Here is a 72,089-nt window from a genome sequence, read left to right as displayed (position 1 = left end):
CATATTCAAAGTTGGAAATATAGTTGCATAATTTAATTAAGCATTATATAGTCAAAAGTCCTCATTTTCTTAGGTACAAAGTCAATGTATACACCCTGTCCCAAGTTTGAACTGATTCCATAAAATGCTAATATCTTTTACATATAAATTCATATGAGATTCCCACTTTGTACTCTCGATCTTCACATAATATGGAGCTTAAGTTGATTTTTTGAGAAAATTTTAAGATATTTGTCTATTTTCTTTAAATATTTCAAGGTCTTTAAAGTGTTATAATATTCACCACTTTTTGTACCCACAATAGCTACTACTTAAAATCCTCAATCTTGTAGATCAAAAGAGTGGGTAGATACCGAGACATTAGTAGAATGTGGTGGTTAGTAAAAATTGCAAATCCAATGGTTGGATTTTTAATGATCTCTTTTTCAAAATTCTTCCAGACTATCAGAAGGCCTGCAAATATTAATAATCTAATTAGTAAAATTACATTTTTGATGTGAATCATATAAAACCTATAGGGACTAGTGTGCTTGTAATGGTGCATCTATGGAAAAATAAATTGGATCGCTCTAAGTATGGAAAGATCGTTTTTTTATCATTTCATCATATTTTTGATTAATTTTGATTAATTAGACTAATTTATATTAATTTAAGTTATATTGGGTTAATTTAAGGGCAAGCGTATTTTCTATTATTTGTTTGATCTCATTTTAAGTACCTTGCCTCCCAAAACTTGCTCTCCAAGCATTGTCCCAGTCCAGCATAAACTGGATAAAACTGGACACCCTGATCTTGCAACAACCCAAAATCACCATGTTAACTTGGACCAAGGATTTTTAATGGTCACAGAGGTCAAGATTCATAATACCATGTGGGCAATCCAATGCACATGTGCTAAAACAACATGGAATTCCATGTGGGAAAATCACCATGTTGACTTCAACCAAGGATTTTGAAGGGTCATAGAGGTCAAGATTCATAATACCATGTGGGCAATCCAATCCACATGTATTAAAATAGCATGGTTAGGGGGGATAACACTTAAGTGCAAGAAACCCATCAAGCAGTCAAGAAAAGGACTGCCATCACCAAGCTTCTACGGTGTGCAAGAATGGAGTGGTATAATGGAGGCAATTTGGTAATTCATGTTAACACTAGCAGAAATAACTCTTATAAAATCTGTACAACAGATAACAAATACTCCAACAAGGCCATCTTCCATGTGGCCAGTACTAAATGGAACTAATCTAACAGAGATAGAGGAAGCCACACTAGAGAGGGTAGGTTTCATGTTGGAGATGGAAGACGATGTAGGGAAGCAAGATTCTAGAGGGGAGCAAACATCAAGGTATAGGAGTAGGGTGTTAGAGGCTACAACAAAGAGGATTAATAATGCCTTGTCATTACAATGCACTATTGTGGCTGAAAGGGTGATTAAGAAACTAGAGGATGAGACCTTTGTAATGAACATAAGTAATTATGCCCATTAGGGTGTTAGAGGCTGCAACAAAGAGGATTAATAATGCCTTGTCATTACCATGCACTATTGTGGCTGAAAGGGTCATTAAGAAACTAGAGGATGAGACCTTTGTAATGAACACAAGTAATTCTGCCATCACCAAGCTACGGTGTGTGAGAATGGAGTGGTATAATGGAGGCAATTTGGTAATTCATGTTAACACTAGCATAAATAACTCCTAAAAAAATATGTACAACAGATAACAAATACTCCAATAAGGCCACCTTCCATGTGGCTAGTACTAAATGGAACTAATCTAACAGAGATAGAGGAAGCCGCACTTGAGAGGGTAGGTTTCATGTTGGAGATGGACAATGTAGGGAAGCAAGATGCTAGAGGGGAGCAAACATCAAGGTATAGGAGTAGGGTGTTAGAGGCTGCAACAAAGAGGATTAATAATGCCTTAGCATTACCATGCACTATTGTGGCTGAAAGGGTGATTAAGAAACTAGAGGATGAGACCTTTGTAATGAACACAAGTAATTATGCCCATTAGAGGTGAAAGATATCATGTCACCTATTGTAAAACATCCTAGTTACACTTACTAGTTAAGACTTTTAGATCATGGTAGGTGAGGGATATACATTTGTAGAATGCAAGAACCTGTACTTTGTGTACCTCCAAATTTATGGCCTAGATGCCTACAACAATATGTTCATACACCATCCCTAACGCAAAACGGAAGCCCTTGGTAGAGAGAGAGAGAGAGAGAGAGAGAGAGAGAGAGGGAGGGAGAGAGAGAGAGAGAGAGAGAGAGAGAGAGATAAAAAGAGGACAAAGGCGACACAAAAGAAGAGGGGGGGAGAGAGAGAGAGAGAGAGAAGAGAGTCGGCTAGGTTGGGCTTGGCGGCCCCAAAGAGGATGGGAGGAGGTAGGATGAGGGGAGAAAAGAGAGAGGACAAGAAGGATGATGCAAGGTATAGAGACCAGAGTGGATTTCAAAAAACATTAAGTCTAAAAAGATTGCTTCTTGCCCACCCCTTTCACCCTGGTTTGATGCACTAAAATTGATGGTGGTAATCAAAGGATTTCATATGCTACAATCAACTATATTATTAGTCTTACATAAAAGGGTTTCTCAATGAAATAGTGTCTAGTTCTTAAAGTAGATCTAAACAAAATAAGACACATGTTGTTGAAGTAGGACTAAACAATAAGACACTTATGTTCTAAAAGTAGATCTAAAGAGAATAAGGCACTTAATATGCTCTTGAAGTAGGTTTAAAGAATAAGACACATGTTTTGGCCAAGCTACAAAGAATAGTTTTGTTTTTTTTATTTTTCTAAAATTCCTTTTTTATTTCTAGTCTCACTTCCATGGGCTCACGCCTTTAGACTTACATCTCTAGAATCATGTCTCTAGACTCACGTATATATAGTCCACACCTTTTTGGTATGAAATTGGCTAGCATAGGTTCGGTCAGCTAGAATCCTACACACTTGGTACTTGTGGGTTTTTCCTATGGGCTCACGTCTAGAATCATAGATATAAATTCAAAGATTTAGGTTGACAAATATAGGCTTACACCTGTATACTCATACATACATTCTCATGCCTGTAGGCTCACATCTGTATACTCACATATTTAGGATCACACTAGGGCACAAAAAGTGAAGAGACAGGTTATTAGCTTTCACACTAGGCCAAAAAAAAAACTCAAAAAAACGTCCAAGCCCACTAGTCCTAGTTAAATGAAGTATGTATATGAATTTAGTGACATTTCTATTGGGTATTAAGCTCATGGCAAGGAAACTTTATAAATTCTAGCACCATCATACAAAAGATATTACAAAGATAGGTGACTGTTCGAGTGGATATAATGCCAAATTACCTTACGGTAAGGTTGGTTGTGTAAATGAAGATTACCAAAAACCGAGCACAAAAAAACCAAGCGAGGACCCAAACCGAGCGGCAAGAGACCGAGCAAGCTGTTTTGACAGTGTCATTTAGAACTCGTAGTCATATCTTAAAGTTTTAGATTCTCAAAGAAAAACAACAACTTACAACATAGCAGCAACTTATTGACATTAGCAAAAGAAACTTATATTGTCTCAATCAAGAAAGCGCAAACATAATTCAAAATGCGACTCTTTTTTAATGAACCAAAAAAGGAATGACAACATATAACCATCTATAAGACACTACAAGAAGAAATTACAGATGTCCCAAAAATTACTGACTTATCTATGGTGCAAACCTAATTTCTTGCTTTACATAATTTCTTGCTTCCCTGCAATTTCCGCATTTCCGCAATGGATCAAAAAATCCAACCAAATTCCAAACATCCCTTATACATTCCTTCTATATAACACTAGTAGAAGGAATATTGCGGTGTACTGAGAGTGCTTGACTAAGCCCTAACTTTGTAATTGCAGCTTGGTGCATAAATTTGTGTATTGCAGGTTGCAAACCAAACACCCTAATGAACACAAAATATATATGCTCACATGGCACGTACGACTCTTTTTTCAGATCCCTCAAAGCAAACTCTAGACAAGAGCACCTTGGAAATTTGCATACATTAACCGCAAAGGAGATTCCAAATTTCTTTGAATCAGTTGTTGAAATCCAAAAAATGTGTGACTTTGCTTGACTGACAACTGTCTCACGCACTACCTCTCCTTCCATTATAAGTGCTCTGTTAATTCAATCTTGGCTTGCCTTGCTTATCTTCTCCTTCCATCTTACAATGCGGCCATCACCTCTGCTCGTTGGGCGAACATTGCATGGTGTTGTCTAAATAGTGGAAACACTGTATTTTACACCCTCTAAAATAAAACCTGCGTTGATGAGTTTGGTTGTCTCTTCCGCAGACAAACATGTGTCTCTAGCAACCTTCCAAAGAAGAGGAGCTGGCCCACAAGACTTCTGAATCTGCTCATCCACACTAGGTGAATGAATTACACTCGATGGACAAAAGTAGAACATCTACCAACTCTCCTTATCCTTATACCGTCGACGTCCCTTGACGCAAGGTGCAAGAATACCCTTCAGTGGCCCTTCCTTCTTGTCAAGAACGAAAGCTCCATAGCGTTTGGCTCTCCCTTCCAAAATACCCCAGCATGTAGATTGACATTTGGGTGGTGGTCTCCGGATAGTCCATTCTTTCACATCAACCTCACTCTCTTTTAGGGTCCCATGAATGCATGAAGCACCCCCTTTTGGTCTTGGAACATGAATAGTAACGTTCTCATATTCTGGCGGATGACTATCTGTATCAAGTATAATTTTTGCATCCATTTTTCTTCTCTTGCGCATCACACTTTTCAGGACTGTCCTCTCAACATCTGGAGCAACAATATCTTGTTCCTCCAACACTGTTGATGCAAGGTCCACAAGATTTTTTTTTTGCTCGAACCCCTTCGTCTCCGGACATAAATCTTTTCTTAATTTGATTTAAACTCGGCCCAGACCCCTCATGTCTTCCTGTCAAGTAGGCCTTATAATGGGCACTTTGCAAGACTGACATGGCAAGGTCTGCAGAGCAGCTGAAGCAGAGAACAAGCTAACTTGTTGAGCGTATCCCAAAGCTGCTTGCATGGATGCATGCTTAGACTCTAAGAGATTAACCATAGGCACAAATGGACCTCCACCCCCTTGTGTCAATACCCATTTTGCCCAGTGAAATCCCCGCACCTCCCACCAAGATAACCATGTCTCTAATGAATGTAGCTCTGTCTCATGCGCATGTCCCAAACTCCAAAATGTAACAAGTTTGTCCTTTGCTGATGTGGCTGACACTTCACTTGGTGCATCTCTCCACCGTCGACACAAATCCTTATGCTCTTCTTGAAATTGTGGTTTGATATAAACTCGTGTATGTTCCAGCATACTCTTTTCCCAGTGAAAAGAACACGAGCATTCCTTGAACATCATCACATTCCTTTTACCTTTATTGAAAATAGTATGCACTGCAAGCCAATTTGCTTGTGCCTCATCAGCCATGAAACCTGCAAACTCTGCACTCTCAAATCCACATTGCTACAAGCTTTCATTCATCAAAGTCCAAAATAAAACCTGTGCATTTGTATTCTCCACCTTGAACTCACCTACTACAATTGTAAGCAATTCTCTGACAAAAGAGTGATAAACATGTGCACTCATTGTGGTCCAGCCACTTGTCCTGTGCACATGATCAAAGTGGGCAAATTGTTTCTCTAATGGTCCACCCGGCCTCATTTGATTAACCAAGTCAATCCCACTTCCAGGACCCACAGAGGACATCTTAAATACATGAGGCTCCACATTGCTTGCCAGCTGGTTTGGAAATAAGAGGCTATGAAAGAAAGGGTATCGCCTATTTGTTTTCTCCTTAAGATCCAGTAATGCTTCGAGCCCAATAATCGATCCCTTCACATTTTGACGGGCAATATCCATGGATCTCTGAATCCTAATCAAATACCAAAAGTCAACCATTGCAACATGTGAGTTTCAAAAAAATGTAAACAAAGTTTAGACCTAACCTTTTTCTTTGTACAAGAGGTGTAAATCTTTCCAGAAGCTGCTCGACCCCCAAATCTCCCATATCAGGAGTGATATCAGTGTCATCAAAGAGCATGTCCACAATTATATCTTGAGCTACACCTGTCTCAACCTTTCTACACTTTGCATAAAGGTCATGGGAAGCTCTATCTTGCACCAAAGTATACACAAAAGTCTCATTTGTTTTCGACACCCCAACTGCCACTGGATGCCTGTGACTACCTTGATGTATGACACATCTTGTTGTAGTAGTTCTATCTGTAGGGTAGCAATAATCAATAGAAGACTCACACATAGCCCAGCATTCCGGTAAAGTAGAGTAATGTCGGCAAACTAAAGTGCCAGTTTCAGAACTTAAAAACCCAATCAAGAAAGCCCATATGCTGGTGTATGGGCTTTCTTACCCTTGGTGGCAAGAAGCTAAGGTCTCATTGTCTGAGTAATCAACCAAGGAGTGAGTGGTTGTGTGAGTGTGTAGCGTGGGGGTCCATCAGAGGGCTGCGAGTGCGCAAGGGTGTTTTGAGTAATTAACCAAGGAGTGTGTGTGTGTTTGGCTTGGTGCCGCAGTGTGAGGGCACAATAGTATGAGGCAAGGGTTGAGTGTGTTGTGTGTTGAATATGGGATAAGAAGCAGCTGTGGGTGTGCCTGTGTGTGTGCGTGTCCAGCAACAGAGGGCATCCATGGGCTTTTGTGGGAGAATAAGGTGTGAAGGGTGAGTGCATGTGTGGGTGGAATATGAAGCCGAGGGCATGAGTGTGTAGCTGGCGCAGCAGTGTGAGGGCAAGAAAGCCCATACACTGGCGTATGGGCTTTCTTGCCCTTGGTGGCAATAAGCCCCACCAAGGGCAAGAAAGCCCATATGCCAGCGTATGGGCTTTCTTGCCCTTGTGGGAAGGAGCTAAGACCCTGTGCTTGGTTTGAGCCTCGCCTCCTGCATCATGTATATTATGCATGTAAGGTTTGGTATAAAAAAGTGCAAGTCAATAGCTATCCTTATGGAGCCTCACTTGCATCTCTCTCTTGTTGATGTAAGTGAAGAGTTTGATGTTCATACTCATTGTGGGTTGTCTCATCTATTTACTAGCAACAAAAACCATGTGGATATTCAATGTCTAGTTTCAATTTTACTTGCAAATTTATGCATTGGCCAAGCGCAAAATACTAAGGGCATGGTTTCCTTATTGCCACCAAGGGCAAGAAAGCCCATACGCGAGCATATGGGCTTTCTTGCCCTTGGTGGCAAGTTGCTAAGGCCACAAACAATGAGACCTTAGCCCCTTGCCACCAATCTTATGATATGTAAATTTAATAGGAGTGAGTAGAGGAGTTTAGGATGCTTGCCACAATGACCATGATCTTGATTACCTCATGGCCATTTTGTGGCCATGATCTTAATTTTCTGAAATGTTAGGGAATAATCATGCCTCCACGAAAGAGACAACAAGCAAAAAAACATAGGGAGTTCAGGTCTCTTACAGTAAGATTTTACATTCAATTGTTGCAGCTTTGATTTCTTAATATTTCTGTGTGAACTAATGATTTATAATTCAGCCAACGAGCAAGGAGAAAGGAGTGTGTGCATCTAGTCCTACAGCAGATGAGAGTGGCGGCGATGATTTCTCTCCTATCCAGGTTCTTGTTTGTATGCTTTTTCTAGGGAATATTTTATGCTGCTTATATTGAGTTTGCCAGTTTCTAAGTTCTATGTTTCAAATGTTGTTTGTTTTGTGTTTGATTAATGTCTTCCTAGGTTTCTAAAAGAAGACATAAAGAACAAGTATTGTCTCAACCCGCTAGCAGCACTATGCAGTCCATGTGTAGTGAGAAAGAAGTGCAAGGGGAAAATGAGGTGGTGGAAATTATGAAAGGTGGAGATGTATTGGCTAAATGTAGGGTTTTAGATGTTTCAAGGTGCCCACCCATTCCCCTTTGTAGGATGTTTCCATACCCTAGGGTTCGAGGTTTGAGAAGTGACACTTCGCTACTCAAAATAGCCTTAGAGAGTGAAACTTACTGTCCAGAGAAGGGTATTTTCATTTTCTCTGTTGTCTCCCCTTTGGGTGTTGCAATTCCGGTGATAAGTGAGATGAGGGCTTCATGGGATGCCCACTGCAGGCTATAGATAAAGAGTTTGAGAATGAGTTGAGAACCAAGAAGGGGTTGTCTTTTCTTTCCAATAAAATGTTCTATGTGTGGGAGGGGAACCATCGCACAGTGGCTTGGATGGAGCTCATTACAGAGAAATATAAAGATGATAAAGAATGGCATTTGAGGGTCTTTAGCACTTCCATGTGCATACGCTGCCGCATATATGTCCATAAGAAGCAAGGCCTCCTTGATGGTTTAAGGTCTTTGAGCATCCACATCAACCATAATGTTGTTTTGTAACCCTTTGATGAACTTCCTTAATTTGTACTCCTCACTCACAAGCCTTCTGCATAAAATGAAAACTTCATGAACTTGTGCACATTATCTTTGACATTTCCCGTTTGAGTGAGATCATCTCGTTTCTCCACCATCCTTGATCTATTAAGGGATAAAACAAAAGTTCTCCTCATTGACTCATTCTTGAACTCCACCCAAGTAGTGAGATCAAATAACTATGAGCACTCAAGTGCCACCACCAAGCATGGGCATATCCTTTTAGATGCAAGTGCACCCTAGTAGTGTTCAAATAGCCTTGTGAGCATTCAAGTGCCACCACCAAGCATGGACATAGCCTTCTAGATGCAAAAGCACCTAAGTAGTGAGCATTTAAGTTTTTCCACCATGTAATGGCTAAAACAAAAGTTCTCCTCATCTCATTCTTGGCCTCCACCCAAGTAGTGATCAAATAGCCATGAGCATTCAAGTGTGGCCATCACCAAGCATGAGCTGAAACAAAACCGATCCTCATCTAATTCTTGAAGTCCACCCAAGTAGTGATCAAGTAGCCATGAGCATTCGAGTGCGGCCATCAAGCATGGGCATAGCCTTCTAGATGCAAAACCGATCCTCATCTAATTCTTGAAGTCCACCCAAGTAGTGATCAAGTAGCCATGAGCATTCGAGTGTGGCCATCAAGCATGGGCATAGCCTTCTAGATGCAAAAAAAAAGTAGCAAACAATACTTTGGTCCTAGTATCGCCCAAGGGCAAAGCTCAAAGTAAAACTTCATTTTATTAATCCATTATTTAAACTCCTCATTGTATGAGACTTCACCTTTCGACTTAGTGTCTTTCACTCCCTTAAATTTATCTTCATCCACCACCTTGATGACCTATGCTTAAATGGTCTAACATGATTGACCCCCAACTCATTTAAATGATGTGGCCTACCATTATTAGATTCCATTCCATTGTACTGAACCCCCATCTCATTGAAATGAGGACCTCCCATCTCGTTGAAGTGAGTAACACCCATTGGTGAAGGATTCCAAGTTCCATCCACCCTTGGATCTTTCAAGACTACACCTTTGCCTAAATTGTCCAAACTCCTTCCTTGCATTGAAGACACACCATTCATAGGGACATGCATAGGCATACCTTACACATTTGTTCCACCTTGATGCATGATTCAATGAAGGCAGAGGCAAGTTCGCCTTTCCAAGAATAGATCCATGACTTCTATCACCATAATGCATATTAGCTTGAGAACTATGTGATGCATTTGCATGTGAAGCTCCTAAAAACATTCCATAAGCTTGTGGTCCCATTACTTGAATTGTGCTTCGTGCATAAGCTCGTGAAGCTCCTACAAATGGTCCATAATATTGTGGTCCCATTTCTCCAATTGTGTTCGGTGCATATGGATACATCATAGGTTCTTTGCCCTTGCCCACATCTTGCCTCAAATTAGTGAGACCATCATGAAACTCCTTTTTGCTAATACAATAAAACTTTTCCACCATGAATTGAAATCTTTGGTCCATTCTATCAAGCATGGTTTTCATGAAGTACATCATAGTGCTCATGTTCATGTCCTACCATCCTTAGGCATTTGCAAAACATTAGGCATATGTGGTACATTAGCCTCTTAATGTATTCCCTAATTGACATTGACGTTTACCTCTTCTTACATAGCTCCTTGGGTATCTTACCTTATATATTTCCTTGCACTTGATATGCCTGCCTTATGCTCAATGACTTCTTTGCAGTATGCTTTAGGTTTGGGCTTTGGTATCATCTTACATAGCTCCTTGGGTATCTTACCTTACATATTTCCTTGCACTTGATATGCCTGCCTTATGCTCAATGACTTCTTTGCAGTATGCTTTAGGTTTGCGCTTTGGTATCATCTTAAAAATGTCAACTTACCTTTGGATAAGATTGCAAACTATCCATTTTGAGTAATCTTTAGTGTATGGTGAGGTGACAGAGTGTATATTCCATATATATGATCACTTTTGACTTGGTCAAAGATATAGTACTATCAATCTCACGTTAACATGTCGTGGGAAGTTGCCGATTTGCACTTGATACACCATAGCCACTCGTCATCGTCATCCTCTCGCACTTGTTCCAGGTGGTTGCTCTAATCCAACAGGTGGTGCAACCTCTCTCGCGAAGATTGTGTGGGATCTCCGTGGAAGACGATCGTGATGGTAGTATAATCACTCAAGCAAGAGGGAGAGAAGAAGCAAGAGGGAAGCAAGAGAGAACAAGTGATTAGTACTAATCACTCCAAAGCCCTAACCCTAAGCACACCACACATGGTAGATTAGAGTTCCAAGAGAGAGGGAGAGAGAAAACTGCACTTCTATTGCACAAATGGGAGAATAAGTTACAAACAAGATAAATTTTATTTTATAGTTCCAAGCCTGTTTCCACTAGGCTGCCCACTCCACATATTTGATCTAGCAAGAGCATCACAAAATTCTAACATGGTATCTAGAGCTTCGCAAGATTAGGTCACTTTTGTGGTGTAGAATAGGTCAATTTTATTCTTTTCTTCTTTGTGGAGCTGAACCTTCTGCTAGTGGAGCAGCTCCAGCAACTCGTGGAGCCAAGATCTCAGCGTGCTATCAACTAGGAAGATGAAGAAGACTCCTAGGTGCTCAGCTTCATACCATCAATTGTGAGGTTCACTCTGTGGAGGCCGCAGCATTAACTTCTAAGCAGTTTGGCATCATTTTTCTGCGCATCTGCCGTACGAAGACGTTATCAGAAGGGTCGCAATGAACAAAGTAGGTGGTCTTCTTTCTCTTCACGCACATAAACATGGCCTGAATATATTCACCATAAAAAAGAGTTAATAATCAAACAGTAGTAATTAACCATACAATATATCCCAAGAGATCCCCACTGCTGCCAACCTACTAGCTTTGAGGAAAACCAAGAGCTATAACTGCATAATTAGCCTGATGATGATTGCATGCGATTACATTGAGAAAACCGACAAGCAAGCAATTGCCACTTCAAAAAGGGAAAGCTGAGGTCTCACCATCGCTACTTGCTAGGGTGGTGGCCTATTCGGAGCGTGAAAGCTGCACCCGCGAAAAGAGCGAGGACTACAAATATGTTCGTACGATAATAAGAATATATATTAGCCTAAGGTGGAGACAACAAACAACGCTCTCTCCACAACTTGCTATGTAACCTAGAGTCCCACAACCATACAATACAAAGGCTCACTACAACCATACAACGCTCTTTCCACAACTCACTATGTAACCTAGAGTGCCTATTTATAATCATCCATCTCCCTCTCCCTCCCCCTTTTCCTTCCTTCTCCTCTTTTACTTTGTGTGCTAGTCCCCCATGGCCCTCATGCTTCCACGATTTCCACCCCTTCATATGAACCATGGAATCTACATTCTTAGCCATGGCATCTTCATCTTGTTTCTACTCCACATCTCATATGGGTCCCCACACAAGAGCCACATAATCTAACAAAAATCTCTACCATTAATGGCATCCATCTCTCCCATTACCCTCCAACCTACATTCACACCTCAACTTGCAAAGATCCTAGGGGGGGCATTGATAGGCTATTCCCTCCTATTAAAACATCGGACAATAAACTAGAACTTTATCCCTCATTAGTGGACACCTTAAAACAAGATTTTGCATCCACCTACCCTTCATTCCACATATTTTCAAAGATGTTATATCCAACCTTCTTTAAAGTTGTTGTTCATATAGTAATAGAAAATATGCATTTTACCACCATAATTTTTTCATTCATTTTCCTCCATATAGTGACAGAAATTTAAGGAAAAATAGGACAATTTCCCATAGAAAGTACAAATCTCCATGAGTCTTGGTGGGAGGTTAAGTTCTTTCCCTCTAGTAAATTTAAAGGAAAAAAGTTAACAAGATGTTTCCTTTTGCATCAAGATTTTTGGACGTGTAGAAAGTTTTCCTCACACTAGTTCACTATGTAGTGTAGAAGCTAAATGTAGCCATATAAATTCTAGAGATGTTAAGAAACAAAACTTTAATGGATTTTGAAAATATAAAGATGGCAATTTCATGTTATGTGTTAGTATGGATGCATCTTTATATTATGTAAAAGGTTATTGTTACCTTTTGAGCCTAAATATCATCTCAATGTAAGTGATTGATTTTTTCCATTTGAAACTCATTATATAATGATTTCTTCCTGTGTCAATTCACACAATATTTTGATGCTATAAACTTTTTAGGATGCAAAGTATGACATGGCTTTCACTTGATGTGATCTACATCTATTTTTTTTTACAAAACATAAACTATATTAATATTTAACTAAAGGAAGATAAGACGAGGATGAGTAAATTTACAAATGAAGAAAGGATCTCCAAATTGTATGGAAATCTTAGCCAATCAATGACTCCACTTTCTTGATTCTATTACATTGCCCTTAAAAAGATGCACTCAAAATTAAAAAGCATGTAACATTTGAATATACCAATTTGTCATATATATGAATTTCAAAAATTTACAAGAGAAATATATTGAATTCTAGCTATTATAGAAAAAACTTAATAACTTGTCAATAGCACATTCTTTCATATTATGCATACTTTAAAATGTTAATATTTACATATGAAAGTAAACATTTTTTCAAAATACTACAAACCTTAGTGTTTGTTGTAATGCTATGAATTTCAAGGCCTAAATCTCATATATTATTGCATTTTACTAATGTTAAAATAATAAACTTCATCAACTTGATGAACTTGTTGATGGCAAGGGTTTAGTGAGAGAAATGGTAGCTTTTTATTAGTAAAGTGATTAGTGCGCCAAATTCGGCTTATTTCAAATGACTTATATTGATGATGAGCCTTTCAGATTACACTTCTCTCTAACCTCTTGCACTTGGGCGCAATTACATGAGACCTTTTATGCTTTGTTACAAACCATCCCTAGCCAAGAGGTTTCATCCTCGAAACCATAGATGTATTTCGAGTATAATCCATATGGATGGAATATGTCACTAAGGACTCGTGTCAACATCTCATACTCATACCATGTACGTGGTTCCAAAAAACTCATGTGTATGGTTGTAAATTATATCCAAATCCTTCAAAACAACCCATAACATATACCTCATAATGGCATGAGAGCCTCCTATAACTTCTAAAAGCACTATGCATTCAAATCCCAAGGGTATATAGGGATGTCCACACTGACTTTATAGGAAATTTGCAAGCCAATTCATGGTTATTAAGCCTCATTGGACCGCTCACATGCATCCAATAACCCTTCAAACCCTTTCATTGTAGAGGTGGGCTACCAAGAAGCTAGCTTCTTCCTTAGGTAATCCTTGCCATTCGATCAAGTATTGCACTAGGGTTCAATTGTTTTGTGAAGGACTCTTTCTATGATGCCCAAAATCAATCCTGGCACATATACTCAATGATGCCCTCAACGTTCATTGGAGGTAGCTCATCTTGCACAAGAACATCTAACCCAAGGTAAGATTTAGGATGTGATACATGAAACATATCATGCATTCTTGTGGTTGATGGAAGCACCTTCACACCAACACATCTCAAAACCTTGTATGGCCCATAGTATCGATGAGCTAACTTGGTGTTTGTGTTACCCTTAAGATCTTCGTATCTAGTATTGGGAATTCTCAAGAAAACCCAATCTCCCTCCTTGAACTCCAATGGTCTCCTTTGGGCATTTGGATTGTGTTTCATCCTTTCTTCATCAGCTTGCTTCATATTACCAATCCTCTCATGATGCGCACTACTATTAGCAAAATCATAGCAAGCGGCACTTATCATCCCAAACACCTTGCATATCATGGCAATAATGCCTCAAGTAAGTTTCCACCCACTTGTTTTGCCTCTTAGTTTGTCCATCGGTTTTGGGGTGGTAAGCGATGCTAGGTATCAAAACAGTCCCCATAATCTCAAACAATGTACTCCAAAATGTACACATAAACTTCACATCTCAATCACTAACATTTTTTTATGGAACTCCATGTAACTTGAACACATGATCCACAAACTTAATGAAATGTGCTACAACCACATATATTCTATCACATCCCCTCCTTGTGTGAGGTATCCTTGTGAGATTAAATCCATAAAAATATGCATCCATTTTCCCTCAAGAATGTGCAAAGGTGGCTGAATCAAACCATTGGGCTTATGTGCGGGCTACTTGTTTTTTTAGTAGGGTAACCAACTTGTCATAGAAGCAGACATATCTTTCCACATTCCCTCTCTTCCGCACCTTCTCTAAGATCTTAAGCAGCCCCATGTGCCCCGATAATGGAGAAGAATTCATCTCTTCTAACACCCTCTTCTTGTAGCTTGATGCAGGCACAAGGTAGACTTTGCCTTTGTAGTACATAAGTCCATTTGAATGCTCAAAATGTAGCAAATCATCATGGGAACCAAGCTATAATATTTGCCACATTGGTTCCACTTCCTCATCGAATCTCCTCTTGGATATGCAATATAAAGTCTTTTTGTACCTCCCAAATTGCCATGCATGTACATGCCCACATACGTGACGATGCATGTGTCAAAATTTTCTCCTTCCCGTTCGTGTAAGATATTTCAGAATCATAGTTTTGCAATGTAGCGACCCATATTCTTTGCTTCAGAGATAGTGTAGGTTGAGATAAAAAAATCTTCACAAAGAAATGACTCCCATAAAAGTAATGATGCCACCTCTTTATTGTATGAAGTATTTCTAACATCTCTTGATCATAGACATGCATAACCATCTCTTTGTCATCAAGCTTTTGGCTCTCAAATGCAATTACTCCATGTTCTTGAAACAAAATAGGCCCAATGCCTCTTCCACATGCATTGGCTTGAACCATTAATGGCTTCATAAAGTACAAGAATACAAGTATAGGGACTAATGTGAGAATTTTCTTGAGCTGATGGAAGCTATGGTATCCTAAAAGAAAACCTCTTTCTTAAGCTTTTTGGTAAGAGTAGCAGTGATGAATCTCCTCCTATAGAATGTGAGAATTTCCTTGAGCTCTTGGAAGCTCTTATCAGCTATGACATCCCAAAAGAAATCCTTTTTCTTAAGGTTGTTGATGAGAGAGGAGTGGTGATGAACCTTCTACAGAATGATGGCAAGCCTAAGAATCCACTCAATTGAGTAGTATTTGTAGGTTTAGGCTAATTCTTAACACATTCCACCTTCTTTCGATCCACCATTATGCCTTCCTTACTCACTATATGTCCAAGATACTCAACCCTTTGTGCCATAAAAGCACACTTCCTCTCCTTTGCAGATAAGATGTTGGCTCTTAAAGCATCCAAAACAGGCCTTACATGCATTAAGTGCTTTTTCTTATTCTCTATATATATCAAGACATCATCAAAGAACATGAGCACCAATTTTTAGACAAACAATCCAAAAACTTTGTTCATTAGGGATTAAAACATGGCCAATGCATTGCACAAACCAAATGACATAACCAAATAGTGGTAGAGACCCCTCTCGATTAAGAACGTTGTCTTGTACACATTACCCTATTTGATTCTTAATTGGTGATACCACAATCGCAAATAATTATTATAGAAGAAACATGCACCCTTCCACTCATCAAGCAAGTCATCAATCCTTGGAATAGGGAATCTAGATTGCAGACACACATGTGAAAATTGTCATCCTTTTTCTTGACTAGGACTATGGGGGATGCAAAAGGTGATTGGCTAGGAATAACCCATCTCATGTCCCTAAGGTCTTGCATTTCCTTTGCCACTTCATCCTTCTCCACTTTTGATAATCTATAAGGTGGTTTGTAAAGAGGCTTGGTGCACATTATCTTTGACATTTCCCGTTTGAGTGAGATCATCTCGTTTCTCCACCATCCTTGATCTATTAATAAGGGATAAAACAAAAGTTCACCTCATTGACTCATTCTTGAACTCCACCCAAGTAGTCAGATCAAATAACTATGAGAACAAGTGCCACCACCACCAAGCATGGGCATATCCTTTTAGATGCAAGTGCACCCTAGTAGTGTTCAAATAGCCTCGTGAGCATTCAAGTGCCACCACCAAGCATGGACATAGCCTTCTAGATGCAAAAGCACCTAGGTAGTGAGCATTTAAGTTTTTCCACCATGTAATGGCTAAAACAAAAGTTCTCCTCGTCTCATTCTTGGCCTCCACCCAAGTAGTGATCAAATGGCCATGAGCATTCAAGTGTGGCCCCACCACCAAGCTGAAACAAAACCGATCCTCATCTAATTCTTGAAGTCCACCCAAGTAGTGACCCATGAGCATTCGAGTGTGGCCATCAAGCATGGGCATAGCCTTCTAGATGCAAAAAAAAGTAGCAAACAATACTTTGGTCCTAGTATCGCCCAAGGGCAAAGCTCAAAGTAAAACTTCATTTTATTAATCCATTATTCAAACTCCTCATTGTATGAGACTTCACCTTTTGACTTAGTGTCTTTCACTCCCTTAAATTCATCTTCATCCACCACCTTGATGACCTATGTTGAAATGGTCTAACATGATTGACCCCCAACTCATTTAAATGATGTGGCCTACCATTACTAGATTCCATTCCATTGTACTAAACCCCCATCTCATTGAAATGAGGACCTCCCATCTCGTTGAAGTGAGGAACACCTATTGGTGAAGGATTCCAAGTTCCATCCACCCTTGGATCTTTCAAGACTACACCTTTGCCTAAATTGTCCAAACTCCTTCCTTGCATTGAAAACACACCATTCATAGGGACATGCATAGGCATACCTTACACATTTGTTCCACCTTGATGCATCAATGAAGGGAGAGGTAAGTTCTCCTTTCTAAGAATAGATCCATGACTTCTATCACCATAATGCATATTAGCTTGAGAACTATGTGATGCATTTGCATGTGAAGCTCCTAAAAACATTCCATAAGCTTGTGGTCCCATTACTTGAATTGTGTTTCGTGCATAAGCTCGTGAAGCTCCTACAAATGGTCCATAATATTGTGGTCCCATTTCTCCAATTGTGTTCGGTGCATATGGATACATCATAGGTTCTTTGCCCTTGCCAACATCTTGCCTCAAATTAGTGAGACCATCATGAAACTCCTTTTTGCTAATAGAATAAAACTTTTCCACCATGAATTGAAATCTTTGGTCTATTCTATCAAGCATGGTTTTCATGAAGTACATCATGGTGTTCATGTTCATGTCCTACCATCCTTAGGCATTTGCAAAACATTAGGCATGTGTGGTACATTAGCCTCTTAATCCATTCCCTAATTGACATTCACCATAGCCACTCGTCATCGTCATCCTCTCGCACTTGTTCCAGGTGGTAATCCAACAGGTGGTGCAACCTCTCTCGCGAAGATTGTGTGGGATCTCCGTGGAAGACGATCGTGATGGTAGTATAATCACTCAAGCGAGAGGGAGAGAAGAAGCAAGAGGGAAGCAAGAGAGAACAAGTGATTAGTACTAATCACTCCAAAGCCCTAACCCTAAGCACACCACACATGGTTGATTAGAGTTGCAAGAGAGAGGGAGAGAGAAAACTGCTTTTCTATTGCACAAATGGGAGAATGAGTTACAAACAAGAGAAAATTTATTTCATAGTTCCAAGCTTTTTCCACTAGGCTGCCCAGAAGTAAGTGACCCGAGGGGTCCAAAACATAGTTACAAGGCTTTTCCTTATGGTTTGGCCAACTGACCAAGATCCTCTTGCCTGTCCTTTGAAGCTCAATCCTTGGGAGCATCTTTAGAGAATCTCCCTCATTAAATGAGAGAACTTACAATATAATGCGAAAAACCATTATATAAGTGTGTGGACATAGTTATCATAGGAATGTGTTAACCAATATGTGGTTAACATGTACTCTCCTTCCTAAATTTGATCGTGTACGCGTGATCGGTAAGAGGTAGTCGAGGCACATTGGGAAATGTCTCACTTGGTTGGTTCTCTTGTCTCTCTAGAAATGAGAGGGGGTGGGGGATTTAGTAAGATGGAAAAAGGTTAGTGGAGTATTGGGGATTAAGTATCCAGCTAGTTTGATGGGCTCTTATGAATTCGCTTTCTTATATGTGCCCAATAGTATTTGTTATTCTATTTTTTATGTTTTTCTTTTTGTTCACCTTTGCAACTAGACATCTTGATTAGAGGAGTTAGATTACTTGAATGAGTAGACTAGCATGGAATAATTATTAAGAGACTAAGGTTATGTAAAAGGGGAGGAGAAGGGTGTGTGTGTGAATGGACTTATGGTCCACTAGCTCACCTATTTAAAGGTGGAGCTAGATTTGAGCAACTTAATAAGCAAGATCTTTTCTTGTATTTTGTGAGTCTCTCTCCTCCACATATTTGATCTAGCATGAGCATCACAAAATTCTAACATGGTATCTAGAGCTTGGCAAGATTAGGTCACTTTTGTGGTGTAGAATAGGTCAATTTTATCCTTTTTTTCTTTGTGGAGATGAACCTCTTGCTAGTGGAGCAGCTCTAGCAACTCGTGGAGGCAAGATCTCAGCGTGCTATCAACTAGGAAGATGAAGAAGACTCCTAGGTGCTCAGCTTCGTACCATCAATTGTGAGGTTCACTCTCTGCAGGGCCGCGGCATTAACATCTGAGCAGGTTGGCATCGTTTTTCTGCACAGTTTGCCGTACGACCATTCGCCGTGTAGCTTAGGGCTTTTGAAGCCCATGGTCTCAAGATCCTACAGCTCAAATCTTAGCCCTAATGGGCAGGCTGAATCAACCATGGGAGTGAAAAAAACGAGGCGCCTACTATTTCTCTTCTCCATGAAAGCTTGCTCAAGCTTGTTAATAGAGTTCATAAACACTAATAGTGTTGATTAACACTAATAAGGCTACTAATCCGGCATAGGGGAGCCATTCCAAAGTGTTTCTAAACACAAAGAGTGTTCTTAAACACTAATGGTGAATCTAATCACCAATGCAAGTGTCATTAGATGCTAGAAATGTGCTCTTAAGCACTAATCATGTTTTTAAACACTAATGGTGATCTTAATCACCAAACAAAGTGTTCTTTGACACTAATGAAGCTAATCTCCATCAGAATTAGTGGTTTGGCACAAACCCTAAGTACTTAAACCATCTTAATTTCCTTTTTTATGCAACATCCTTGACTTGATTAAGGCTTGTTGCACTCTCATAAGCCTCTCTCTTTCCACTTAAGCCAAAACATCACAAATTTTTGGTTTTTTCTTCTTCATAAATCAGCCCATTACTCTCTAGTAATCTCCTTCAATACCCAATGTCAAAGGACAACACCCAAATTAAGAAGCTCTCAAGAGAGGGCTTCCACACTTGGCATGTTCTTGTCAAGTACAAGATGATGTCCAAAGGTTTTTGGGGCCATTCATCTCCGGCACTAAGGTTATTGATCTAACTAAGGTTGAAGATATTGAAGATGATGAGAGGGCACAAGCCATCATCATGCTTCATCTTGAGGTCCTCATTCACCATGTGGGTCAGCTTTTTACTGCAAAGGAGAAATGGGATGAGCTTGACAAGCTCTATGGAGCTCGTGGTAAGAATTCCAAGATCTCACTTAAATTTGAATTTCTCAGCTTGGAACTCAAAGAGGGAGACGTCATTGGTGCCTTCATCTCTCAGTGAAGGGCCTTATGTCTCAACTTGCATCAGTAAATGCGAGAATGGATGAAGATGATGCAGTGGTTGTTTTGCTAAAAGCAGTCGAGAAGGTGTACCCCACCTTAGTCACCACCCTGAAGAACATACCTAGTCCCACCCTTGAAGGAGTCATTCAATCTTGTCTTTATTAAGAAAAGAGGCCAAAGGGAGGAGCTGAATCTTCAAATGCAACACCTTCATCGATATATCGAACAAGCTCTGTCACATTAAGTGATCAAAGTAAGATGTGTCTATTGCAAAAAGGTGGGTCATTTGGTAAATAATTGTTGGATCAAATATCCGAACAAAATGAAATGTAACAAGTGTAAACAAACGGAACATATCACTTCCAAAAAATGTCCTAACAAAGAGTCAGAGGCTAACTTTGCATCAGCCTCTAACTCCACTGAGAAATTGTTTTAAATCTCAATGTAACCACACCTATATTCTTAACCTTGTACGCCTAATGTTAAAAAGGCATCCTATGTCCAATACCACCTATTCCAATTTTTTCATAGTTGGTATTAAGGGGGGTATTAAGAGAATAAGGTTATGTAAAAGGGGAGGAGAAGGGTGTGTGTGTGAATGGACTTATGGTCCACTAGATCAAAAATTTAAAGGTGGATCCAGAAGGCATTTCATGAGCAAGAAGCTTAGTTGTATTTTGTGAGTCTCTCTCCTCCACATATTTCATCTAGCATGAGCACCACAAAATTCTAACAATAATTAATGACCAATATCCAAGTTGTAGTAGGTGGTGGCATGAATGAGGGGTTAATAAAACAATGGTGTTAGTAAGCAATTGGCGAGGGGGGAATTCCAAAGGGATAAGGAGGCAACATGCATGGAAACGTCTTGTGCTCCAAGATGCTGTATGCTGATGGCAATGTTTATGAAGCTCTAGAATCTTTGTCAAGACACCCTAATAGGTATCTTGGCTCCTGTGGATGTTGACTTATCAGGTTGCAGTGTTCTCTCTTTTTCTTTTTGTGCTTAGTCTTCTTTTGTCATGGTAGCTCAAGGAACTCAAATCATGTGTTGATATGAGTGGTAATTGATGATGAGTATCCATAGGGGTTAAGCCGAAGAGGAAGTTATGGGAAGGGTTGATTAGGCATGAAGCATAGTTATTTGGGTGAATCAAAGGAGATTAAGAAGATCCAGGTGATAGGCATTCCATTGACCAAGCTTGCACCCACCATGGTTCCCCCATCTAGAGATGTACTTGGATGGCTATCGATGTGATGAGACTTTGTGCAATGTGTGCGCATAGGATAGATCCCTTTGATAATTGCATGTGTTGTCCATGGGCGAGGGAAAAATGTGTGTCCATGATGTCTAATCACCTAGATATTCCTAGAGAGGGCAAAAGGTGTGCTTGTGTCATCCTAATCACCTAGAGACTCTCTTTTTTCTTGTGGGTCCTCATGTGGATGAGGAATTACATGTACTTATTAGTGAGCACCCCTAAAGAGGGTTTTGTCCTGAGTGGCCCATTTGGTGAGATTTGTGAGCTAACCTTTGAGTGTATCTTTAAGTTGTTGGATAAGCTCTACCATTTTCTTGGGGGATCACTCACAAATATGTAAGCGTAGCACGTGAGTTCAACAAAAGGGATTTTTAAAATCTCCTTTTTACACATTTTTTACGCACAGAAGGGTACCATTTAAATGGGGTGTTCACAAGTTTAATAGAAAAGGGTGTGCTTTATTCATGAAAAAATTATAGATAAGGGATTTTTAAAATAAGCCTTGAATGCACATGATATAGAGGGTTACATATAGTGAACCCCCCGCCGAGACCATAGCACTTCCCCTTGGTCTGGTGATGAAGTCAAGGGGCAAGGTAGAGCATTGACAAGGCTTCTTTGGTTGAAAAGGCTAGGAAAATCGTGCTTTGGAGTGCCCATGGGTTGTGTGGGAAAGTGCGTAAGATTTAGTTGAGGAGGAGGAGGGGACTTGCTTTCCCGTTCTTCACCAAACCATCTTCATCAATTGGACAAGTATTATCTTGGTTGGTGTGGTTTGGGTGAACTGTTGAGGGTTATGCTGTGGGAGTCAAATGATAGAGTTACCTTCATGAAAGCCTTGAGCTTCTAAGAGGGGCTTGGACACCCATTATTTCTAAGTGATGAGGGTCCGTGTGGTTGACAAGGCTTCGAGCTGAGGATAGGCTTTTTATTTTGGCTTGGGGAGCCACAGGTGTATGTTTCCATTATTTCTAAGTGATGAGGGTCCGTGTGGTTGACAAGGCTTCGAGCTGAGGATAGGCTTTTTATTTTGGATTGGGGAGCCACAGGTGTATGTTTCCTTCATGGAAGCCTTGACCTTTGAGCACGTTGGAAGGCACGCATCATTGTTGGCTTGGATGTGCATGGGGTTGTCTAACCAGTGGCTATGTGACATTTTGTCATAGCTTCCTGGGGAATTGTTGTGGTGGATGAGCATAGGGAGCATTCTTGGTGGGTAGCCAAAGGCAAGTGTTGCCTTGTGCTCGTAATAGGTGATCGGAGACTAGCCAATGTTGAAGCTTTGTCTTGGGATTAGTTTTTGTTGGCTTAGTTGGCTTCTTGTACTTGGGTTTTAGAGATAGCCACTTGGTAATCCATAGTTTTGTGTAGCCATCGTAGAAACTTTGAGCTGCAAGAAGATTCTTGGGCACCCCCATTGATTTGTCATGAGATGAAGGTAAGAGGTTGGGGTTCTTGGGGAGGTGGATGGTCGAGGATGGGCGAGGATTTAGAGTTGAGGAGGATTGCCAACAACAACGAGGCTCAATTGTCAATGTTGGATGGTGTCAAAAATGGCCTTTCGACTGACTTGAGGGAGGCAGGGGTGTGGGAATAGTGGAGACTATTGGTGATGAGGATGGGTCATGAGAGGGGAGGGCAGTCAAGGGTGAAGGCATCTGGATGTTTTCCTCTTGGGGAAACAAGAGGGCTGTGGGTTTTTGCCATTGATTTCCATGGTGGTCGTTTCTTCACGCTAGTTGATTTAGTTGTGAGAGGCATCAATCCACTCTTTTCCAATGATTATCTAGCCTTGGAGTGCTCATGCATCTATGACATGAAATCTTTACTCCAACTTGTTTTTTACTATAGAAATTTTAGGAATGAAATAACCAACACTCATTAATTACATTTCATGTGAAATTTGAATGTAAGTGTGTTCTTGTGTTAGTGTGGGTTTTCAAAGAGTTTTCCATGCTTCCAAGAATATGCGATTGGTGTGGAACATAGAGTAAATGTGGGCTTTCCACCATTGTAGACCTTTCTCAGTCGGGATTCCAAAGGCTATTTCTTAGTGGGTTTAGTTCTTTTGGAAGTTTAGGGGTGATGGGAAGACTTACCAGTTATTGTTTGGGATGATGGAGTAACCATTGTGGAAGCAATCGTCGGTGTACCCCCCATCTTAGAGGATCATCAATACCTTGCCGTGGGGAAGTGTGAGGGTAGTCGTGTTGTCATCTGAGTTGATTGTACTTGTAGCATTCTCTGGACCCAGCTTCCTCCAAGCATGACTGCTTCTTTGGTCTCAATTGTGGGAATCACATAAAACTTACAAGCCTATGGGTTAGAGACAATATGCACGGTTTGTGTAAAAGACCCAAGGCTTTGTATACATTGTCCACTAGGAAATTGAATTTTGGCATGCGCAGTGTGAAGAGATGGTTTGCCTAGGGAGACCCATGTTTCCTAGGCAAAAGATTATGGCTAGTTGCGAGACAAGGCACGTTTTCTTTGCATATTTATGCCCAAAGGGGAAATCTAACAATACACGAAGAGAAGTTTTTGTGCTCTATAGCTAAGGTGGAGATTACAAAGTGTCAGTACCACAATCATACAATTATCTCTCCACAACTTACTATGTAACCTAGAGTGCCTATTTACTATGCATCCACAACCATACAAAGGCTCACCACAACCATACAATGATCTTTCCACAACTTACTATGTAGCCTAGAGTGTCTATTTATAATTATCATCATCTCTCCCTCCCTACCCCTTTTCCTTCCTTCTTTCTCTTTCTTCTCCTCTTTTACTTTGTGTGCTAGTCCTCTATGGCACTCATGCTTCCACGAGTTTCACCCCTTCATATGAGCCATGAAGTCTACATTCTTAGCCATGGAATCTTCATCTTGTTTGTACTCCATATCTCATATGGGTCCCTACACAAGAATGACAAAGTCTAACAAAATTCTCTACCATTAATGGCATCCATCTCCCATCATCATCCAACCTACATTCACATCCCAGCTTGCAAAGATTCTAGGGGGACATGAGGCTATTACCTCATAACAAATCCTATTAAAATATTGGGTAATAAACTAGAAATTTATTTCTCATTAGTGGACACCTCAAAACAAGATTTTGCATTCACCTATGATGAGTTAAACCTTACATTCCGCATACTTTGGAAGATGTTATCCAAACTTCATTAGAGTTGTGTTGCTCATATAGTAATAGAAAATATGGATTTTATTCCTAGAGAAAGGAAAAATCTCTTGGGAGGTTAAGTTCTTTTGCTTGAGTAAATTTAAAGGAAAAAGGTTAACATGATGTTTCCTTTTGCATCATGATGTTTGGACATGTAGAAAGTTTTTCTCACACTAATTACCTTAGGAATTTCATTATGTAGAAGCCAAATGTAGTGATATAAATTCCAAGGATATTTAAAAAACATTTAATGGAAACTTGAGTGTTCATTCTAATGCTATATTTTCAAGGCCTAAATCTCATATACTATTGCATTTTCCTAATGTCAAAATAATTAACTTCATTACCTTAATGAACTTGATGATGGCATGGGTTTACGGAGAAAAATGGTAATTTTTTATTAGTAAAGTGATAAGTGCGCCATATTCATGACCAACCTTTCACATTACACTTTAATGTGTCCAAGGGCATGGCCCTTCTCCAATTCTCTAACCTTTCACATTACACTTTAATGTGTCCAAGGGCATGGCCCTTCTCCAATTCTCTAACCTTTTGGAATTGGACCCAATTACATGAGACCTTTTATGCTTTGTTACAAACCATCCTCACCCAAGAGGTTTCATCCTCAAAACCATAGATGTATACCAATATAATCCACATGGATGGAATATGTTACTAAGGACTCATGTCAATATCTTTCTCATACTCATGCCATGTATTGGGTGCCAAAAACACATGTGTATGGTTGTAAATTATTTCCAAAGCGTTCAAAACAAGTCATAACATCTACCTCATAATGGCATGAGAGCCTCCTATAACTTCCAACAAGCACTATGCATTCAAATCCCAAGGGTATAGGGCTGTCCGTTGTAGGAAATTATAGCAAGTCAATTCATTGTTATTAAGCCTCATTGGACCCCTCAGATGCATCCATTAGCCCAACCCTTTCATTTTAAAAGTGGTCTGCCAAGAAGCTAGCTTCTTCCTTAGGTAATCCTTACCATTCGACCAAGTATTCCAACTATTGGTTGTTTTGTAAAGAACCCTTTATCATACGCCCAAAATCAATCCCGGCACATTCTCAATCATGCCCTCCTAATTCATTGGAGGTAGCTCATCTTGCTAAAGAACTTCCAGCCCAAGGTAAGCTTTAGGATGTGATACATGAAACACATCATGAATTTTTGTGGTTGATGAAAGCACCAATTGGTAAACAACTTCACCAACACATCTTAAAACCTTGTATGGCCCATAGTATCGATGAGCTAACTTGGTGTTTTTTTTACCCTTAAGATCTCTATATCTAGTCTTGGGTCTTGTCAAGAAGACCCAATCTCCCTCCTTGAACTCTAATGATCGACGCTCATACCAGCACACATACAGGCGCTCATACCAGCATGCATATCGGCGCTCATGCCAGTAAATATTTTTGGACAGAATGGTGTTGCTGCCTGCAGTCAACAATAGGACTCAACAGACAAAAAGCACCATTCTGTCCAAAATAGAGCACAAAAGACAACCGTACTCGTTTTTTTATTTTTTAGATAAAGAAACAAGAAACATTACTCATGAATATTTTGATCATATACTAATATTTTAGAGGACTTACATTATGGTAATGCCTCCCAATTGATGGTCTCTCCTTCTACTTTTAAGCATCTCAAATAAGGCCACAAGGCCATATTTGTGAGCGTACTTCTCTTCTAGCGGCCTACTTGGTAGGCGATTCATGGCCAACTCCTACATAAACGATTAACAATTACAACTTTTAGAAATCAACATTTAGCCCACATACATACATATAGATAAACAAAATTACTACAAATACTTATGAATTCATGGCGCATGGTTTCGTAACCACCACTCCCAAGATGAGAAGCCCCTACTGTTTGGAGTCTCGTCCTTGCCGCCTCTCTTTGTTGTTGAAACCTCTCTGGTGTCTCTGTGAGCTCCTGAGCTATGGCTTCCCACTCCCTATCATCTAACCAAACAGGTTTCTCTTTCCCCTCTCTAAATGCATCCCTCGCCTCTGACCTACGATGCCCCATCAAAATGCGAGTTGTATATTGTATCCACTCATTAGAGATGAGATTCCTAGGATCAGATGGCTAAAACTCTTGCTTTATCTTTGTATTTATGTAATTTTTCTTCTCCTTACCTTGCTGATCCCATAAAGTGAGCGGTGGTGAGTACACACCCATGGCCTGTTGGACAAAAAACCATATGACAAACTTGTGCGAAATGAAAATTACATGGTAAACAATGAAAGAACCATATGACAAACATTAACAATGATAAACAACAATGGTAAACCATATCACTTTGCACCTGCACTAGTGACGGTAAACATTAACAATGGTAAATAATGAAAGGACCATATGACAAACATTAACTTCCCTAAACAACAATGGTAAACCATATCACTTTGCACCTTCAATGTCATAAAATCATTACAAAAATGTCATAACTATTTGCATAATCATTAAGATACATCATTTTAAAAATCATTATCTATTCTATCATCCTCATTAAGATCAGTACCCCAAAGAGATCTATTTCTATGTACATTTCAGCATCCTCATCATTAAAAGTCCCTTGATGAAGGCTGTCCTCATCATCTATGTCTTCTTCCTCAACAAGTTTTCCAGCTTCATTGGTTTGCACCTCTTCTTCCTCAATAGATTTCCCAGCTTCATTGGTTTGCACCTCTTCATTTGGATCTTGCTCTAGTTGCTCCTCTTCATTTGCTTGCTCCTCTTCATTGTTGATTTCAGGAGGTGCATTAGAAATTAATTATAGTCTGTTCAAAAGGCCTTATCCTAGGGATCTAGATTTTCTGAAAATTTTAAATTAAGGTTTTGAGGGGCCAATCAGATTCATCCAAATATGTGGAGGAGATAAATAGAATAAATAAAGAAAATCCCCCCAAAAATGAGTAAATACTCACATAAGATGAAGAGTGGACTAAGGACCAAAGGAAATCCTAAAAAATTAAAATTTTGACACCTCAGAGTGGGGATTCTCCCTCATGAAGGAGGTGCCTATTTCACATGTGTGGAGGAGTTCTAAATTTCCAAAAATTGAGATATTTTATCTCTCCTCTCTCCTTATTCAAGTCTAGTTCCAAAAAGTAAGCTAAGCTGACCCAAAAATGGTCAAAAATTGACCAAACTGATCTAGAAAATTCTAGAATCAGTTTGCTTGGTTAGAAGCTCACTTTTTCTTATAAATAGAAGCCTCCCCCTTTGTTGAAGCTTAAAAGTGTTTTATGCACTGTTACTCTAGTCCTCCCTAGAGCCAAAAACTGTGAATTTATTAATAATTCATTAGTTTTTGACCATTCCCTCTTCTAAAGAATTGGTGGCCACTCTTGTTGCAAACAAGAGTAGATCCCTCAAACCACCAAGCCAAAGGAAAGCTTCGAGAGATTCATGTAAGTTAGAAATCCTACTTTTTCTTTATTCTTTTGATGATTTTCTAATTTTTGTTATCTTTAAAATGATAAATTGATGCTATTCCTTGTTGGAAAAGCTTTCTCCCTCTCTTCATTCTTAAATTCAGCCTTTCTTTATCCTAGTTAAGTAATCAAATTGTTAGAATTAAACTTTTCATATTGTTTCTCTTTTAAAAGTGAAATTTGATTAGTTTAGAATGCTTTAAACCATTTGGGGATAACTTTTAAAGGTTAGGAAAAATTGAAAAATGGTCGGCCATACAAAGGAGGTTATGGAAAAATTTTCTTAAATTTTGTGAAATAAGTTTTATCTTTTATTATTCAAAAAGAGTAATCCCCATCGTTTGTGTATTTTAAAATTGTGATTTTTATTCTAAGAATAGAAAAATGCATAGTAGAAATATTTTTATTATAAAAGTGTTATTTTCATTAAAATTAAATTCTATGCATAGAAAGATGCATATTGATTATTTTTTCATTATAAAAGAGTGATTTTCATTAGATTTAAATTCTATGCATAGAAAGATGCATATTGATTATTTTTATTATAAAAGAGTGATTTTCATTAGATTTAAATTCTATGCATAGAAAGATGCATATTGATTATTTTTATTATAAAAAAGTTATTTTCATTAGATTTAAACTCTATGCATAGAAAGATGCATATTAATTATTTTTTTTAAATAATTAAATATAAAAGAATGATTTTCATCAGATTTAAATATAAAAGAATGATTTTCATTAGATTTAAATTCTATACATAGAAAGATGCATATTGATTTAAATATAAAATCATTCTTTTAAATATAAAAGAATGATTTTTATCAGATTTAAATTCTATACATAGAAAGATGCATATTGATTATTTTTTTATAATTATAAAAGAGTGATTTTCATTAGATTTAAATTCTATGCATAGAAAGATGCATATTGATTATTTTTTCTATTATAAAAGAGTGATTTTTATTAGATTTAAATTCTATGCATAGAAAGATGCATATTGATTATTATTATTTTTTTATTATAAAAGAGTGATTTTCATTAGATTTAAATTCTATGCATAGAAAGATGCATATTGATTATTCTTTTTATTATAAAAGAGTGATTTTCATTAGATTTAAATTCTATGCATAGAAAGATGCATATTGAAAATTATTTTTATTAATAAAAGAGTGATTTTCATTAGATTTAAATTCTATGCATAGAAAGATGTATATTGATTATTATTTTTTATTATTATAAAAGAATGATTTTCATTAGATTTAAATTCTATACATAGAAAGATGTATATTGGATTTTTTTTATTATAAAAGTGTTACTTTCATCAATATTGATTTTTATGCATAAAATGATGCATAAAAGAATGGTTTTTATTATAAAAGTGTTATTTTTATCAATATTGATTTTTATGCATAAAATGATGCATAAAAGATTTATTTTAATTACAAAAGTGTTGCTTTTACCAATATTGATTTTTTTGTATAAAATGATGCATAAAAGAAATTTTTTATTATAAAAGTGTTACTTTCATCAAAATTGATTTTTTTTAATGCATAAATAGATGCATAAAAGGATTTTTCTTTTATATAAAAGTGTTATTTCCATGGAAGTTGGATTTTATGCATAAATAGATGCATACAGAATTTTTATATCATAATAAGAGCTCTCTAATCCTATGTTTAGATCTCATGAATATTGAAAAATGAATAAGTAAATACTCAGTGAAGGAAAATTATACCGTTTCATATTCTTTAGGATGGTAATGATAAAATTCAGAAAAACTATCGAGGTCAAAATTTTAAATAAATGATTAATTTATTCCTCATAGGAATTCGTGAACTAGTTTTGAATTCAGTTAAGCAAAATACTCAATGAATGAAATTCAGTAAAGTAGTAATTGAAATATTACCCTTCGAGAAAGATAGTTCAGGGAGAACCTTTCCAGACTCAACCCCTGAATCCGACTATGATCAAGACGTAACTTCTTTGTCAGTTTCAAGAAAAGACGATGTGACCAGTTCAGTAATCTACACTCAAATCACCCACCGAATCTAAAACTAAGTTGAGATCTTTGATTTTGATTTGAGGATCAAGAATTCAGAATTCGAGGAATTCTTCTTGGGAATCCAGACCTGTGATCTAGATGTCTTGGGATACGGAATTAAGATATACTCATTGTATTCAAAAGAAAATCAAAAATTGAAAACTTGCATAGAAACTCTGTTTTCCTTAAAGGACTGTCTTACGCCAGAATGCTGGAGGGAGCAATTGGTATATGTGTTTTCTAAGGGAAGTTTGGTTGCAACAGCTGTGGGAGTGTTCAAAGGATGACTCACGTGGCCAAAACTTGCCTAGGTCTTGACCAGCCTGGGTATGGTGTAAAATGGTGTGCTTCCGGTACAATGGGCGAGGGCCGATGAAGTGGTCCCTGAGTGAATTGAAATATTATCCTTCGAGAAAGATAGTTCAGGGAGAACCTTTCCAGACTCAAACCTTGAATCACACTATGACAAAGACCTAACTCCTTCGTCAGTTTCAAGAAAAGACGATGTGATCAGTTCAGTAATCTACACTCAAATCATCCACCGATTCTGAAACTAAGTTGAGACCTTTGATTTTGATCTGAGGATCAAGAATTCAGAATTCGAGGAATTCTGCTTGGGAATCTAGACCTGTGATCTAGAAGTCTTGGGATATGGAATTAAGATATACTCATTGTATTTCAAAAGAAAATCAAAACTGAAAACTTCATAGAAACCCTGTTTTGCTTAAAGGACTGTCTTACGCCAGAATGCTGGAGGGAGCAATTGGTATATGTGTTTTTTAAGGGAAGTTCGGTTGCAACAGCTGGCAGGGCGAGTTTAAAGGACGACTCACGTGGCCAAAACCTGTCCAGGTCTTGACTAGCCTGGGTATGGTGTAAAATGGTGTGCTTCCGGTACGATAGGCGAGGGCCGACGAAGTGGTCCCTGAGTGAAGTGCCAGGACACCTAAGGAGGATCCTGGAGGGTTCTTACCAGGCGATGCAGCACCACGGCTCGTGATGCTTAGGACACCCATGTGTATGTCATGAAAGATATATATATATATATATATATGTATGATGACAAGAAAATTATTGTAATCTATTTTACTGGATCTCGTTGCTGACCTGTTAGTCTCAACGGAGAGTCCAGAGTGATACTGTTTTGTGAGAAACAATGATTGAATGGAAATTTTGAGTTATGACATTTGTAACCAATAATTGTTTTTGTCAATGGATTGTTTTATAAATTAAAGTTTAAAGAGGAGTGTGTGTGTATTTGTATTCTAAAGCAAAAGTTAAGAAAGGCATTCAATTATGGGTGGGTGAGTACTTGTCTGGTTCTACCAATTCTAGTGGTTGGGCGGTGGGCTAGCCCATGGGCCGGATGGGGTTAGGCTAGAACCAGTAGAGTTTTAATAATAAAATTGATCAATAGGAATATGCTTAGAACTCGAATAGTTAAATAATAACCTGAAGACTTCTCAAATGAATAGATCAAGGGCTGTGCCTGATTCAATTAGGAAAAAAGCATTGATTCCTTTAAGTTAAGTCTGTAATAGTTTCCTTTCTATCTGGTTTATTCAGATGAAGATTAGTTCAGTATCTTGACCTCATTTAGAAAAATTTGTTAAGAAATTTAAAATGGTCGAATCGTCCCCGTTTTCGGGGCATGGGAAATTTTCTCGGTTTTGGTTTTCAGAATGACCACCAGCTTAGTCTCGTGCCTGGACATTCGAGGGCAAGGCCCCGAGTGGGAAACCCTGCCCCGCGCAAGAAGGAGCTGCTTCCGCTGCCAGCAATCGGAATCTGGCGCGCGGAGGGGGCAGTGGGATCTCACACTATGAATGTTCATGGATATACATATGCACAATGGGTAGGTAGTTCTTATGACAAAAGATCTACTAGTGGCTATGTTTTCACATTGGGAAGTGTAGTATTGAATTGGAGCAAAAAAAATCAACCCGCAGTTGCTTTATCCAGCTATCGAGAATCCGGTGCGCGGAGGGGGCAGTGGGATCTCACACTATGAATGTTCATGGATATACATATGCACAATGGGTAGGTAGTTCTTATGACAGAAGATCTACTATGCTTTCACATTGGGAAGTGTAGTATTGACTTGGAGTAAAAAAAAGCAACCCGCAGTTGCTTTATCTAGCATAGAGGTAGAGTATAGAGGAGTAGCTATGGATGCATGTGAGGTGGTATGGTTGAAAAATATACTCAAAGATTTGGGACAACAATGTGATGGAAAAGGTGTCATACATTGTGACAACATGAGAAGCATACAGTTGGAAAGAAATCCGGTCTATCATCCGAGGACCAAACACATTGAGGTCCACTATCACCTTATCATAGAGAAAGTGTTGAATGGACAAATAGAGTTGACATATGTGAAGACTGAAGAGCAGGTTGCAGATATCTTTACCAAACCACTTGGTAAAGAGAAGTTTGAGTACTTCAGAGACACGCTTAGAGTATATGAGATAAATATGGTGAGCTTGAGGGCGAGTGTTGAGAATGTAAGATCATCGAGATCTGGTGGATAGTGGTGGCATGTGGACACAAGTCTAGCAGCGTGTGTGTGGACAATAATGGTTGTGTCTAGCTGGCCAACTGTGTGGACATTAGACTTTTGTTATTTAAGTGTGAACTTATCACTAGTGTAACTTGTGCTGTGTTTTGTGGTGTGTAATGAAGGAAAGATATGGAGATTCTCTATCATGTAGATGTTGATGGTCTGATTTAATGAGATAATTAGGGTTTGCCTCTCTACCCTTGTGTCTATCTCCTCTCTCTTTTCAAACTTCAACCACTACCCGTTTTTGTGAACATTGACCCAGTACCTGAGTGTGTGACACCCCCCATACCTACTCAAGGTCCGGGTCTAAAATCTAAGCCTCCACACCAGGTAAGGCAAGAGCCCGTGCTTATGATCAAGGACGAGGAATATCCATTTGCTAACATGACGTTGCCAAATGAAGATCTTGCCCCACATGTGCCTCCTAATCCTCTAGTGCCTATTCCATAGGCGGCCAAGCCCAAATTACTCCTCTAATGAGCATGTCCAGCCACAAAGGTGACCTAAAAGAAAAACACCATAAGCAAAATAATGAGTACTACTAGGCATATACAAGAAAGTGAATTCATAAGAGCCCATCAGGATATGTAATCTCGCTAGCACTCTAATAACTTGTTTCCATCTTAATAACTCCCCCTCCCCTCTCATTTCCGGAGAGACATGAGAACGAACTAAGTGTAACACCTCCGAGCGTGCCTCGATAACCACGTACCTATCACAAGGATGCCATCGAGTTTATGAAGGGGAGTATGTTAACCATATATTGGTTAACAAATTCATATAACAACTATGTCCACACACTTATGTCATGGGTGCCTAAATTATATTGTAATTCCTGTCACTTGATTAGGGAAACACCCTAAAGATGCTCCAAAGTATAGACAAGAGGATCTTGGTCAACTGGCCAGACCATAGAGAAAAGCCTTGTAGCTCAAACTTGGTGGATCGGCAACTTCCCACGACACGTTAGGGTGAGCTTAGCAGTACTAAATCTTTCACTAAGTCAAAAGTGATCATATATGTGGATTATACGCTCTGTCACCTCTCCATACAACTAAAGATTACTCAAAATGGAATAGTTTGGGATCTTATCCAAAGGTGACCTGACATTTTTAAGATGATGCCATATATCAAACCCAAAGGAAACTACAAAGAAGTCCTTGAGCATGAGGTGAGCACATCGCATACGCAAGGAAATTAATGTAAGGCAAGATGCCCAAGGAGCTATGCAAGAAGAGGTAAATGTCAATATCAATTACAGAATGCATTAAGAGGGTAATGTACCACATATGCCTCTAATGTTCAAATGCCTAAGGATGGAAGTACATGAACATGAACACCGTGATGTACTTAATGCAAACCATCCTTGACAAAATTGACCAAAGTTTTCAATTTATGGTAGACAAGTTTGATTCTATCAGAAACAAGGAGTTTCATGATGAACTCACTGATTTGAGGCAAGATGTGGGCAAGGGCAAAGAACCTATGACATATCCATATGCACCAAACACAATTCAAGCAATGGGACCACAAGGTTATGGACCGTTTGTAGGAGCTTCACAAGCTTACACATGAAACACAATTCAAGCAAAGGGACCACAAGCTTACGGAATGTTTTTAGGATCTTCACATGCAAATGCATCACATAGTTCTCAAGCTTATATGCATAATGGTGATAGAGTTCATGGATCTATTCTTTTGGAAAGGAGAACTTGCCTCTTTCTTCATTGATGCATCAAGGTGGAACAAATGTGCCACTTGGGTCAAAAGGGTAGGTTGTATCACCAACGAATGTGCGGTCACCTGGGTCAAACATGAGCTAATGCTGCCCCACTGTTAAAAGGTGATCTCCGATGATTCCTTGATTGAATTAAAAAGCTAGTGCACTATCACTGTGATCATGAGGCTAGATAAGCTACTACCTGCATCCGCACTCAATGATCAGGGCTACTTGATCACTACTTAGGTGGACTTCAATAATGAGATGAGGATCATTTTTTTCCAGCTCATGCTTGGTGGTTGCCACACTTGAATACTCATGGCTATTTGATCACTACTTGGGTGGACGTCAAGAATGAGATGAGGAGAAATTTTGTTTCAACCCTTGCTTGGTGGCAACATTTAAATGCTCACTACTTGGGTGCACTTGCATCTAGAAGGCTATGATCATGCGTCACTTGAATGCTTACGAGGCTATTTGAATACTACTTGGGTGCACTTGCATCTAAAAGGATATGCTCACGAGGCTATTTGAATACTACTTGCATCTAAAAGGATATGCCCATGTTTGGTGGCGACACTTTACTGTTATTTGATATCACTACTCAAGTGGATGTCAAGAGTGATTCAATGAGGAGAACTTTTGTTTTAGCCCTTAATACATCAAGGATGGTAGAGAAATGAGATGATCTAACTCAAACGGGAATTGTCAAAGATAATGTGCACAAGTTCATGAAGTTTTCATTTCATGTAGAAGGCTTGAGTGAGGATGAGTACAAAATAAGGAAGTTCATCAAAGGGTTGCAAAACAACATCAGGGTTAATGTGGATGCTCAAAGACCCGAAACCATTAAGGAGGCCATGCTTCTTATGAAGATCTATGAGGAAACGTATGCACATGGAATCATAGTAAGGCATGGGTTTAGGGATGATTTTGGGACTTCAAATATGGACAAGACTTCAAGTGGTGTTGCATCTCAAACGGGTCCTCCTAGATTCCCAACCATTTATGGGAAAGAGGTATTTTAGATTTGGCAACTCTCTTCCTAGACTTGAAATGTTGATGGGAAGCAAGATGATGCAAAAGCCTCTAACAAGAGCAAGGTTACTGGTGAAGACCACATTAACTTCTTGAAAAACAAGGCCTTATGCTTCAAAGTGTGGTGACAAACTGAACAATGATCATTGGTAGGTTTGCAAGGACAACCCCTAAGCATGATTCTCACTAAACCTTAATATAAAGACACACATGAGGATGTGGATAATTATGAGGATTGCTTTGAAGATGCCAACAATGAAGTTGAAGATGTAGATAATGATAGTGAATTTCCTTTTGATCTAGGTGGATCAAAAAGGAGGATCGCTTTGAAGATGCCAACAATGAAGTTGAAGATGTAGATAATGATAGTGAATTTCCTTTCGATCTAGGTGGATCAATGAAGAATGAAGTTGACTATGATGATAGGTTACCATTGCCTATGTGTGAGACAAGGATAGCATGGCCACCTTGTGCAATATCTCTAGTGATGCCTATGCCGATTGCCAAGGGTGCAAGTAAATTAACCCATTGCTTTACCCTTATGGCATGAAGTTTAAGTGGCAAATGGTAAAAACTGGCAATTTAAGAATAGGGTTGGTTACTAAGACTGTCTTTAGCTTGTCAAAGGCACTCTGACACATTGCAGTCCCAGCATACCTAGGTATAAAGATCCTATACCATCCGATTAACCCTAGGAATCCTCTGACTTCCTTTATTGACTTGGGTTCTGGCCATTCATCTAACTACTTGGATCTTTGCGGGGTCAGGAGAAATCCCATCCTTTGACACTATGAATCCTAAGTATTCAACCTTGTCAACAAAGAAAGAACATTTGCTCTTCTTTGCAAAGAGTTAGTGTTTCCTTAGGGTTTCCAGGACCTTGCGCACATGATCTTCATGGTCTGTAGCATTCTTTGAGTATACCAAGATATCATCAAAGAAGACAAGAACAAAATCATCCAAGTATTCTCTGAGAATATCTTGCATAAGACGACTGAATGTCATCAGGGAATTAGTCAATCCAAACGGCATGATCGTAAACTCATAATGCCCCAAGTTGATGAAGTTCATTATTTTGACATTAGTAAATACAACAATATATGAGATGTAGGCCTTGAAATTCATAGCATTAGAACAACCACTCAAGTTTGTAGGATTTTTAAAAAATGTTTACTTTGATATGTAAATATTAACTTTTTTTTAGTATACATAATATGAAAACATGTGTTATTGAGAAGTTATTAAGTTTTTTTCTTTAATAATAACGAGCTAAAATTCATTATTTTTTTAAATTCATATATATGACAAATTGGTATATTCAAATGTTACGTGCTTTTGACTTTTGAGTGCATCCTTTTAAGGAAAATGTAATAGAATCAAGAAAGTGGAGTCACTGATTGGCTAAGATTTCCATACGATTTGGAGATCCTTTCTTTATTTGTAAATTTAGTCATCCTCATCTTATCTCCCTTTAGTTAGATATTAATATAGTTTATGATTTGTAAATAAAATAGATATAGATCACATCAAGTGAAAGCCATGTCATACTTTGCATCTTACATTTAGCTTCTGCATAGTGAGCTTCCCAAGTGAGAAAAACTTTCTACACATCCAAAAATCATGATGCAAAAGGAAACATCATGTTAACTTTTTTCCTTTAAATTTACTCAAGGGAAAGAACTTAACCTCCCAAGACTCATGGAGAATTGTACTTTGTCTGGGAAATTGTCCTATTTTTCCCTTAAATTTTTGTCACTATATGGAGGAAAATGAATGAAAAAAATATGGTGATAAAATGCATATTTTCTATTACTATATGAATAACATCTTTAAAGAAGGTTGGATTTACATCTTTGAGAATATAACATCTTTAAGAATATGTGGAGCGTAAGGTTTCACTCATCATAGGTGAATGAAAAATCTTATTTTAAGGTGTCCACTAATGAGAGATAAACTGTTAGTTTATTTTCCAATGTTTTAATAGGATTTGTTACGAGGGAATAGCCTAATGTCCTCCCTAGGATCTTTGCAAGTTGAGGTGTGAATGTAGGCTGGAGGATGATGGGAGATGGATGCCATTAATGGTAGAGATTTTTATTAGACTTTGTGGTTCTTGGGTGGGGACCCATATGAGATGTGGAGTACAAACAAAATGAAGATGCCATGGCTAAGAATGTAGATTCCACCATGGTTCATATGAAGGGATGGAAATCGTGGAAGCATGAGGGCCATGGGAGACTAACACACAAAGTAAAAGAGGAGTAGAAAGAGAGAGAAGGAAGGAAAAGGGGGAGGGAGATGGATCATTAAAAATAGGCACTTTAGGTTACATAGTGAGTTGTGGAAAGAGCATTGTATGGTTGTGGTTACATAGTAAATAGGCACTCTAGGTTACATAATAAGTTGTGGAGAGAGTGTTGTATGCATGTGGTGAGCCTTTGTTGTCTCCACCTTACGGTAATATATATTCTTATTATCGTACACACACACACACACACACGAACATATTTGTAGCTTTTAGTCCTCTCTCTTTCCATATTTGCAATTATCATTAGGCTAATTATGCAAATAGCTCTTTGTTTTCCTCAAAGCTAGGTTGGAAGTAGTGGGGATCTCTTAGGATATATTGTTGTGCCCTATGCTATGGTTAATTAGTACTGTTTGATTTTTTTAATTGGCGAATATATATATTTTTTGTGACTAGTGCATATTAAGATTTTTGTGACTGGTGCATATATTTTTTGTGACTAGTGCGTATTGAGATTTTTGTGACTGATGCATATTGAGATTTTTGTGATGACTGGGGCCTTTTTGTGAATTATTTTCCCAGTAGGTACCTTAGGACATCGAATATCGTGTATCGACATGGCATGTCACTTAATCCAGTGGGAAATTTAAGATATTTTAAACAGAAAAGACGCAAACAAAAGAAAACTTTGTTTTATTGATCCACCAGAAGTTTTATTTGTGTACATAAATATACAACGGACATTACAAGGAAAGTGAACTGCAAGACTAAGACAAAGGATTCTCCACTAAGGTCAAGCTTTGGTGGTACAGATATGAACTCATCTCTCTCTTTGATGGCTCCGAGGAACTCTGCAGCTTTCTCTTCAGAGGAATTTATGTATGGCTCTGCACGGTCGACATCAGGACGGTTGTCCTCCATGATGATTGGATTATTGTAGCCATCAAGTGGAACTCCATCCTCTTCACTTTGCACGAAGGCTTCTGGATCATCTTCTTGCTGTGCTTCACATGGCTTTGGAAGAAAATACCTGGCATACTCACCTTCGATGTAGTGATCTCTCTGAAGAACACTTTTCTTATGTCGGAGATGTCAGTGAGCTCAGGAGTCTTCAAGCACTTCCACATCACACGAGCTCTGCTAGAATCCATTCCATTACTTGCCTTCGGAATGATCCATTGAGCACTAGGGAAATATTTTCCACTTCTCATCATTTTTAGAAGAGTAACACCAAGGGTCACTGTCCATTTGTTAAGTATATAGTTTTCCATGTATACAAAAGCCCTCTTAAAAATATTCACTGGCGTGAGACAAACCCTATTTTTCAAGTCACCTTGCCCAAATTGTGCATACAGTGTTTGGCCCCGGGAGATTTCTTGAGCAGGAAAGCAAAAGTGAGGTTTATGCAGATCTTTGAGACAGTAACCTACATTCCTTCAAATGTATGCATCTTTATCTAGCACAATGCATGGCACATGACAATAGCCCCCGGCGGCTTATTGAAATTCCACATCAAATAATGCCTCACAGTTTTACCTACTGCTATTATAGAGGTCGACAGTATGCGAGTGACTTTCTGGAAATGAAGGTGGTGCAGAGTTCCACCTCTCTCAAGTGAGAACACAAACTTGAGTGCACTCTTCACGTACAAACTCCACAAGATTATCCCACAAAGAGATGTTCACATCATCATTTCCAATGCCGATGGTGATTGGCACCTCAAACATCTTTAGATTGTTCCAGGTAGGATACTGAGGACATGCTGTAGGTGGCTCGGTTACGTGCACAAGAGGGGGGCCAATGGTATCTACACTCTTTTTCCTCTTTGTTGTAGCACATGAGGTTTCCGAACTCCCTGCAAAGAGGTGGAAGAAATAAAAAACACATAGAAACATGCACACAAAGCGTATTCACAAATAGATAGTCATGGATGTTTGGAAAGATGTACAGACGATCACACAAAAACATGTAAATGAAAAGAAACATATAGAAACATGCACATAAACATGTCGATGAGCATATTCACAAATAGATATAGGCAGATTTTAAATGAAGAAAGTGTAATTCCTAGTGCAAAGGAGTTAATGAAGATTTTTACTTAATTTTAAATGAAGAAAGTGTAATTCCTAGTGCAAAGGAGTTAATGAAGATTTTTACTTAATTTTTTAGAGCAAATATAGTTAAATTTATCTTTATGTATAGAAAAATTTGTATGATGAAAGAGGAATTGCCACCATATTGGAATCCAATTAATTAAATGAAGAAAGTGTAACTCCTCGTGCAAAGGAATTAATGGAGATTTTTATTTAAATTTTAAGAGAAAATTTTAATTAAATTTATCTTTTTGCATAAATAAGTTTAAATGATAAAAGAGGAATTCCTACTATATTGGAATTCAAATGTTTAGATGAGAAAAGTGGAATTTTTAGCTTAAAGAAATTAATGGTTATTTTTATGTAATTTTTAAGAAGAATTTTAATAGATTTAACTTAGGGAAAAGAGGAATTCCCATGATAATTGGATTGCACTCATTGAAATGAGAAAAAGAAGGATTTCAAGTTTATTCAAAAAATAGGTATTGATATTTTAGTTAAAAGATGAGTTTCCATGATAATTGAGAAAAGATGGATTTGAATTAAATTCTAATGTCAAAAGATGAATTTCCATCATAATTCTACCTAATTAATTAAGGTTGAGAATTTATGTGGGAAAAAGAAAATCTTGGATATTTGAATTGGAAAAATCACTAAATGGATATTTACCCAAAAACTAGATGTTTAGTTGAAAGTAATCCTGGTAAAACTAAACTAAATGAATTTAGTTAGACTACGTGAGGTCGGACAGTAAACCTAATTGTCCTTCTCTCGAACTAAATCAGACAAAAACTTTGTGACCAATTCCAGTTACTAAATCCAAAGAATAGACTACCGAAACTAATCTAGTTTTTCCCTGACCAATCTCACCAAGAATCTAGTTGGATAAATGGATAAAATGACGGGGGGTAGATTACCCTCATGAGATATCAAGGATCCTCATTATTGAAACTGGGAATTATTGGAAAAAGGATCTTTGGAACCAATCTCAAACTGGAATCTCACTTGCATTGGAAACTCTGTTTTTCATTCAAAGGACTAATTTATGCCACAATGCTGGAGGAAGCATTTGGCTTATGTTTTTGTAAAGGAGGTTTGTTGGAACAGCTAGCGGGGAGTCATCAAGGGACGTTGCCCGTGGCAAAGCCTGCCAAAGTCTTGACTAGCCTCGGTACGGTTAAAATGGTATGCTTCGTGAGGGCCGACGAAGGGGCCCCTGAGTGAAGTGCTAGGACACCTAAGGAGGATCCTAGAGGATTCTGACCAGGCGATGCACAGGTTCACAGTTGCTAGGACACCCAGGCATACGTCGAGGAAGATATCTGATGGACAAAAAGGAAAGGTTTTTGGGAACAAAAATTTGATACTGGGTCTCGTTGGTTAGCCAGCTGGTCTTCAACGGAGAGTTCAGATAATGCATTTTTGTAATACAATGGACTTGGAATTTTGGAAAATGATGATTGAAAATATTATGATTTTATTCAAGGATTATCTTAAAGCCAGTCGAATCTATTATAAATGGCAATTTCATATTAGGTGCGTATGTGGTGTGCCTATTTGATTTTTGTATGAATCGCCGGCTAAGGGGCCTGGGAACTCTTTTCCTCGGTACCCGGGCAAAAACCCAATCAAATCTTTGTAAAGGAATCCCACCAATTCAGTGTGGTTGGGTGGTTGTCTTACCCATGGGCCGGATGGGGTTAGGCTGGATCCGAGGATTCCTAAGAAACAACTAGATACGATTAGTTACGTTAATCAATTTAAATACTGAGAAGACCTTGTTCTGTGGGAAGGGATCATCGGCTGTGCCTCGGAAATGAGGCAAAAAGTGGTGATTCCATGGACCAAGTGCAAGTCTCTTCTTGATCTGACCATGATACTTCAGGCTTGGTCAGATCAGTTTAATTTAGTCAAGACTTGACTCGTTAGAGCAATCTCCTAGTTAAAAGATTTTTCACCTTCTTGGCCGAATCGCCTGTGCCTTTCGGGCGAGGGGAGTCTTCCGGGCCCGGTCTCGGAGGGACCGCCGCCCCCGGGCTAGCCTCTCGTCCTCCGGACATCCGCGGGCGAGGCCCCGAGTGTACAGGACCCCCGCCCTGTGCGGGAGGTTGACGCCATTTCTGCCGCACTGGCAGGAGCCCCGGAGCGGGCGGGCGGGGACCTCACAATGCTTCAGATGCATGGTTTAGCGTTTTTGGCAATCTTGATATTTTTATAGCAGAGAAAAAAACCCTAATTTGGTATATGAGGTTTTGGACTAAAGCAAAAGTGTATATAGGGTTGTATTCCCCACCCCTTAAGCTCTCATTTTGACCCTTAACCTCTCCATTCAAGGCACTCAAGTAACTAGCTAGGTCGTATTTTGTAAGAACTTTGCCTTGTTTTTATAGTTTTGAGCGACTGAGATTGAACCAAAATTGACTTCATACTTGAATAGTACACTTTTAGACATGGCCACCTGATTCTTTCTCAAAGCTTTCATATCCAGATGGAGGTCATGCAAGCCATGAGCATCAAGCAATTTGATGACTCACATGTGGCGCTCCCAGTGGAGTTTACCCTCGAGGACCAGAATACTCCCACGAAGAAGACATCAACAATGACCACAACAATGACAATGGAGGAGATGGGCCCCCACAAACCCAACCCCCTCCACTACCACCACCCTCATCTCCCTCCATCAACCTCCACCCCGAGCCCCTCTGACCGAAGCACAAGCACATAACCACCCCCACCTGGCACCACAACACTCCGCCTCTTCCCCTCACAATCATCTACACCCATCCATTTTCCCACTCCACCTCCCTCGCCAACCCCCCCCCACCTCCCACATTGATAATGAGCTTAGGCCTCCCTATAGCCCTTATAGACATACCCTCAACATCAGACAGGGTTTCGCCCATCATTCATGCCAACCTAGCCATTGTTTCCTCTTCATCACCCACCACTCCAACCTTGTCACCCACCACCACCAAGACACCCCTTCTCCGCTGTTGGAAGAAGGCGAGATCTTGCCGCCCACCACCACTTGAGCGTGAGGAAGTGGAATCTTTGCTCAACCCACTGAATTGGCATGATCCATTCAATCAAATGGAGTTAGATTAGGCAATACAGATCCTGCTCCGTATCTCTAGGCGGAGCCACTCACAAGGGTCACGGATTGCATGGACATCCACGTCCTCCATCCATACATTCACATGAAGCATCACCCGCTGGAAGCACGAGCATCCCCCTTGCCAATGAGTGATAATTAAGTGGCTATATATTATATTAAGTGATAATTAGCTGGCCATATATTATAAACGCATCCATTAGCCTTGAAACTTTGTAAAAGAAAAAAAACTATTTAGTATACTTATGCAAGGTTTCACCACTATCCCATCAATAATTTTGTACAATATCTTTTTTTAACAATAATTTGATCCTCCAAAGTATTAAAAAAACTAGAATCTAGAGATATTTGTATTTTTTGCATTAAATTACACTTTTTAAATATCATAGATGAGCTCAAAAAGACCAAATATGGCAATTTTGACTATAAATATGACCATACTTGAATATTTTTTTAAGTTTGTAAAAAAGCAGATTTTATTTTTTGTCAAGTTACCGATGGGTATAGTGGTGCATACCAATGCTATATGATATGTCTATTTCCATGGTGTACCATCGCTTATACCGGCCACACGTTAACTGTCTCACCTGATAAACGACCACCGGAAATCCATCATTCCCTTATAGTGGTGTTAAGAAATAATGTGCTGTCTAGCACTACTATTAAAGTACTAGACATGTTGATATGTTACCAACATGCATACGTCATGGACAGAAGGATCATATTTGTAGTGCATAATGAATGCCCAACCATCACGTGCATAGTTTCCTGACTCCTTCTTTTTAGCACTTAGTGTCTGATCATCAACCACACAACCATGCTTGACACTTTTTTATTTTCCTTCTCCAGCCTTTTTTCTGTATTCATTGATGTAATGGCTTACCTTTCGATAGTAGTTATATTTTCTTTTCTTCTTAGGCTTATCACCCCCCTTCTCGGTATCCTTTCTAGAAAATTGGGCTGATTTGACCTTTGGCTTTTAGCCGCCCTAAGAAAAAGCTTTTCCTTTACTTTTCTAACTCGCAAGAAAATGCTTGCTCTTCCACATGCATACTAGTTCACTTTTGTCAAGATTTCTTTTTTTTACAAGAGCACAGTAACCAACTCATGAAAAGTAAGGGCATTGGGATTACCCTTCATTACATGAGCCAAAGTGTAGATATAAACCATGGTATGGATCCTAGAGAGCTGTGAGAACATTAGATACAAAAGAACTATCGAGATAGGCCTCATCAATACATGACAGCTCCTTTCTTGGATCTTTAATCCTTGTGAGGAACTCATCCATTAAATCTCCCTCATTTATATGCTCGGACTCTAATTGCTTGTGCAAGTAGGCCACTTGTGCCTCATTATGCAACTGGTAAAGTGTAGCAAGTGGATCCCAAGCATGCTTCACCGTTTTACCTGAGTGAATATGAGGAATAATCCTCCTTTTCACGAAAAGTGCCACTAATGCATGTGTCTTTACATCCCTACCAACCCACTTGCCTTGTCCTCTACTGTGTGAGGTATGGAGGTGGATGCCATAGTTACATCAAAACTTATAACACCATTGAAAGTACCTGTATTATCCTATTATGCTGGTGAGAGAAGGCACACCATCTCAATGCTAATTTAATAATATTCCAAATCCCTTTGGTGAGATCAATACATGGTGTAACATATATGACAACCATGATGAGTAGTTGGTCTCGTCAAGCTTATCATCATCAATAGAAAGTATTCTAAATACATCATTATCTACCAAGACTTTGTGCTTACAAATTACTAATCTTTGATACAAAATACAAATATCCCAGCTCCTTAAAGTATCGTCAATACCCATCGAACGTAACCAAAATGGCTGCCACTAGATCACTAATGACAATGGAAACCTGTAAAGTGTATTCATGAAAAATTGTAGAGTGCAGAGTGTGGCAATGATATGAATACAAAAATCGATGATAATGTTAATGATGTTGTTGAAGCCTATTGAGGATGTGATACGAAGATGACAAACGGCCCTATCTGCACACCAAATGTTGCTCCTAATATGCAAAAAACCGAAAATTGAGGAAAAACTCGAACTTCAACACTACACCAACTAGTCTCAAGGCATAGATAAAAATCACTCACGTGCACATGAATCGTAGGCATTGGTAGAAAAATTAATGAATAACGATGAAGTGTGGATGAAAGTGAGGAGTGACTTCGCTCTTGATGTCTTGATTGGGTAAATGCAAAGTTGAGGGGAATCACCATGTTTTGTCCTTTTCAGTGATTCAACCGCTGTTTATCTATGATCACGTCATAACCTTATAAATTCATGACTAAAAACAAAATGCTAAGAAGTTAAGTAGCTCATGTGTAAGTTAATTGTCCCGTGTAGTACCATCTAAGGGGTTGTTCCTGCTGCCATGTATTAGATTGATTTATTGTGAGGATTGACAGACTACTTTATCTAAGAATTGACAGACTGCTTTATCTAACATGTCCTCTCTCTCTCTCTCTCTCTCTCTCGTCTCTCTCGCTTCAAAATATCTCAAAAGGCACATGAATCAACTGTTAGCATGTCGAATAAAGCGCATACATATTACTGAATGATGATGCGTAAAAGGAATATAGCAGATTAGCCGAATTTCGGCTTTACTGCGAAAGCAGCGCTTTACAGATACCCATGGATCCTGCTGCTGGCCTTGGTTTTGTTGATGCACAAGGCTTACATAAAAGAGAGACTATTGCCAAGGACGAAACGTGCACACACTGCGGCATGCACCATTTGTAGTTGCTTTGATAGACTATATTTAAGCTACGCCTCACACTTGGACTTGGACGATAAAAGAGTCTCGAAAATAAGTAGAACGTGCACGATAAAGTGCACACCTTTTCTTCCACACTTTACTTCAAAGCACAGTTAATGTGGGAATATATATTAACGCTGTGGGTTTTGCTGAAATGATATAAGCTGTCCCTTTTTTTCCTTTTTTTAAAAAGTGCTCCACAAGTTCTATATTCTCAACTAATCAAAACAAAGGGAATTTCGAAAGGCTCTGGGCCCTCAAATATATAGACGTAGTGATTGGATCGTAACTAAGACAAAATTTTCCCTCCTTGTTGAAAGTAAGGGCAGTACAAACTTTCTTTGGCTTTCCCTCCTTTCCACAGAGGACGTAAGGTTCTTTTAAAGGTGCCATCCTTGTCTCTCTCTCTCTCTCTCTCTCTCCCACTCTCTCAACTCAAACCTATAATATATAATAATACATTGCAAGTTGTACGCTACCTCCTATTCATGTAGTATTATGAGAAAAATGAAACAACTTTGTAAAATAATGCAACAACTATTATAAGACTCTACAATTGCAAGCTAGAGAAATTCCATAAGCGCTTGCATTTTAGCATCACCCCGTCATGCTACAACAGATCTACCCGGTATTGATATTTTTAGGGGAGATCATTTTTTAAAGGCATGTGTGCTTTTGGGCCTCGATATTGTCGTCTATACTTACGTCGGTATTTGCATCGCTACTCTATAACAATCATATGGGGTAGAGTGGTCAATACTGCTAGCATCCACACACAAAAAAAATCCCCTGACAATCCTAGCATCACATCTCAGGTAGGACGAGGCTACACTCCCACGTAAATGCTAAGAACACCATTCGACCACCTAGTGTGCATCTCTAAATCGCTTTGAATCATGTCCCAAAACTAGTGATGTCGCAAAGCACGTTTCACACATGCGCCTGCACCATCATGTTCATCATCACTAGTTTACTAAACTACACATGCCACCTATAAATAAATAAAAAACCGATTTTTGTTAGTGTTCTATATAGATAATATATTTGAGCTTTGGTTATGTGAGAACTCTTAGAGAAAGTATAAGTACCACCTGTCGAGCCAATCGAACTATCTCACATTACCCCCCATTTGGGAGCTACTTATAGAGCCGCCACACTAGGCCTTCGAGCAGCCAAAGCATCTGGAATAATAGATCTAACTGCTAAAGCAAGTCCAATACTAAAAAAATAAGAAAACTCTACTTGATGAGTAGGATGAGCATAATATCATTAGACTCACAGTGAATGACACCAACAATGCAAATCTTCTAAAAAATATGGTAATAGGTTATAGTAGCTTCTGTAAAATATGGTTAATAGGTTGTAGTAGCATAAAACAGGTAGGAGAAATCCCAAATGTATATGATAGCAATGTGGCATTTGAACATCCATGCATTAGCAATAACCAAACTTCACTAATAAAATTTATGGAGGAAGAAATGTACAATCGTGGAGACCCATGTGAAGTTCCCTAGGGGTATGTGAAAGAGCTATTGTGGTGATGTGTTTTGAGTGCTAATATTCCCTATGTGGAAGTTTTTGGGTAAACTATATAACAAAACTGTTCATTGTGGGGCATGGTACATAAAATAAGTTAACCTTAAGTAATAGTTTGAACACTAATAGGATTTTGTAGGTAAGTTGTCACATAGAGTTCCTAGCATCCAGCATTTTAAAACATTCACCCAAAGTTTGGCCATTTTGAAGGGTTTTAGAAAATATTCACCCAATTTTGGATATTTTAGGGTATTTTCACCCCATTTTTTGTAATTATAGATTTATATACGAGGAATAATTGCCAACCCAATTACACCTATATATTCATGGAGGCATCTTGTTTTTACCCTGATACTACTACATCTCACAGTCCAATAGGGCACAACCAAAATTTTCAAAGACACAATTACAAATAACAGTAGTGGTGGGCAACAACAAGATAGTACAACAAAATGCTACCCACCAATAACCATCATAATAGAAGATGACAATAGCTCTCATCACAGTCAAATACATGTAGAGAACTATTCTAGTCCACATTGGCCATTCAACCGCCGTCAAAGTAATAATAAGGAGGAAAAGGGTGGTTGCAAGATCAGGGTGCCCAGTTTTGTCCACTCAGGCACCCTGTGAACAGTAAAAAAACAGGCATTTGTTTACCTTTAGTGGCTAATCTCTCCTAGTAAATGAAGGAATTTCGTTTCAAGTTCTTTTGTTGAAACATCATATTCAAAGTTGGAAATATAGTTGCATAATTTAATTAAGCATTATATAGTCAAAAGTCCTCATTTTCTTAGGTACAAAGTCAATGTATACACCCTGTCCCAAGTTTGAACTGATTCCATAAAATGCTAATATCTTTTACATATAAATTCATATGAGATTCCCACTTTGTACTCTCGATCTTCACATAATATGGAGCTTAAGTTGATTTTTTGAGAAAATTTTAAGATATTTGTCTATTTTCTTTAAATATTTCAAGGTCTTTAAAGTGTTATAATATTCACCACTTTTTGTACCCACAATAGCTACTACTTAAAATCCTCAATCTTGTAGATCAAAAGAGTGGGTAGATACCGAGACATTAGTAGAATGTGGTGGTTAGTAAAAATTGCAAATCCAATGGTTGGATTTTTAATGATCTCTTTTTCAAAATTCTTCCAGACTATCAGAAGGCCTGCAAATATTAATAATCTAATTAGTAAAATTACATTTTTGATGTGAATCATATAAAACCTATAGGGACTAGTGTGCTTGTAATGGTGCATCTATGGAAAAATAAATTGGATCGCTCTAAGTATGGAAAGATCGTTTTTTTATCATTTCATCATATTTTTGATTAATTTTGATTAATTAGACTAATTTATATTAATTTAAGTTATATTGGGTTAATTTAAGGGCAAGCGTATTTTCTATTATTTGTTTGATCTCATTTTAAGTACCTTGCCTCCCAAAACTTGCTCTCCAAGCATTGTCCCAGTCCAGCATAAACTGGATAAAACTGGACACCCTGATCTTGCAACAACCCAAAATCACCATGTTAACTTGGACCAAGGATTTTTAATGGTCACAGAGGTCAAGATTCATAATACCATGTGGGCAATCCAATGCACATGTGCTAAAACAACATGGAATTCCATGTGGGAAAATCACCATGTTGACTTCAACCAAGGATTTTGAAGGGTCATAGAGGTCAAGATTCATAATACCATGTGGGCAATCCAATCCACATGTATTAAAATAGCATGGTTAGGGGGGATAACACTTAAGTGCAAGAAACCCATCAAGCAGTCAAGAAAAGGACTGCCATCACCAAGCTTCTACGGTGTGCAAGAATGGAGTGGTATAATGGAGGCAATTTGGTAATTCATGTTAACACTAGCAGAAATAACTCTTATAAAATCTGTACAACAGATAACAAATACTCCAACAAGGCCATCTTCCATGTGGCCAGTACTAAATGGAACTAATCTAACAGAGATAGAGGAAGCCACACTAGAGAGGGTAGGTTTCATGTTGGAGATGGAAGACGATGTAGGGAAGCAAGATTCTAGAGGGGAGCAAACATCAAGGTATAGGAGTAGGGTGTTAGAGGCTACAACAAAGAGGATTAATAATGCCTTGTCATTACAATGCACTATTGTGGCTGAAAGGGTGATTAAGAAACTAGAGGATGAGACCTTTGTAATGAACATAAGTAATTATGCCCATTAGGGTGTTAGAGGCTGCAACAAAGAGGATTAATAATGCCTTGTCATTACCATGCACTATTGTGGCTGAAAGGGTCATTAAGAAACTAGAGGATGAGACCTTTGTAATGAACACAAGTAATTCTGCCATCACCAAGCTACGGTGTGTGAGAATGGAGTGGTATAATGGAGGCAATTTGGTAATTCATGTTAACACTAGCATAAATAACTCCTAAAAAAATATGTACAACAGATAACAAATACTCCAATAAGGCCACCTTCCATGTGGCTAGTACTAAATGGAACTAATCTAACAGAGATAGAGGAAGCCGCACTTGAGAGGGTAGGTTTCATGTTGGAGATGGACAATGTAGGGAAGCAAGATGCTAGAGGGGAGCAAACATCAAGGTATAGGAGTAGGGTGTTAGAGGCTGCAACAAAGAGGATTAATAATGCCTTAGCATTACCATGCACTATTGTGGCTGAAAGGGTGATTAAGAAACTAGAGGATGAGACCTTTGTAATGAACACAAGTAATTATGCCCATTAGAGGTGAAAGATATCATGTCACCTATTGTAAAACATCCTAGTTACACTTACTAGTTAAGACTTTTAGATCATGGTAGGTGAGGGATATACATTTGTAGAATGCAAGAACCTGTACTTGTGTACCTCCAAATTTATGGCCTAGATGCCTACAACAATATGTTCATACACCATCCCTAACGCAAAACGGAAGCCCTTGGTAGAGAGAGAGAGAGAGAGAGAGAGAGAGAGAGATAAAAAGAGGACAAAGGCGACACAAAAGAAGAGGGGGGGAGAGAGAGAGAGAGAGAGAAGAGAGTCGGCTAGGTTGGGCTTGGCGGCCCCAAAGAGGATGGGAGGAGGTAGGATGAGGGGAGAAAAGAGAGAGGACAAGAAGGATGATGCAAGGTATAGAGACCAGAGTGGATTTCAAAAAACATTAAGTCTAAAAAGATTGCTTCTTGCCCACCCCTTTCACCCTGGTTTGATGCACTAAAATTGATGGTGGTAATCAAAGGATTTCATATGCTACAATCAACTATATTATTAGTCCAGATTGGGTATGTATCAAAAACTTCACCTTAGTTTGATGTACTACACTCGAATATATTTTATGTGGATTGGGTTTACATAAAAGGGTTTCTCAATGAAATAGTGTCTAGTTCTTAAAGTAGATCTAAACAAAATAAGACACATGTTGTTGAAGTAGGACTAAACAATAAGACACTTATGTTCTAAAAGTAGATCTAAAGAGAATAAGGCACTTAATATGCTCTTGAAGTAGGTTTAAAGAATAAGACACATGTTTTGGCCAAGCTACAAAGAATAGTTTTGTTTTTTTTATTTTTCTAAAATTCCTTTTTTATTTCTAGTCTCACTTCCATGGGCTCACGCCTTTAGACTTACATCTCTAGAATCATGTCTCTAGACTCACGTATATATAGTCCACACCTTTTTGGTATGAAATTGGCTAGCATAGGTTCGGTCAGCTAGAATCCTACACACTTGGTACTTGTGGGTTTTTCCTATGGGCTCACGTCTAGAATCATAGATATAAATTCAAAGATTTAGGTTGACAAATATAGGCTTACACCTGTATACTCATACATACATTCTCATGCCTGTAGGCTCACATCTGTATACTCACATATTTAGGATCACACTAGGGCACAAAAAGTGAAGAGACAGGTTATTAGCTTTCACACTAGGCCAAAAAAAAAACTCAAAAAAACGTCCAAGCCCACTAGTCCTAGTTAAATGAAGTATGTATATGAATTTAGTGACATTTCTATTGGGTATTAAGCTCATGGCAAGGAAACTTTATAAATTCTAGCACCATCATACAAAAGATATTACAAAGATAGGTGACTGTTCGAGTGGATATAATGCCAAATTACCTTACGGTAAGGTTGGTTGTGTAAATGAAGATTACCAAAAACCGAGCACAAAAAAACCAAGCGAGGACCCAAACCGAGCGGCAAGAGACCGAGCAAGCTGTTTTGACAGTGTCATTTAGAACTCGTAGTCATATCTTAAAGTTTTAGATTCTCAAAGAAAAACAACAACTTACAACATAGCAGCAACTTATTGACATTAGCAAAAGAAACTTATATTGTCTCAATCAAGAAAGCGCAAACATAATTCAAAATGCGACTCTTTTTTAATGAACCAAAAAAGGAATGACAACATATAACCATCTATAAGACACTACAAGAAGAAATTACAGATGTCCCAAAAATTACTGACTTATCTATGGTGCAAACCTAATTTCTTGCTTTACATAATTTCTTGCTTCCCTGCAATTTCCGCATTTCCGCAATGGATCAAAAAATCCAACCAAATTCCAAACATCCCTTATACATTCCTTCTATATAACACTAGTAGAAGGAATATTGCGGTGTACTGAGAGTGCTTGACTAAGCCCTAACTTTGTAATTGCAGCTTGGTGCATAAATTTGTGTATTGCAGGTTGCAAACCAAACACCCTAATGAACACAAAATATATATGCTCACATGGCACGTACGACTCTTTTTTCAGATCCCTCAAAGCAAACTCTAGACAAGAGCACCTTGGAAATTTGCATACATTAACCGCAAAGGAGATTCCAAATTTCTTTGAATCAGTTGTTGAAATCCAAAAAATGTGTGACTTTGCTTGACTGACAACTGTCTCACGCACTACCTCTCCTTCCATTATAAGTGCTCTGTTAATTCAATCTTGGCTTGCCTTGCTTATCTTCTCCTTCCATCTTACAATGCGGCCATCACCTCTGCTCGTTGGGCGAACATTGCATGGTGTTGTCTAAATAGTGGAAACACTGTATTTTACACCCTCTAAAATAAAACCTGCGTTGATGAGTTTGGTTGTCTCTTCCGCAGACAAACATGTGTCTCTAGCAACCTTCCAAAGAAGAGGAGCTGGCCCACAAGACTTCTGAATCTGCTCATCCACACTAGGTGAATGAATTACACTCGATGGACAAAAGTAGAACATCTACCAACTCTCCTTATCCTTATACCGTCGACGTCCCTTGACGCAAGGTGCAAGAATACCCTTCAGTGGCCCTTCCTTCTTGTCAAGAACGAAAGCTCCATAGCGTTTGGCTCTCCCTTCCAAAATACCCCAGCATGTAGATTGACATTTGGGTGGTGGTCTCCGGATAGTCCATTCTTTCACATCAACCTCACTCTCTTTTAGGGTCCCATGAATGCATGAAGCACCCCCTTTTGGTCTTGGAACATGAATAGTAACGTTCTCATATTCTGGCGGATGACTATCTGTATCAAGTATAATTTTTGCATCCATTTTTCTTCTCTTGCGCATCACACTTTTCAGGACTGTCCTCTCAACATCTGGAGCAACAATATCTTGTTCCTCCAACACTGTTGATGCAAGGTCCACAAGATTTTTTTTTTGCTCGAACCCCTTCGTCTCCGGACATAAATCTTTTCTTAATTTGATTTAAACTCGGCCCAGACCCCTCATGTCTTCCTGTCAAGTAGGCCTTATAATGGGCACTTTGCAAGACTGACATGGCAAGGTCTGCAGAGCAGCTGAAGCAGAGAACAAGCTAACTTGTTGAGCGTATCCCAAAGCTGCTTGCATGGATGCATGCTTAGACTCTAAGAGATTAACCATAGGCACAAATGGACCTCCACCCCCTTGTGTCAATACCCATTTTGCCCAGTGAAATCCCCGCACCTCCCACCAAGATAACCATGTCTCTAATGAATGTAGCTCTGTCTCATGCGCATGTCCCAAACTCCAAAATGTAACAAGTTTGTCCTTTGCTGATGTGGCTGACACTTCACTTGGTGCATCTCTCCACCGTCGACACAAATCCTTATGCTCTTCTTGAAATTGTGGTTTGATATAAACTCGTGTATGTTCCAGCATACTCTTTTCCCAGTGAAAAGAACACGAGCATTCCTTGAACATCATCACATTCCTTTTACCTTTATTGAAAATAGTATGCACTGCAAGCCAATTTGCTTGTGCCTCATCAGCCATGAAACCTGCAAACTCTGCACTCTCAAATCCACATTGCTACAAGCTTTCATTCATCAAAGTCCAAAATAAAACCTGTGCATTTGTATTCTCCACCTTGAACTCACCTACTACAATTGTAAGCAATTCTCTGACAAAAGAGTGATAAACATGTGCACTCATTGTGGTCCAGCCACTTGTCCTGTGCACATGATCAAAGTGGACAAATTGTTTCTCTAATGGTCCACCCGGCCTCATTTGATTAACCAAGTCAATCCCACTTCCAGGACCCACAGAGGACATCTTAAATACATGAGGCTCCACATTGCTTGCCAGCTGGTTTGGAAATAAGAGGCTATGAAAGAAAGGGTATCGCCTATTTGTTTTCTCCTTAAGATCCAGTAATGCTTCGAGCCCAATAATCGATCCCTTCACATTTTGACGGGCAATATCCATGGATCTCTGAATCCTAATCAAATACCAAAAGTCAACCATTGCAACATGTGAGTTTCAAAAAAATGTAAACAAAGTTTAGACCTAACCTTTTTCTTTGTACAAGAGGTGTAAATCTTTCCAGAAGCTGCTCGACCCCCAAATCTCCCATATCAGGAGTGATATCAGTGTCATCAAAGAGCATGTCCACAATTATATCTTGAGCTACACCTGTCTCAACCTTTCTACACTTTGCATAAAGGTCATGGGAAGCTCTATCTTGCACCAAAGTATACACAAAAGTCTCATTTGTTTTCGACACCCCAACTGCCACTGGATGCCTGTGACTACCTTGATGTATGACACATCTTGTTGTAGTAGTTCTATCTGTAGGGTAGCAATAATCAATAGAAGACTCACACATAGCCCAGCATTCCGGTAAAGTAGAGTAATGTCGGCAAACTAAAGTGCCAGTTTCAGAACTTAAAAACCCAATCAAGAAAGCCCATATGCTGGTGTATGGGCTTTCTTACCCTTGGTGGCAAGAAGCTAAGGTCTCATTGTCTGAGTAATCAACCAAGGAGTGAGTGGTTGTGTGAGTGTGTAGCGTGGGGGTCCATCAGAGGGCTGCGAGTGCGCAAGGGTGTTTTGAGTAATTAACCAAGGAGTGTGTGTGTGTTTGGCTTGGTGCCGCAGTGTGAGGGCACAATAGTATGAGGCAAGGGTTGAGTGTGTTGTGTGTTGAATATGGGATAAGAAGCAGCTGTGGGTGTGCCTGTGTGTGTGCGTGTCCAGCAACAGAGGGCATCCATGGGCTTTTGTGGGAGAATAAGGTGTGAAGGGTGAGTGCATGTGTGGGTGGAATATGAAGCCGAGGGCATGAGTGTGTAGCTGGCGCAGCAGTGTGAGGGCAAGAAAGCCCATACACTGGCGTATGGGCTTTCTTGCCCTTGGTGGCAATAAGCCCCACCAAGGGCAAGAAAGCCCATATGCCAGCGTATGGGCTTTCTTGCCCTTGTGGGAAGGAGCTAAGACCCTGTGCTTGGTTTGAGCCTCGCCTCCTGCATCATGTATATTATGCATGTAAGGTTTGGTATAAAAAAGTGCAAGTCAATAGCTATCCTTATGGAGCCTCACTTGCATCTCTCTCTTGTTGATGTAAGTGAAGAGTTTGATGTTCATACTCATTGTGGGTTGTCTCATCTATTTACTAGCAACAAAAACCATGTGGATATTCAATGTCTAGTTTCAATTTTACTTGCAAATTTATGCATTGGCCAAGCGCAAAATACTAAGGGCATGGTTTCCTTATTGCCACCAAGGGCAAGAAAGCCCATACGTGAGCATATGGGCTTTCTTGCCCTTGGTGGCAAGTTGCTAAGGCCACAAACAATGAGACCTTAGCCCCTTGCCACCAATCTTATGATATGTAAATTTAATAGGAGTGAGTAGAGGAGTTTAGGATGCTTGCCACAATGACCATGATCTTGATTACCTCATGGCCATTTTGTGGCCATGATCTTAATTTTCTGAAATGTTAGGGAATAATCATGCCTCCACGAAAGAGACAACAAGCAAAAAAACATAGGGAGTTCAGGTCTCTTACAGTAAGATTTTACATTCAATTGTTGCAGCTTTGATTTCTTAATATTTCTGTGTGAACTAATGATTTATAATTCAGCCAACGAGCAAGGAGAAAGGAGTGTGTGCATCTAGTCCTACAGCAGATGAGAGTGGCGGCGATGATTTCTCTCCTATCCAGGTTCTTGTTTGTATGCTTTTTCTAGGGAATATTTTATGCTGCTTATATTGAGTTTGCCAGTTTCTAAGTTCTATGTTTCAAATGTTGTTTGTTTTGTGTTTGATTAATGTCTTCCTAGGTTTCTAAAAGAAGACATAAAGAACAAGTATTGTCTCAACCCGCTAGCAGCACTATGCAGTCCATGTGTAGTGAGAAAGAAGTGCAAGGGGAAAATGAGGTGGTGGAAATTATGAAAGGTGGAGATGTATTGGCTAAATGTAGGGTTTTAGATGTTTCAAGGTGCCCACCCATTCCCCTTTGTAGGATGTTTCCATACCCTAGGGTTCGAGGTTTGAGAAGTGACACTTCGCTACTCAAAATAGCCTTAGAGAGTGAAACTTACTGTCCAGAGAAGGGTATTTTCATTTTCTCTGTTGTCTCCCCTTTGGGTGTTGCAATTCCGGTGATAAGTGAGATGAGGGCTTCATGGGATGCCCACTGCAGGCTATAGATAAAGAGTTTGAGAATGAGTTGAGAACCAAGAAGGGGTTGTCTTTTCTTTCCAATAAAATGTTCTATGTGTGGGAGGGGAACCATCGCACAGTGGCTTGGATGGAGCTCATTACAGAGAAATATAAAGATGATAAAGAATGGCATTTGAGGGTCTTTAGCACTTCCATGTGCATACGCTGCCGCATATATGTCCATAAGAAGCAAGGCCTCCTTGATGGTTTAAGGTCTTTGAGCATCCACATCAACCATAATGTTGTTTTGTAACCCTTTGATGAACTTCCTTAATTTGTACTCCTCACTCACAAGCCTTCTGCATAAAATGAAAACTTCATGAACTTGTGCACATTATCTTTGACATTTCCCGTTTGAGTGAGATCATCTCGTTTCTCCACCATCCTTGATCTATTAAGGGATAAAACAAAAGTTCTCCTCATTGACTCATTCTTGAACTCCACCCAAGTAGTGAGATCAAATAACTATGAGCACTCAAGTGCCACCACCAAGCATGGGCATATCCTTTTAGATGCAAGTGCACCCTAGTAGTGTTCAAATAGCCTTGTGAGCATTCAAGTGCCACCACCAAGCATGGACATAGCCTTCTAGATGCAAAAGCACCTAAGTAGTGAGCATTTAAGTTTTTCCACCATGTAATGGCTAAAACAAAAGTTCTCCTCATCTCATTCTTGGCCTCCACCCAAGTAGTGATCAAATAGCCATGAGCATTCAAGTGTGGCCATCACCAAGCATGAGCTGAAACAAAACCGATCCTCATCTAATTCTTGAAGTCCACCCAAGTAGTGATCAAGTAGCCATGAGCATTCGAGTGCGGCCATCAAGCATGGGCATAGCCTTCTAGATGCAAAACCGATCCTCATCTAATTCTTGAAGTCCACCCAAGTAGTGATCAAGTAGCCATGAGCATTCGAGTGTGGCCATCAAGCATGGGCATAGCCTTCTAGATGCAAAAAAAAAGTAGCAAACAATACTTTGGTCCTAGTATCGCCCAAGGGCAAAGCTCAAAGTAAAACTTCATTTTATTAATCCATTATTTAAACTCCTCATTGTATGAGACTTCACCTTTCGACTTAGTGTCTTTCACTCCCTTAAATTTATCTTCATCCACCACCTTGATGACCTATGCTTAAATGGTCTAACATGATTGACCCCCAACTCATTTAAATGATGTGGCCTACCATTATTAGATTCCATTCCATTGTACTGAACCCCCATCTCATTGAAATGAGGACCTCCCATCTCGTTGAAGTGAGTAACACCCATTGGTGAAGGATTCCAAGTTCCATCCACCCTTGGATCTTTCAAGACTACACCTTTGCCTAAATTGTCCAAACTCCTTCCTTGCATTGAAGACACACCATTCATAGGGACATGCATAGGCATACCTTACACATTTGTTCCACCTTGATGCATGATTCAATGAAGGCAGAGGCAAGTTCGCCTTTCCAAGAATAGATCCATGACTTCTATCACCATAATGCATATTAGCTTGAGAACTATGTGATGCATTTGCATGTGAAGCTCCTAAAAACATTCCATAAGCTTGTGGTCCCATTACTTGAATTGTGCTTCGTGCATAAGCTCGTGAAGCTCCTACAAATGGTCCATAATATTGTGGTCCCATTTCTCCAATTGTGTTCGGTGCATATGGATACATCATAGGTTCTTTGCCCTTGCCCACATCTTGCCTCAAATTAGTGAGACCATCATGAAACTCCTTTTTGCTAATACAATAAAACTTTTCCACCATGAATTGAAATCTTTGGTCCATTCTATCAAGCATGGTTTTCATGAAGTACATCATAGTGCTCATGTTCATGTCCTACCATCCTTAGGCATTTGCAAAACATTAGGCATATGTGGTACATTAGCCTCTTAATGTATTCCCTAATTGACATTGACGTTTACCTCTTCTTACATAGCTCCTTGGGTATCTTACCTTATATATTTCCTTGCACTTGATATGCCTGCCTTATGCTCAATGACTTCTTTGCAGTATGCTTTAGGTTTGGGCTTTGGTATCATCTTACATAGCTCCTTGGGTATCTTACCTTACATATTTCCTTGCACTTGATATGCCTGCCTTATGCTCAATGACTTCTTTGCAGTATGCTTTAGGTTTGCGCTTTGGTATCATCTTAAAAATGTCAACTTACCTTTGGATAAGATTGCAAACTATCCATTTTGAGTAATCTTTAGTGTATGGTGAGGTGACAGAGTGTATATTCCATATATATGATCACTTTTGACTTGGTCAAAGATATAGTACTATCAATCTCACGTTAACATGTCGTGGGAAGTTGCCGATTTGCACTTGATACACCATAGCCACTCGTCATCGTCATCCTCTCGCACTTGTTCCAGGTGGTTGCTCTAATCCAACAGGTGGTGCAACCTCTCTCGCGAAGATTGTGTGGGATCTCCGTGGAAGACGATCGTGATGGTAGTATAATCACTCAAGCAAGAGGGAGAGAAGAAGCAAGAGGGAAGCAAGAGAGAACAAGTGATTAGTACTAATCACTCCAAAGCCCTAACCCTAAGCACACCACACATGGTAGATTAGAGTTCCAAGAGAGAGGGAGAGAGAAAACTGCACTTCTATTGCACAAATGGGAGAATAAGTTACAAACAAGATAAATTTTATTTTATAGTTCCAAGCCTGTTTCCACTAGGCTGCCCACTCCACATATTTGATCTAGCAAGAGCATCACAAAATTCTAACATGGTATCTAGAGCTTCGCAAGATTAGGTCACTTTTGTGGTGTAGAATAGGTCAATTTTATTCTTTTCTTCTTTGTGGAGCTGAACCTTCTGCTAGTGGAGCAGCTCCAGCAACTCGTGGAGCCAAGATCTCAGCGTGCTATCAACTAGGAAGATGAAGAAGACTCCTAGGTGCTCAGCTTCATACCATCAATTGTGAGGTTCACTCTGTGGAGGCCGCAGCATTAACTTCTAAGCAGTTTGGCATCATTTTTCTGCGCATCTGCCGTACGAAGACGTTATCAGAAGGGTCGCAATGAACAAAGTAGGTGGTCTTCTTTCTCTTCACGCACATAAACATGGCCTGAATATATTCACCATAAAAAAGAGTTAATAATCAAACAGTAGTAATTAACCATACAATATATCCCAAGAGATCCCCACTGCTGCCAACCTACTAGCTTTGAGGAAAACCAAGAGCTATAACTGCATAATTAGCCTGATGATGATTGCATGTGATTACATTGAGAAAACCGACAAGCAAGCAATTGCCACTTCAAAAAGGGAAAGCTGAGGTCTCACCATCGCTACTTGCTAGGGTGGTGGCCTATTCGGAGCGTGAAAGCTGCACCCGCGAAAAGAGCGAGGACTACAAATATGTTCGTACGATAATAAGAATATATATTAGCCTAAGGTGGAGACAACAAACAACGCTCTCTCCACAACTTGCTATGTAACCTAGAGTCCCACAACCATACAATACAAAGGCTCACTACAACCATACAACGCTCTTTCCACAACTCACTATGTAACCTAGAGTGCCTATTTATAATCATCCATCTCCCTCTCCCTCCCCCTTTTCCTTCCTTCTCCTCTTTTACTTTGTGTGCTAGTCCCCCATGGCCCTCATGCTTCCACGATTTCCACCCCTTCATATGAACCATGGAATCTACATTCTTAGCCATGGCATCTTCATCTTGTTTCTACTCCACATCTCATATGGGTCCCCACACAAGAGCCACATAATCTAACAAAAATCTCTACCATTAATGGCATCCATCTCTCCCATTACCCTCCAACCTACATTCACACCTCAACTTGCAAAGATCCTAGGGGGGGCATTGATAGGCTATTCCCTCCTATTAAAACATCGGACAATAAACTAGAACTTTATCCCTCATTAGTGGACACCTTAAAACAAGATTTTGCATCCACCTACCCTTCATTCCACATATTTTCAAAGATGTTATATCCAACCTTCTTTAAAGTTGTTCATATAGTAATAGAAAATATGCATTTTACCACCATAATTTTTTCATTCATTTTCCTCCATATAGTGACAGAAATTTAAGGAAAAATAGGACAATTTCCCATAGAAAGTACAAATCTCCATGAGTCTTGGTGGGAGGTTAAGTTCTTTCCCTCGAGTAAATTTAAAGGAAAAAAGTTAACAAGATGTTTCCTTTTGCATCAAGATTTTTGGACGTGTAGAAAGTTTTCCTCACACTAGTTCACTATGTAGTGTAGAAGCTAAATGTAGCCATATAAATTCTAGAGATGTTAAGAAACAAAACTTTAATGGATTTTGAAAATATAAAGATGGCAATTTCATGTTATGTGTTAGTATGGATGCATATTTATATTATGTAAAAGGTTATTGTTACCTTTTGAGCCTAAATATCATCTCAATGTAAGTGATTGATTTTTTCCATTTGAAACTCATTATATAATGATTTCTTCCTGTGTCAATTCACACAATATTTTGATGCTATAAACTTTTTAGGATGCAAAGTATGACATGGCTTTCACTTGATGTGATCTACATCTTTTTTTTTTTACAAAACATAAACTATATTAATATTTAACTAAAGGAAGATAAGACGAGGATGAGTAAATTTACAAATGAAGAAAGGATCTCCAAATTGTATGGAAATCTTAGCCAATCAATGACTCCACTTTCTTGATTCTATTACATTGCCCTTAAAAAGATGCACTCAAAAGTAAAAAGCATGTAACATTTGAATATACCAATTTGTCATATATATGAATTTCAAAAATTTACAAGAGAAATATATTGAATTCTAGCTATTATAGAAAAAACTTAATAACTTGTCAATAGCACATTCTTTCATATTATGCATACTTTAAAATGTTAATATTTACATATGAAAGTAAACATTTTTTCAAAATACTACAAACCTTAGTGTTTGTTGTAATGCTATGAATTTCAAGGCCTAAATCTCATATATTATTGCATTTTACTAATGTTAAAATAATAAACTTCATCAACTTGATGAACTTGTTGATGGCAAGGGTTTAGTGAGAGAAATGGTAGCTTTTTATTAGTAAAGTGATTAGTGCGCCAAATTCGGCTTATTTCAAATGACTTATATTGATGATGAGCCTTTCAGATTACACTTCTCTCTAACCTCTTGCACTTGGGCGCAATTACATGAGACCTTTTATGCTTTGTTACAAACCATCCCTAGCCAAGAGGTTTCATCCTCGAAACCATAGATGTATTTCGAGTATAATCCATATGGATGGAATATGTCACTAAGGACTCGTGTCAACATCTCATACTCATACCATGTACGTGGTTCCAAAAAACTCATGTGTATGGTTGTAAATTATATCCAAATCCTTCAAAACAACCCATAACATATACCTCATAATGGCATGAGAGCCTCCTATAACTTCTAAAAGCACTATGCATTCAAATCCCAAGGGTATATAGGGATGTCCACACTGACTTTATAGGAAATTTGCAAGCCAATTCATGGTTATTAAGCCTCATTGGACCGCTCACATGCATCCAATAACCCTTCAAACCCTTTCATTGTAGAGGTGGGCTACCAAGAAGCTAGCTTCTTCCTTAGGTAATCCTTGCCATTCGATCAAGTATTGCACTAGGGTTCAATTGTTTTGTGAAGGACTCTTTCTATGATGCCCAAAATCAATCCTGGCACATATACTCAATGATGCCCTCAACGTTCATTGGAGGTAGCTCATCTTGCACAAGAACATCTGACCCAAGGTAAGATTTAGGATGTGATACATGAAACATATCATGCATTCTTGTGGTTGATGGAAGCACCTTCACACCAACACATCTCAAAACCTTGTATGGCCCATAGTATCGATGAGCTAACTTGGTGTTTGTGTTACCCTTAAGATCTTCGTATCTAGTATTGGGAATTCTCAAGAAAACCCAATCTCCCTCCTTGAACTCCAATGGTCTCCTTTGGGCATTTGGATTGTGTTTCATCCTTTCTTCATCAGCTTGCTTCATATTACCAATCCTCTCATGATGCGCACTACTATTAGCAAAATCATAGCAAGCGGCACTTATCATCCCAAACACCTTGCATATCATGGCAATAATGCCTCAAGTAAGTTTCCACCCACTTGTTTTGCCTCTTAGTTTGTCCATCGGTTTTGGGGTGGTAAGCGATGCTAGGTATCAAAACAGTCCCCATAATCTCAAACAATGTACTCCAAAATGTACACATAAACTTCACATCTCAATCACTAACATTTTTTTATGGAACTCCATGTAACTTGAACACATGATCCACAAACTTAATGAAATGTGCTACAACCACATATATTCTATCACATCCCCTCCTTGTGTGAGGTATCCTTGTGAGATTAAATCCATAAAAATATGCATCCATTTTCCCTCAAGAATGTGCAAAGGTGGCTGAATCAAACCATTGGGCTTATGTGCGGGCTACTTGTTTTTTTAGTAGGGTAACCAACTTGTCATAGAAGCAGACATATCTTTCCACATTCCCTCTCTTCCGCACCTTCTCTAAGATCTTAAGCAGCCCCATGTGCCCCGATAATGGAGAAGAATTCATCTCTTCTAACACCCTCTTCTTGTAGCTTGATGCAGGCACAAGGTAGACTTTGCCTTTGTAGTACATAAGTCCATTTGAATGCTCAAAATGTAGCAAATCATCATGGGAACCAAGCTATAATATTTGCCACATTGGTTCCACTTCCTCATCGAATCTCCTCTTGGATATGCAATATAAAGTCTTTTTGTACCTCCCAAATTGCCATGCATGTACATGCCCACATACGTGACGATGCATGTGTCAAAATTTTCTCCTTCCCGTTCGTGTAAGATATTTCAGAATCATAGTTTTGCAATGTAGCGACCCATATTCTTTGCTTCAGAGATAGTGTAGGTTGAGATAAAAAAATCTTCACAAAGAAATGACTCCCATAAAAGTAATGATGCCACCTCTTTATTGTATGAAGTATTTCTAACATCTCTTGATCATAGACATGCATAACCATCTCTTTGTCATCAAGCTTTTGGCTCTCAAATGCAATTACTCCATGTTCTTGAAACAAAATAGGCCCAATGCCTCTTCCACATGCATTGGCTTGAACCATTAATGGCTTCATAAAGTACAAGAATACAAGTATAGGGACTAATGTGAGAATTTTCTTGAGCTGATGGAAGCTATGGTATCCTAAAAGAAAACCTCTTTCTTAAGCTTTTTGGTAAGAGTAGCAGTGATGAATCTCCTCCTATAGAATGTGAGAATTTCCTTGAGCTCTTGGAAGCTCTTATCAGCTATGACATCCCAAAAGAAATCCTTTTTCTTAAGGTTGTTGATGAGAGAGGAGTGGTGATGAACCTTCTACAGAATGATGGCAAGCCTAAGAATCCACTCAATTGAGTAGTATTTGTAGGTTTAGGCTAATTCTTAACACATTCCACCTTCTTTCGATCCACCATTATGCCTTCCTTACTCACTATATGTCCAAGATACTCAACCCTTTGTGCCATAAAAGCACACTTCCTCTCCTTTGCAGATAAGATGTTGGCTCTTAAAGCATCCAAAACAGGCCTTACATGCATTAAGTGCTTTTTCTTATTCTCTATATATATCAAGACATCATCAAAGAACATGAGCACCAATTTTTAGACAAACAATCCAAAAACTTTGTTCATTAGGGATTAAAACATGGCCAATGCATTGCACAAACCAAATGACATAACCAAATAGTGGTAGAGACCCCTCTCGATTAAGAACGTTGTCTTGTACACATTACCCTATTTGATTCTTAATTGGTGATACCACAATCGCAAATAATTATTATAGAAGAAACATGCACCCTTCCACTCATCAAGCAAGTCATCAATCCTTGGAATAGGGAATCTAGATTGCAGACACACATGTGAAAATTGTCATCCTTTTTCTTGACTAGGACTATGGGGGATGCAAAAGGTGATTGGCTAGGAATAACCCATCTCATGTCCCTAAGGTCTTGCATTTCCTTTGCCACTTCATCCTTCTCCACTTTTGATAATCTATAAGGTGGTTTGTAAAGAGGCTTGGTGCACATTATCTTTGACATTTCCCGTTTGAGTGAGATCATCTCGTTTCTCCACCATCCTTGATCTATTAATAAGGGATAAAACAAAAGTTCACCTCATTGACTCATTCTTGAACTCCACCCAAGTAGTCAGATCAAATAACTATGAGAACAAGTGCCACCACCACCAAGCATGGGCATATCCTTTTAGATGCAAGTGCACCCTAGTAGTGTTCAAATAGCCTCGTGAGCATTCAAGTGCCACCACCAAGCATGGACATAGCCTTCTAGATGCAAAAGCACCTAGGTAGTGAGCATTTAAGTTTTTCCACCATGTAATGGCTAAAACAAAAGTTCTCCTCGTCTCATTCTTGGCCTCCACCCAAGTAGTGATCAAATGGCCATGAGCATTCAAGTGTGGCCCCACCACCAAGCTGAAACAAAACCGATCCTCATCTAATTCTTGAAGTCCACCCAAGTAGTGACCCATGAGCATTCGAGTGTGGCCATCAAGCATGGGCATAGCCTTCTAGATGCAAAAAAAAGTAGCAAACAATACTTTGGTCCTAGTATCGCCCAAGGGCAAAGCTCAAAGTAAAACTTCATTTTATTAATCCATTATTCAAACTCCTCATTGTATGAGACTTCACCTTTTGACTTAGTGTCTTTCACTCCCTTAAATTCATCTTCATCCACCACCTTGATGACCTATGCTGAAATGGTCTAACATGATTGACCCCCAACTCATTTAAATGATGTGGCCTACCATTACTAGATTCCATTCCATTGTACTAAACCCCCATCTCATTGAAATGAGGACCTCCCATCTCGTTGAAGTGAGGAACACCTATTGGTGAAGGATTCCAAGTTCCATCCACCCTTGGATCTTTCAAGACTACACCTTTGCCTAAATTGTCCAAACTCCTTCCTTGCATTGAAAACACACCATTCATAGGGACATGCATAGGCATACCTTACACATTTGTTCCACCTTGATGCATCAATGAAGGGAGAGGTAAGTTCTCCTTTCTAAGAATAGATCCATGACTTCTATCACCATAATGCATATTAGCTTGAGAACTATGTGATGCATTTGCATGTGAAGCTCCTAAAAACATTCCATAAGCTTGTGGTTCCATTACTTGAATTGTGTTTCGTGCATAAGCTCGTGAAGCTCCTACAAATGGTCCATAATATTGTGGTCCCATTTCTCCAATTGTGTTCGGTGCATATGGATACATCATAGGTTCTTTGCCCTTGCCAACATCTTGCCTCAAATTAGTGAGACCATCATGAAACTCCTTTTTGCTAATAGAATAAAACTTTTCCACCATGAATTGAAATCTTTGGTCTATTCTATCAAGCATGGTTTTCATGAAGTACATCATGGTGTTCATGTTCATGTCCTACCATCCTTAGGCATTTGCAAAACATTAGGCATGTGTGGTACATTAGCCTCTTAATCCATTCCCTAATTGACATTGACGTTTACCTCTTCTTAAATAGCTCCTTGGGTATCTTACCTTATATATTTCCTTGCACTCGATATGCCTACCTTATGCTCAATGACTTCTTTGTAGTATCCTTTAGGTTTGGGCTTTGGTATCATCTTAAAAATGTCAACTCACCTTTGGATAAGATTGCAAACTATCCATTTTGAGTAATCTTTAGTGTATGGTGAGGTGACAGAGTGTATATATCATCACTTTTGACTTGGTCAAAGCTATAGTACTATCAATCTCACTTTAACGTGTCGTGGGAAGTTGCCGATTTGCACTTGAGCTAGGCTCAAGAGATACACCATAGCCACTCGTCATCGTCATCCTCTCGCACTTGTTCCAGGTGGTAATCCAACAGGTGGTGCAACCTCTCTCGCGAAGATTGTGTGGGATCTCCGTGGAAGACGATCGTGATGGTAGTATAATCACTCAAGCGAGAGGGAGAGAAGAAGCAAGAGGGAAGCAAGAGAGAACAAGTGATTAGTACTAATCACTCCAAAGCCCTAACCCTAAGCACACCACACATGGTTGATTAGAGTTGCAAGAGAGAGGGAGAGAGAAAACTGCTTTTCTATTGCACAAATGGGAGAATGAGTTACAAACAAGAGAAAATTTATTTCATAGTTCCAAGCTTTTTCCACTAGGCTGCCCAGAAGTAAGTGACCCGAGGGGTCCAAAACATAGTTACAAGGCTTTTCCTTATGGTTTGGCCAACTGACCAAGATCCTCTTGCCTGTCCTTTGAAGCTCAATCCTTGGGAGCATCTTTAGAGAATCTCCCTCATTAAATGAGAGAACTTACAATATAATGCGAAAAACCATTATATAAGTGTGTGGACATAGTTATCATAGGAATGTGTTAACCAATATGTGGTTAACATGTACTCTCCTTCCTAAATTTGATCGTGTACGCGTGATCGGTAAGAGGTAGTCGAGGCACATTGGGAAATGTCTCACTTGGTTGGTTCTCTTGTCTCTCTAGAAATGAGAGGGGGTGGGGGATTTAGTAAGATGGAAAAAGGTTAGTGGAGTATTGGGGATTAAGTATCCAGCTAGTTTGATGGGCTCTTATGAATTCGCTTTCTTATATGTGCCCAATAGTATTTGTTATTCTATTTTTTATGTTTTTCTTTTTGTTCACCTTTGCAACTAGACATCTTGATTAGAGGAGTTAGATTACTTGAATGAGTAGACTAGCATGGAATAATTATTAAGAGACTAAGGTTATGTAAAAGGGGAGGAGAAGGGTGTGTGTGTGAATGGACTTATGGTCCACTAGCTCACCTATTTAAAGGTGGAGCTAGATTTGAGCAACTTAATAAGCAAGATCTTTTCTTGTATTTTGTGAGTCTCTCTCCTCCACATATTTGATCTAGCATGAGCATCACAAAATTCTAACATGGTATCTAGAGCTTGGCAAGATTAGGTCACTTTTGTGGTGTAGAATAGGTCAATTTTATCCTTTTTTTCTTTGTGGAGATGAACCTCTTGCTAGTGGAGCAGCTCTAGCAACTCGTGGAGGCAAGATCTCAGCGTGCTATCAACTAGGAAGATGAAGAAGACTCCTAGGTGCTCAGCTTCGTACCATCAATTGTGAGGTTCACTCTCTGCAGGGCCGCGGCATTAACATCTGAGCAGGTTGGCATCGTTTTTCTGCACAGTTTGCCGTACGACCATTCGCCGTGTAGCTTAGGGCTTTTGAAGCCCATGGTCTCAAGATCCTACAGCTCAAATCTTAGCCCTAATGGGCAGGCTGAATCAACCATGGGAGTGAAAAAAACCAGGCGCCTACTATTTCTCTTCTCCATGAAAGCTTGCTCAAGCTTGTTAATAGAGTTCATAAACACTAATAGTGTTGATTAACACTAATAAGGCTACTAATCCGGCATAGGGGAGCCATTCCAAAGTGTTTCTAAACACAAAGAGTGTTCTTAAACACTAATGGTGAATCTAATCACCAATGCAAGTGTCATTAGATGCTAGAAATGTGCTCTTAAGCACTAATCATGTTTTTAAACACTAATGGTGATCTTAATCACCAAACAAAGTGTTCTTTGACACTAATGAAGCTAATCTCCATCAGAATTAGTGGTTTGGCACAAACCCTAAGTACTTAAACCATCTTAATTTCCTTTTTTATGCAACATCCTTGACTTGATTAAGGCTTGTTGCACTCTCATAAGCCTCTCTCTTTCCACTTAAGCCAAAACATCACAAATTTTTGGTTTTTTCTTCTTCATAAATCAGCCCATTACTCTCTAGTAATCTCCTTCAATACCCAATGTCAAAGGACAACACCCAAATTAAGAAGCTCTCAAGAGAGGGCTTCCACACTTGGCATGTTCTTGTCAAGTACAAGATGATGTCCAAAGGTTTTTGGGGCCATTCATCTCCGGCACTAAGGTTATTGATCTAACTAAGGTTGAAGATATTGAAGATGATGAGAGGGCACAAGCCATCATCATGCTTCATCTTGAGGTCCTCATTCACCATGTGGGTCAGCTTTTTACTGCAAAGGAGAAATGGGATGAGCTTGACAAGCTCTATGGAGCTCGTGGTAAGAATTCCAAGATCTCACTTAAATTTGAATTTCTCAGCTTGGAACTCAAAGAGGGAGACGTCATTGGTGCCTTCATCTCTCAGTGAAGGGCCTTATGTCTCAACTTGCATCAGTAAATGCGAGAATGGATGAAGATGATGCAGTGGTTGTTTTGCTAAAAGCAGTCGAGAAGGTGTACCCCACCTTAGTCACCACCCTGAAGAACATACCTAGTCCCACCCTTGAAGGAGTCATTCAATCTTGTCTTTATTAAGAAAAGAGGCCAAAGGGAGGAGCTGAATCTTCAAATGCAACACCTTCATCGATATATCGAACAAGCTCTGTCACATTAAGTGATCAAAGTAAGATGTGTCTATTGCAAAAAGGTGGGTCATTTGGTAAATAATTGTTGGATCAAATATCCGAACAAAATGAAATGTAACAAGTGTAAACAAACGGAACATATCACTTCCAAAAAATGTCCTAACAAAGAGTCAGAGGCTAACTTTGCATCAGCCTCTAACTCCACTGAGAAATTGTTTTAAATCTCAATGTAACCACACCTATATTCTTAACCTTGTACGCCTAATGTTAAAAAGGCATCCTATGTCCAATACCACCTATTCCAATTTTTTCATAGTTGGTATTAAGGGGGGTATTAAGAGAATAAGGTTATGTAAAAGGGGAGGAGAAGGGTGTGTGTGTGAATGGACTTATGGTCCACTAGATCAAAAATTTAAAGGTGGATCCAGAAGGCATTTCATGAGCAAGAAGCTTAGTTGTATTTTGTGAGTCTCTCTCCTCCACATATTTCATCTAGCATGAGCACCACAAAATTCTAACAATAATTAATGACCAATATCCAAGTTGTAGTAGGTGGTGGCATGAATGAGGGGTTAATAAAACAATGGTGTTAGTAAGCAATTGGCGAGGGGGGAATTCCAAAGGGATAAGGAGGCAACATGCATGGAAACGTCTTGTGCTCCAAGATGCTGTATGCTGATGGCAATGTTTATGAAGCTCTAGAATCTTTGTCAAGACACCCTAATAGGTATCTTGGCTCCTGTGGATGTTGACTTATCAGGTTGCAGTGTTCTCTCTTTTTCTTTTTGTGCTTAGTCTTCTTTTGTCATGGTAGCTCAAGGAACTCAAATCATGTGTTGATATGAGTGGTAATTGATGATGAGTATCCATAGGGGTTAAGCCGAAGAGGAAGTTATGGGAAGGGTTGATTAGGCATGAAGCATAGTTATTTGGGTGAATCAAAGGAGATTAAGAAGATCCAGGTGATAGGCATTCCATTGACCAAGCTTGCACCCACCATGGTTCCCCCATCTAGAGATGTACTTGGATGGCTATCGATGTGATGAGACTTTGTGCAATGTGTGCGCATAGGATAGATCCCTTTGATAATTGCATGTGTTGTCCATGGGCGAGGGAAAAATGTGTGTCCATGATGTCTAATCACCTAGATATTCCTAGAGAGGGCAAAAGGTGTGCTTGTGTCATCCTAATCACCTAGAGACTCTCTTTTTTCTTGTGGGTCCTCATGTGGATGAGGAATTACATGTACTTATTAGTGAGCACCCCTAAAGAGGGTTTTGTCCTGAGTGGCCCATTTGGTGAGATTTGTGAGCTAACCTTTGAGTGTATCTTTAAGTTGTTGGATAAGCTCTACCATTTTCTTGGGGGATCACTCACAAATATGTAAGCGTAGCACGTGAGTTCAACAAAAGGGATTTTTAAAATCTCCTTTTTACACATTTTTTACGCACAGAAGGGTACCATTTAAATGGGGTGTTCACAAGTTTAATAGAAAAGGGTGTGCTTTATTCATGAAAAAATTATAGATAAGGGATTTTTAAAATAAGCCTTGAATGCACATGATATAGAGGGTTACATATAGTGAACCCCCCGCCGAGACCATAGCACTTCCCCTTGGTCTGGTGATGAAGTCAAGGGGCAAGGTAGAGCATTGACAAGGCTTCTTTGGTTGAAAAGGCTAGGAAAATCGTGCTTTGGAGTGCCCATGGGTTGTGTGGGAAAGTGCGTAAGATTTAGTTGAGGAGGAGGAGGGGACTTGCTTTCCCGTTCTTCACCAAACCATCTTCATCAATTGGACAAGTATTATCTTGGTTGGTGTGGTTTGGGTGAACTGTTGAGGGTTATGCTGTGGGAGTCAAATGATAGAGTTACCTTCATGAAAGCCTTGAGCTTCTAAGAGGGGCTTGGACACCCATTATTTCTAAGTGATGAGGGTCCGTGTGGTTGACAAGGCTTCGAGCTGAGGATAGGCTTTTTATTTTGGCTTGGGGAGCCACAGGTGTATGTTTCCATTATTTCTAAGTGATGAGGGTCCGTGTGGTTGACAAGGCTTCGAGCTGAGGATAGGCTTTTTATTTTGGATTGGGGAGCCACAGGTGTATGTTTCCTTCATGGAAGCCTTGACCTTTGAGCACGTTGGAAGGCACGCATCATTGTTGGCTTGGATGTGCATGGGGTTGTCTAACCAGTGGCTATGTGACATTTTGTCATAGCTTCCTGGGGAATTGTTGTGGTGGATGAGCATAGGGAGCATTCTTGGTGGGTAGCCAAAGGCAAGTGTTGCCTTGTGCTCGTAATAGGTGATCGGAGACTAGCCAATGTTGAAGCTTTGTCTTGGGATTAGTTTTTGTTGGCTTAGTTGGCTTCTTGTACTTGGGTTTTAGAGATAGCCACTTGGTAATCCATAGTTTTGTGTAGCCATCGTAGAAACTTTGAGCTGCAAGAAGATTCTTGGGCACCCCCATTGATTTGTCATGAGATGAAGGTAAGAGGTTGGGGTTCTTGGGGAGGTGGATGGTCGAGGATGGGCGAGGATTTAGAGTTGAGGAGGATTGCCAACAACAACGAGGCTCAATTGTCAATGTTGGATGGTGTCAAAAATGGCCTTTCGACTGACTTTAGGGAGGCAGGGGTGTGGGAATAGTGGAGACTATTGGTGATGAGGATGGGTCATGAGAGGGGAGGGCAGTCAAGGGTGAAGGCATCTGGATGTTTTCCTCTTGGGGAAACAAGAGGGCTGTGGTTTTTTGCCATTGATTTCCATGGTGGTCGTTTCTTCACGCTAGTTGATTTAGTTGTGAGAGGCATCAATCCACTCTTTTCCAATGATTATCTAGCCTTGGAGTGCTCATGCATCTATGACATGAAATCTTTACTCCAACTTGTTTTTTACTATAGAAATTTTAGGAATGAAATAACCAACACTCATTAATTACATTTCATGTGAAATTTGAATGTAAGTGTGTTCTTGTGTTAGTGTGGGTTTTCAAAGAGTTTTCCATGCTTCCAAGAATATGCGATTGGTGTGGAACATAGAGTAAATGTGGGCTTTCCACCATTGTAGACCTTTCTCAGTCGGGATTCCAAAGGCTATTTCTTAGTGGGTTTAGTTCTTTTGGAAGTTTAGGGGTGATGGGAAGACTTACCAGTTATTGTTTGGGATGATGGAGTAACCATTGTGGAAGCAATCGTCGGTGTACCCCCCATCTTAGAGGATCATCAATACCTTGCCGTGGGGAAGTGTGAGGGTAGTCGTGTTGTCATCTGAGTTGATTGTACTTGTAGCATTCTCTGGACCCAGCTTCCTCCAAGCATGACTGCTTCTTTGGTCTCAATTGTGGGAATCACATAAAACTTACAAGCCTATGGGTTAGAGACAATATGCACGGTTTGTGTAAAAGACCCAAGGCTTTGTATACATTGTCCACTAGGAAATTGAATTTTGGCATGCGCAGTGTGAAGAGATGGTTTGCCTAGGGAGACCCATGTTTCCTAGGCAAAAGATTATGGCTAGTTGCGAGACAAGGCACGTTTTCTTTGCATATTTATGCCCAAAGGGGAAATCTAACAATACACGAAGAGAAGTTTTTGTGCTCTATAGCTAAGGTGGAGATTACAAAGTGTCAGTACCACAATCATACAATTATCTCTCCACAACTTACTATGTAACCTAGAGTGCCTATTTACTATGCATCCACAACCATACAAAGGCTCACCACAACCATACAATGATCTT

Source organism: Cibotium barometz, chromosome 1, assembly GCF_041138505.1.
Source record: "Cibotium barometz isolate CiBa-2024 chromosome 1, ASM4113850v1, whole genome shotgun sequence".
Classification (NCBI taxonomy): Eukaryota; Viridiplantae; Streptophyta; class Polypodiopsida; order Cyatheales; family Cibotiaceae; genus Cibotium; species Cibotium barometz.
Note: the sequence above shows the minus strand (reverse complement) of the source record.